Source organism: Diceros bicornis, chromosome 8, assembly GCF_020826845.1.
Source record: "Diceros bicornis minor isolate mBicDic1 chromosome 8, mDicBic1.mat.cur, whole genome shotgun sequence".
Classification (NCBI taxonomy): domain Eukaryota; kingdom Metazoa; phylum Chordata; class Mammalia; order Perissodactyla; family Rhinocerotidae; genus Diceros; species Diceros bicornis.
The window spans coordinates 34,685,400-34,757,488 of record NC_080747.1 but is presented as its reverse complement, the minus strand read 5'-3'; the positions used below and the strand labels follow the sequence as shown (position 1 = coordinate 34,757,488).

General features: G+C 41.8%; 1 protein-coding gene and 1 long non-coding RNA gene across 3 annotated transcripts; one reads left to right on the top strand and one right to left on the bottom strand.

The window, feature by feature from the left end:
- Positions 1–15,206: 15,206 nt before the first annotated feature.
- On the bottom strand, positions 15,207–18,201 carry LOC131409301 (uncharacterized). The gene is made up of 3 exons (XR_009220897.1): positions 17,626–18,201; positions 17,337–17,387; positions 15,207–15,761 (listed from the first exon to the last, which is right to left on the bottom strand). It is a non-coding gene; the product is annotated as an uncharacterized LOC131409301 (long non-coding RNA).
- A 7,251-nt stretch (positions 18,202–25,452) lies between these two features.
- Positions 25,453–58,391, top strand: BEND4 (BEN domain containing 4). Of its 2 annotated transcripts, none has more exons than XM_058546977.1 (6): positions 25,453–25,576; positions 25,729–26,453; positions 34,372–34,938; positions 45,513–45,604; positions 52,090–52,330; positions 55,802–58,391. In XM_058546977.1, exons 2-6 carry the CDS (start codon positions 25,967–25,969, stop codon positions 56,017–56,019), a joined length of 1,605 nt encoding a protein of 534 aa, XP_058402960.1. In that variant the 5' UTR covers positions 25,453–25,576; positions 25,729–25,966; the 3' UTR covers positions 56,020–58,391. The 2 variants fall into 2 exon arrangements, with proteins under 2 accessions (XP_058402960.1, XP_058402961.1); XM_058546978.1 differs by having other exon boundaries at positions 25,454–25,576; positions 52,090–52,259; positions 55,802–55,870.
- Positions 58,392–72,089: the final 13,698 nt, after the last annotated feature.

The following is a 72,089-nucleotide window of genomic DNA, read 5'->3' as shown; positions in this document are numbered from 1 at the left end:
ATGTTATTCATTTATGTCATTTCATTTAATCAACATACAACTTTACAAAATAAGAGTATTAAGAAGAGGAAAAAGAAGCTCAGAGAAGTTCAGTAACTTGATCAGAGTCAACCACACACTGGTAAGAAGCTGAGCTGAAATTTGTATCCATATCAACCTATTCCAAAACTCACGTTTCCCACTCTACCACACTGCCCCCCATTACAAGTCCTAGTATAAAAGAAATGCCACTAATATCACTTGTGCTCCTACTCTGCCTTGGACACTCTGCTAGATGCTTTCACATACACTAGTGAAGTAGGTCTTATTAACTCTGTGTTAGAGATGAGGAAACTGAGGCCCCGAGAGGTTAAGTGACTCGCCCAAGGCCACACAGCTTAGCAAATTGTAAACTGTCTATTTACTGCCCCTTTCTCTCCCTCTTCACCTAATACTCCACCACTGAACATTCTCTCTTCTCATATGCAGCTTTTCCTAGGCAATCCATAAACACAAAATGGTCTTTCTCCTATTTAACATACTATTTATATCCTTTTAGCACAATCAACATCATCAAAAGTCATTTACAAAGTAAATAAGGTAGCAATTGTCTGATAATTCATTTGCTCCAAAAAATAAATAAATGAAGATGAAGTTAGAGTTAGGTAACAGTTGCATTTCATTGAATAAATTGCCAGCTTCTCTTCTTGATGCATATAGTTTTTATTTGGTTGACTTATGAATTTCACCCTAAAGATTAATTTGGCCCTCTATAAAAAGAGTAAGAATTAATATTCAGCCAAGATATGAATCTTTTTCCATTTTCATTTTAGTGGAAATCAATTTGTTAAAATATTTTTGAGTGCAATTTGTTACTTATTCACTCCCACTTTTCTGCTGGAGTCAAGGTATTTGGAAATATCTATATAAACACTTTTTGTCAATACTACCAAGATTTATATTGCTAAGTTACTGTAACTGTTATCTCTGAAGACACTATGAATTATGCTATGTGATTTTAGATTTTATTGAACCTACATAATAGAGAAGTGATCAATTAAAAAAAAAAACTCACAACGATTTTTGTCTCCAGCAGGCAGTACGTAGAAATGACTTCTAGACTGGAGAGAGACAACGAAAAAACTGGATGTGGCCCTCTTCATGTTACATAGGCTGGTTTGGAGGCATTTCCATGCATTCTTTAACACATTTCCTGTGGTGGTCACGAACAGAATGCTGCACTAATGATATTACCTAGCCAGATCCTTAGAATCAGGATTTATTCAGGTCTCTTCTCTTTCTCTCCATCTCTCTCTGTCTCTGTTTCTCTCTCTCAGTTTCCTAGGGCTTCCAGAACAAAATACCGCAAACAGAGTAGTTTAAACAACAGAAAGGTATTCTCACGCTTCTGGAGGCTACAAGTGGAAATCAAGCTGTTGCTAGGACCATGCCCCCTCTTAAAGTGGTAGGGAAGAATCTGTTCCAGGCCACTCTCCTAGCTTCGGGTGGTTTACTGGCAATCTTTGGTGTTCCTTGGCTTGTAGACACATCACCCCTGAGCTCTGCCTTCACATTCATATGGCATTCTCTCTGTTTGCATATCTATGTCCAAATTTCCTTTTATATAAGGGCATCAGTCATATTGGATTAGGGGCCCACCCTACTCCAGTATGACCTCATCTTAACTTACCTAATTACAACTGCAAAGACCCTATTTCGAAATAAGTCAGATTCTGAGGTGCAAGAGGTTAGCATTTCAAAATATGAATTTTGGGTGACACAATTCAACCCATAATATTCTCATCCTTGCTTAATATGTAGACATACTCTACTACCTTCCTTCACATAATAATAATAATTATTTTATTAAATTATTAATATAATAATAATAATAATAACAGCTACTATGACCTTAATTCTTTCTTCTTTTTCACAGCCAGCTTCTCAAAAGAGTAACCTCTCTCTTTATTTATCCACTCAGTCATTCCTAAACCCACTTTTACCTGGCCTGGCACCAAATGTTCTCAGCGAAGTCACCAACAACCATCTAAGTTTTAAACCATCATACTTTTTAATCCTGATCCTGCTAAACCTCTCTGTGGTTTTTGAAACTGAATCACATCCTCCTTCGGGTACTGTATCCTTTCTTATGTCAATATTACTATCTTGAGATTCTCCTCTCTCCTGCTCTCAGGTGCCCTCTGCTGCATCCTCTGGAAGCATTTCGGGAATTGTTCTCATGCCACCTCTCTTGGCACGGCTCTCCCAGTCACTCATCCTTGCTCGCATCATCATCCACCTCCTGTCTGCTGATGTTGCAAGCCCATGAATCTAGCACACATCTCCCGTCTGGGTTCTAGGATATCCCCAAGGACTTTACTTTCTACCTCCTTCTGTGTGTCCCAAGTCACCTAAAATTCAACGTATCTAAATAGAATTCCTCCTCCCATGACCTCTGCATCGAAGAATGGCACCAGCCCTGAGCCAGGTGCCCTGGTCAGAAATCTGGGAGTCACCCTGCCTCTTGTTAACCACTCTTACCCCCAAACAGAAATTCACATAGAATTCTAGCACACCTTCCCATAAAAGGCCTTGGAAGTGTAATGCACAAGTCAGAACAGGGCTTAGAGAGGACTCCCTAGTAGCCTGAAATTTGGATTGTTCCCACAAGGACAAACAATAAATTTGGGCTGCTCAAAGCCACTCAGTGGAGTAGATGCTATGTTCCACCTTGCCTTTTAGAATCCTACTTCTCCATGTGGCACCCCCCAAACTCCAGCTCCTGCACCTCTGAGCTTCCCACCTGGGCCTGGGCCAACTCCTCCATTAAGTATAATTAGCATAGTGCCTGGGCCATATCACAAAAATGTTTTAATTTAATTTCTTTTAAAATTAGAAGGAAAAAATGAGTATAATCTACCCTAGATTATATTCATCTATATACCAACACAATCATAAAATACAATTTTTGACATTTTTTTATGGAGGAATGGGCCCACAAAGCAAAAGTGCTTCAGGGATAAACCAGCCTGCCTGGTTCTGTCTCCCCTCTCTGACTACCATGCCAGGGCCCTTCTCTTAGCTACAAAGGAAAAGATACATAAATTAATTCACACTATAGCACCAAGATTGATAATTTAACCGGGTAGCCATCCAAGGAAGAATTGCTTCTAATTTGTCTGAAGCCAAAAATGAGGAACTTTTTTTTTTAACATTTAATCCTCCCTTTCCTTGTAAGTGTAGAGGAAATACACGAGCACTGTAGAAATTTCAGAGAACTCACAAACGTTTAAAGATAGAAATAAAAATCACTTATAATGCCAGAGATAATCACTATTAACTATTTGATGTATTTTCTTCCACTATCCATGGGTGTACATATATATATTTGCTCTTAATCAAATTGAGAGAATCTTTTTTTACTTATAACTTTATCATGAGCAATTTCTTATAGAATTAAATGTTTATAATTTTTAATGTCATAAATATTTTTGTGCAAAAATTTTTGTCCACATTTCTAATTATTTGCTTAGGATAAATACTTTAAGTGAAATTACTGGGTCAAAAGCTTTAGGCATTTTTAAAGTTTCTGATGCATATTGCCAAATATTTTACCAGAAATGTTGCATAACCCTCTCATCCATGGTGCCAATTTCCCTATACTCTAGGCAGAAGGAGATATTATGCTTGATAATCTCTGAGAGTGTGATACATAAAAAATGGAATTTCTTTGTTTCAATATATATTTGATTACTCATGACATTAAAGGCATTTTTTTTAACTAAAAATTTAAACTAGTTTTTTTTAAACTAAAAACACTAAACGGTTGTTTCTTCAGTGACTTTCTGTGCATGAACTTAAATTACGACATTGGAGTGATGATCTTTTCTACTTATATAATAAAGATATTAACTTTTATATGATTCCATATTTTGGCCCAAGTTTATATGCCTTTCAATTATTATAATTTTAATAATATAGAAGTTCTTAATTAAAATGTAATAAAATCAATGAACTGTTCTTGTTTCTGCTTTAGTTAATGCTTTTAAAAGCCCTTTTACCCTCCTCAGATATTTATTTTCTTTCTAATAATTTATGGAGTTTTGTTTTACATTAAAATTTTCTCCAAATGGAATTTATTTTTAAGCAGTGAGAAAATACTTTTGGCATTCTTTTTTCCTAAGAAACTAGAAAATGATACAAAAATTATTTTTTGAACAATCCATCCAGTCATTCTCTGATTGATTCTGTTTTTCTTTACTAACTGGAAGTGAGTCTGTTTCGTGACCTCCTGGTCTGATTCATGGTCTGCTGCCTAATTCTCGGCCAAGTGCTGTTTTAATATTTGTAACCTTACAATACGTTTTCAAATCTACTTTTTTGTAATTTGTGGGTTATCATAGTTCTTTTTTTCTTTCCAATGAAAGGAAGGCAACAGAGAGAGAAAGAGGAGGTGGAGAAAGGACACTGAAGACCAGCTGATCCTAGGGCTCAAGTCTCTCCTCAGCCTGATTTACCCCAGCTGAAGAACTTCAGCTTCCACCCACATTTTACCAACACATTGTGACCCAAGTGTATTATACAAATGTTGGAAGTTCCTTCCCCTTTTGTGTCAATATCTAACTTGTAATCAATTTTGATTTTTTTTTTACACTGTAAGTTCCAAAGAACATAGACTCAGCTTTTATGTTTTCAGGACTATGGAATAAATTTATTAGAACAATGAATATTCTAAGGACTGATTCCTAGATTTCTTGATTTTATGAGAGAAAAAGTTTGACAAAGATATTTCAATATCAGGGATTCACAGCCAGGGACACATTTTGCTGGCAAGCACCATTAATATTATTTTATGGATATCAAAGTTCTGAGGTTTTATTACGTAATTTTTAAAAAAATCTATTTTGGGGGGGCCCGGCAGTGTAGTAGTTAAGTTCATACACTCCACTTTGGCGGCCCGGGGTTCTCAGGTTCGGGCCCAGGCACGGACCTACACACTCTTCATCAAGCCATGCTGTGGCAAGCATCCCACACACAAAATAGGGGAAGATTGGCACAGATGTTAGCTCAGGGCCAGTCTTCCTCAAGCAAAAGGGGGAAGATTGGCAAGAGATGTTAGCTCAGGGCCGATCATCCTCACCAAAAAAAAAAAAAAAATCTATTTCAAACAGTAAATATCCATCCCCAAAAGAATCAAAAAATGCTGATATGTTAAGGGTCCATAACCCAGAGCATTAGGAACAGTTTCTGTGTGGTCACCAGATGATGGGCCCAAGTAAAGATATGTTTTCACAGAAGGACGTGAAATTTCTCTCTCTGCCACTTGGATCTAGACTCCATCTAGAGTATTACAGATAACCCACCTTTCCCATCCTGGGAGACAGCTCCGTGCAGCAGCAACAGGGCAGGCCTTGAGGATGACAGATCCACCACCTTTCCTCTATGACATTGGGTCAATTGCTTTACTTTCTTATTCAGTTTCCTTATCTATGAAATGGATAAAATAATGCCAGGTTTGGGGTTGCTGTGGGGATTAAAAGGGTTAATACATGCAAAATGCTCAACATAGCAGAGCCTAGCAGGGAGCGAGCTTCCTGTGAATAATGACATACTTTTACTGGGGTTTTGAGTTTTAAAGGATTTATTTCTTTTTAAATCAATCATATTAAAAACACAGGCCCCAGCATATTGTTGTCACTCAATAAATGTGAGGCAACAACTTAATAAGGCAATACTTCTCCAGGATAATGAGTTTAAAAATTCATGAAAGTGTCTTATAATATTAATTTTTAAAAATTCAAACATGAGATTTTTTTTTCCATTCAGCAATGTAATGCAAAGGGAAAGAAGCAAAAAGGACAAGTTCTATTAAAAATGATGTAAATCTACAGCATATGTTTTTAAACCTCAATTTTGAATTGTACAGGCAATCCCCACCTTGATTACACACGTGTTCCTCAAGATGGATGGAAGCAATCCACCCATTTTGAACAGACTTCTATTCCCACACAGCTAAAAAATATTATAAATCCCCTATATAATCCTCACTTTTAATTTTGCCCTTTTCCTTTGTAGTTAACACAAAGGAACAATTAAAGGGGGTTAAATGCAGATGGTCCAGCTGAGGTTCAGACTAACCACCCCCTGCCTTCCTAGTAGTTTCCATCTTTGTCCCAATGGAGTAAAATTTATGAGATACTCATTTCTATCACTTTAATTTTCCCAATTTCTACTTGTTTTTATAAATATCACAGGCAATATTAAACAGTAATTTTCAGAAGTTTTTAAACAATGAGAACCTTTCTTAAAAAAAAAAATCTATCAAGAACCAAATATGTAAAATAGATCAAAGTGAGGCTGTCCTGGCTGAAGGGAGGTGGGAGACCCAGAGCCCTTCCAGGAGCAACCACGCCCAGCCCAACGACTAAGGTCTCTGCAACCCCCAAGATCTCTTGAATAAAATATAAGTCGGACCATGTCACAGACGATGCTCAAGATTCCAACGGCTGCCCCTCACACAGAGTTTAAAACCCTAAGTCCATACCTTGCCTGACTTGTTCTGGTCTCTGACCACCTCTCAGTCTATTATGTCCTAACACATTTTCCTTCCCACCCACCACCATTCTACCCCTGCCACCATCTTGAAGTCCCATTTCACTACCACAACTGTGGTTACTATTCCTTGAACAAGCCAAACATACTGCTCCTCAGCTCCTTTGCATTTACTGTTCCCTCTGCGTAAAATGCTCTTCTCCCACAAAACCATGCAGATCCTTCCCTTATTTCTTTCAGGTCTCTGCTAAAATATTATCTCCTGAGGGGCCAGCCCTGTGGCATAGTGGTTAAGTTTGGCGTGTTTCACTTTAGCGGCCCAGGTTCAGATCCCAGGCACGGACCTACACCACTCATCAGCCACGCTGTGGCAGCAACCCACACATAAAGTAGAGGAAGATTGGCACAGATGTTAGCTCAGGACTAATCTTCCTCAGCTAAAAAAAAGTTATCTCCTCAGAGCGGTCTTCTTGGCTGCCCTGTACAAAGCAGTACACTCCCACCCCCACACTACCTGCTTTCACTTTTTTCTTCTTAGCACTTATACTATTGACATATTTCTCTATTAATGTATATACTTATTTATTGCCTATGTCTTTCAATTAAATGTGAGCTCATTAGGATAGGAAATTTGTTTTGTTCACTGCAAGTCCATAAAACAGCACCTGACACATAGTAGGTGCTCAATAAATCTGTGCTGATTGAATGAATGAGGTACCTATGCATGGTTTATAGGTAGTGTTAAACCTCTGCAATGTGTAAGTCAATACTATTCTATAGTCAAATATGGGAGCACTGTCAAAACGGGCATAAAAAAAGGACACTGTTACGTATGTCACATACATAACAACGAAAAGTATAAGTTGTTCTAACACCCAAATTTTAGGTCTTAAGCCTAGATTCAGGAGAAGCAGGGATGGGTTTGTGGAAGGTGGAAATGAATCTTATGAATGTAGTCTATTTTTATTCACAAGCTTTATGGAATATCAAAAGGATATGAGAATTGCAGAGACAAAGGCTATTGCTGGATGCGTATTCCTGGAGTCCACCAGGGTTGTGGTCCGCAATGTGTGAAAAATCCACCAGGTCCCAAAGTTTCCACATAAAAGGGGGTCCCTGGCTTCTTGCTTCTACCCACCCGCTTCCAGAAAAGTCACATCAGTTCCCAGAAACAGTTTGTAGTCATGTACAGGGTATTAATTGTGATTATCATCAAGCCACATCATCCAGGCCTGATGTCCAAGGTCTCCATACTGAAATTTTTGCTGCACCTTTCTCAGGCAATGCCTTTTTTTCTTCATCTGCACCTCAGGACCCAGATATTTCCCTTATACGTACACTTATGGGCTTTCCGTGAGCTGATCCAGCCTACCAAAGCATGAAGCTGATGACCACTTTGAAAACATACCTAGAGACAACAAAATTTCATGGCTTAAGGAAAGGACTAGATTCTGGAAATGATTTAAATAAACAAAAATAGACCAAAAAAATTGCTCAACCAGAGTCCTGGCATTCTCATTAATATTCACTTAACACAGGTTTTACCAGAGCAGGAAGCAGGTGCGAAGAAATGATGTGTCCTGAGTCACTGGGAATAGGATGGGTTATTTTGGACATTACTACAACTCATGTGTAAACTGAAGTTAACATACTGAAGTCAGACATTTTGCTATTTATAAATTAATGCTTTATATATTTTATAGATCCCTGAAACTTTGATCTTAAGAAATTTGGGTTTGATCTCTGCCTGGAACCTTCTTCTCCTCTTTACTCCTGGATAACTCCTATCCATGTTTCAGGTCTCAGCTTCCCTCTCTGTTAGTCCTCCAGGGAGGCTCTCCCTGACCCCTTTCCCACATCCCAGGAGGCTGTCCCGCTGGCCCCTCCCCATATAGTCTCAGAAAACCTGGACTTTTCCTTTAATGCTCTTGATTCATCTGTAATCAGAGTGCATTTACCTGTTTAATATCTGCCTCCCTTACTAGACTACAGGTGAGCTCCAGGTGGGCAGAAAGCATATTTGCATTGCTCACTGCTGTATCCCAACATCTCGCATGAAATAAGTGCTCAGTGACGATAAATCTGGTGATAAAGGAATGAAGGAATGGAACACAACTTAACTACGTGTTGACACTACCATGGAACTTGCAACAGCCCTGCTTTATTAGGGTAACAGACTCCCCTACACACAAAAAAAACCAGTGAGCCTTGGAGCAAGATGTGGATCATTTTCTCAAGGCTCCCACTCCCAATCCTCCCTAATGGGACAATTCAAATCCTTGCAGGTGCAGCTACAGGATCGGGAAGCTCACGGAATCTTAGGTTTGAGTTCTAATCAAAATTTGACCTTAAGATTTTCCAAACATTAATAAATGGTAGAAGTCAGGTCAACTGTCATTCCAAAGCTTCAAGCAGACAATAAACAAACAAAGAGCAACCATAAAGAAAACCCCAAGCAGTGCTTTTTAATGCCAAATGCAGCAATACCCTTGGCCCTGGGTCATTCCTCCACTTCTCAAAGGTGAGAACTCCCTGGGCACCCAGAGAACTGGCAGGCTTGGGAGCCTCAGGAAGCAGCAGCTCCCACTGATGACGATGACAGTCCTCCGAGAGGTGTCTTTGGCACTGGGTATCAAATAAGAAGAGCCAAAGCAAAAGAAAAAGAACATGGCAGACACCAAATGGTGTCTATATTTGACATCCAAGTTGTGAGGCCCCCCCAGAGGATTCCAAGAAATATTTGTTAGGTGAGGTGTTTTCAGGGTAAGAGACTTTTCAGTGCAAGCGGGGGTAAGAACAGGAAACCTAAATTGATGCTGTTGTGACTTCATTTGTATCTGTAAGGTGGTGTGCTTGGTAACCTTTGGATAATACCATTACGCATTAGGCATAAGGAGAAGGAAAAGAGAAGAAAGTTCAGAACATTACAAGTAGGGAGTGAGGGGATCCTGGCATAAAAATAAAAATCCCCCCTTTGGAGAGAGAGAGACAGCATTAGAATCGCCAATATGGGCTGCAAATGTTACAAAGGAGCAGGAACCAACGGGTGAAGGCCAAAGCAGCAAGCAAACAGAGCATAACAATGATGCCAGAATGTCAAAGGCTTGGAAGTTTTCCTAATCCTTGTTTAATCTGCTGGGAGACTTTTATTTTCTCATAGAAAAAAATGCATCTTTAATTTCATAATGAAAATCAAGAGGTAAATAGATTTGATTTTATAGCCAACTTACAAAAAGATATCTATTCCATTAATGAGTGGACATCTGTATTTATAAAAAGAAGGGGTCCTCGACGATGATCATTTAGTCTCCGAGGAAACTGCCTTCAATTAATTCATTCGACAAAATATTTATTGAGCTAGGCACTGTTCTAGGTGCTGGGGATACTGCAGTGAACAAAACTCTCTGCCTCCACGGGGCTGACATCCTGGTGAGGAGAAGTAGACCATAAACGAAGGAAGTAAACAGAAAGAGTATTAGTGATAAAGTCTTTGGAGAGAAAGCTGGGAGAAGGTTGGTGAGTGAGGGGGATGGGCAGGGCAGGTCTCACCGAGAAGGTGAGAGTTTGATCTCTCACTCAGGGCATGCTACTCACATTGGGAATTTGATCAAAGACTTAAAAATGCTGAAGGAGCACGTGTGTGGATCTGGGGTAAGAGAGTTCCAGGCAAAGGGAACAGCAAGCAGAAAGACCCTGAAACGGGACCACTCCTCAAGAGCCCCAGAAACAGCAGGGCTGGTGTGGATGGAGTGTGGTGACTGTGGGAGGCCGAGACCAGAGAGGTGGGGCAAGGGGGGCGGATAATAAGGGCCTCTGCAGGCCTTGTGTGGGCTTTGGCCTGAGTGAGAGGGGAAACCACTGCAGATCTGAGCAGAGAAATGACGTGATGCAACTTAGCTTTAAAAAGCCTCACTCCAGCAGCAGTACAGACTCTGGATATATTTGACCTAAACTCACCCCAAAAGATTAAGACTTAAACTTCCAGAGTTCCTACCCGTCCGCCAACTCAACTTCAATATTCCCACTGAGATTTTCAAAACTAGGCTGAGGGATCATTTTGCAAAAATGCAGGAAACAGCAATTCTGTCATTTTAAACATACTACAGAGACACACAGGGTAGTACAGGATGGAATAGAGTTGCGTCTCCACGACAAGTCAGGTTATGCATGCGCCTGGGTCTACAGCTTCTGGACCATGCTCAGAACTCAGTTTTGGTCCAGTCAGATGTTTGGGGGTACAGTGGCCAAGGGGCACACGAGGGGAGAAGAAAGGAAGAGACAAAAGGACCGCACCTGACCCAAATCCTAAAATTCAGTCTTGAGGAAAGAACAAGAGATTGCCGCCCCCAGACTGAAGTATGCCCTATCTGCCAGGACCTGCCAGCACTTACTCTGATTTTGATGGGGACCTTTGGTCCTAGAGATCCAGGAGAGTCATGATTTCATATATTGTATCCCACTGGCCCCACAAATCATTAAAATGTCCTTGAAAAACTTCCCAAAAAGCTGCTAACATAAACCATTAGGGGTTTCTGTCACAGGAAGAAGAAAGAGAAGGGAAGGCTGGAGGAAGAGAGATTCTACTAGGGAGAACTAACTCTCAGGAGGGATGAGGAAGGGCACAAGGGGAAGGTTCAGGCAGTGCACAGTGGTTGAGTCCTGGGCTGGGACCACTATTCACTCCTATGCGCCTGGGTTCGTATCCATGATTAAATGAAATAATTTGTATATATCCAGGCACTCAAAAAGGCCAATTCTACTCACTCTTCCCTGAGTCAGCCTATCATCTTTTAGGAAGGCCGGAGGAGAAAAGCAGGCTTTAGACAAGTTGTACGACATGATTCCACTTTTGCTAAATATACACACAAACAGACATGCACATACTGAAAAAGAACATCCAGAAGATTGTACGTCAAGTGTTTACAGTCATCATCTCTGGATAGTGGTATTATAGGTAATATTTTTGCTATTCATCTGTAATTTTTCCTTTTCCACAATGAATGTGCAGTACTCATATTTTTGAGAGGCGGGGAAGTATGTATTATATTGTAGAAAGGTTTCCATTACAAATGATTCACAAGACAAAGAAAGTCCTTGAAAAGCTAACACTTTGTCATCTAAACTACATACTCCTGGACACGCCTGGAGGTGGTTCCTGAATCACTGGTCAGTAAAGCCCAGTTTGGGTTTTGGAATATATGGCCAGTACATTATCCAATCCATAAACAGACTGGTTTGAGAATGGCATGGACATTAGGATCAGAGTATGTCTTCCACATCTCATGGAAATGTGCCATATCCATCCTATTGTTTAATTCTAAGTTTGTCAATAAAACCACTTCAAATCAAGTGACTGAATTTTTGGAGGGGTTTCACTGCTAGGGAAAGGACTCCTTGCTACCCATGTCTACCAGGATACAGAAAAGACTAAGGACTGGTGATGGCTGCATTTTGCCTTCCATTTTCCCTTTTCTTCTAACTGGAAATTTTTACTGCACTTATCCTTTGACCTCCACTATTATATGCTGGGTATTTTGGAGATGGTTAGTCATAGGTTGCCAGACTGTAAAGGGCCACACTTGAACTTGACCTAGAGGAAAAGGCATTGCCCAGAAATGCTACCCTTGAATCTAGACGTAATAACTGGATGTGGCATTAGGTTGTTTCTCTCAAGGGAATATGTGAGTGTGCTTTGGTTGAACGTGGGACAGTTATGACAAATGAACGCATTCTTGTGATTGTATGATATGTATGTCAAGCAACCAAGAGATGGACTATCCTGGACTCCAATGACAACTATCTCATCCCTCTTCTCCTGGGAACGCACTCTCTGCCCCTGGCTATAGTGGTAAGCATGAGACGCAGGTCAACCAATCATAATATCCATCCTTTAGTAGCAGAGATTGATTGGTCCAAGGGTTGGGCATATGTCCCAAAGTAGAGCGAATCAGTGTCCTTGCCTGGGATTCATATAGAAGCACTGGATGAAAGACGCTCTCTTTGCCTGGGTACTAAGCTGAGGCTGAGGGTGGCTGTGTGCTCTGACATGTGGACAGGGTAGATCTTCAGTAGGGGAGAATGAGGATGACTTGCAAAGAAACCAAGACAAGTAGGGACGAGGAGTGGATGGGGAGGGCAGGAGTCCCGCCAGCACCAAGTCCTTGCTTCCAGTTGCTACAGCCTTGACTGCTGTAGTGTATCTGTTACCCCTGTAACCTTTCCAGCTATGCCAGTCAATCCAGCCCTTGGCTCCTTCAGCTGGCCTGAGTTGGGTTTATTGATGACACTTCTACCCAAAGATTCAGCTACAATAACTATTATCAAAGAGCCAGTGGACCCAAACCCATGTATCTTTGTCATAAAAGAAGCCTAACTAGTTTATACTTATTCAAATCCATGCTGATCTTCCAGTTTCCTGTTCTTAGTTTACCTTCAACTGGTGTTAAAAGGCCTCAGAATTACAATGAGACATCAAATAAAGAACATAAACATTTTGTCATCCGGTCACCCATTTCAACATTTCTCACAGCAACAACTGTTGTTAAGGTAGACTTACGTTTCCTCTGCGGAATTACCTGGCAACTGAGCATAAATAAAGACATCAGCCATGGAAAGGGGGCCCTCGGCATGGGGCAGTGAGGGTGGGGAGGGATGGAGCTCGAGGCTCAGATGAGAACAGTGTTTCCTGCGCTGCCTCAAAGACCCAGCACCTATCGGGAGTGCAACCTTGACAAATATGCAGAGTGTAGTCTCTCACCATAGGAATTACCAAAGAAGCTAAAAACAGAAACATGCACTGCATAATCTCTAACCTCAGGGGACAAGAAAAACAGAGAATTGCTGTGTCAATCTCATTTCCTTGTTAGGCGCATTATCATAAGTGCGGGCCTTTCCTTCTGAATGCCACACTTCACTAGCATTCACTCGGCTCTGGCTTCTAAAATACTGAATTCCATAGTAATTTTATTTTTTGCTTTTGATCTTTACTGTTTTGCTCATTTATCCATAAACATGAGTTACTGAACTGAGTTTAAATTAAGTAGCTAAAGTTAAACCTCAGGCCATCCAGATAGGACTAAACCAGTAGCCAAAGACAGGACCTCACTGTTGAAGTGAGTAATAATAATAAATTAAAATTTTCTATCTTTGGATACCCCCATGTAAGATTATTTGATGATGATTCATGTCTTGATTTATCTTGATGCTCTGCTTTAGGAAGGGAAGAGATTTATATGACATAGGGATTTTCCTGGGTGTGGATGGTAAGACTAGTTCTCATAATGTGAATTTTATAGATTCTCCCCTTTTGTCAAGACACTCTCTTAAAGGATGGTTCTGTGAAGAGGAATTGCTAGAATGACTCTGCAAAGCAGTACTTTGTATCACTTGACTAATTTTGAAAGTAGCTCATTCAACCAATTTTGGCAACTGAATTATTTTATGAAATCCAGAATAGCAAAAACTTGAGAGCGAGACACAGACAAAAGAAGAGACTGTTAAAAACAAGTCACACTGCATGGTAGGGTGTCTTCCGTCTGCTGAAATGTTATCATCTGGGGGGAAGGAGAGAATGGAGTGCATCTGAGCTGGGGGCTGCCCACAGATGCTGATCCTCAGGCCTGAGGCAGCTGGCAAACATGGTCTCTCTGATCTGCCCACCCAGCATAGGGCTGAGTTCAGCGTGACTATCCTGGTTTCACAAGTGAGGAAAATGGGATTCAGAGGCATGCCTAATCTGCCCAAAGTCACACAACTTGCCCAACAGCTCAGAGCCAATGAGTGGTGGAGCCTAGATTTGGGTCCAGGGCTGCTGGTCCAAGGTCTGTGCTCTTCACACGGTTTAGAGAGAGGCCAGCAGAGGAGCCTACGCTCAAAGATCCCTGTCACGGGCAGTTGTTGGTTTGGGATTAAGATGCACAGAAAGGCCTTCATTTGATTGTATCTAACAGTGACAAAGACGATGAGGAGCTAAGCCGTATCAAGTGTTTTCTGTGTGCCAGGCTCTGTTTATTTGCCACGTAGTAATTCCTTTCATCCTCAGAACAATGCTGCCAAGTGGGGGCTATTATTATCCCCATTTTACAGATGAAACCAAGGTATGGAGGGTCAAGTAACTGGTGCAAAGACACACAGCTGGTAAGTGGAAAAGCCAACCTAAAACCCAAGTGACTGGCTTCAGTGCTCATACTAACCTCTATGCTCTCCTACTTCTCGGACACATGGATAATGGATAGTTTAGCACAGGCTACAACTTCGTAATTCTCCATCGTGCCACTCAGACTTTGTTCAGAACAACACTCATGCTACCCTTCTACTGGCAAAAATGAGACACTTGAGACATGGAAAGCTTAAAAGATTAGCTTTAGACAGAAGCTTAGAAGTTTCTAAGAAAAAAAATAGGATCTCTTTCAACTTTACTTCACAGAAGAACAATCTATACTTGAAACCATATCTATGTTCTTAGAAATCTGAAACACTTAAGATAGTCTCAACAGACTGAAAACACATGCCCCACAGGTTCAAGATGGGGGCTCCCCGTGGCAGGGGTCACACCCATGGGTCTGTTCCTACCTTCGGAATTCATGGATGACCTTTCTTGGGAAGCCTGGTGTCCCACTTGGAGAAAAAACAAAACAAAACCACTAGGCTCTTTCAGGAAAGGGAAAGTAACCTAAGTAACAGCTGTCGTCACGTGTATTACAGAAAATACATTACTTGCTTTACAGAGCAAACTGTGGCGGGAACAAGTCAAGTCATTGTTTGCACACGTATATCTGTCCGTGGACAAACAAGTCCAAATCAGTCCTCCTAAATCTCACCAACTAGAAAAGAGAGATAGCAAAGCATAAAACCATCTGACTCTCACTTGCAACGTTCAACATTGTCTTCCTCTGTCACTTCATTTTTCCTTTACAATTCCAAAGAAGGCTTTTTCCTTGATTTAGCGAGCATTTTTATCCCACAGAAATGGTTTTTAGTAAAGGTTGAAAGAAGAGCTATTAGTTCACTCTCAAAGATGCAGTAGAGAGCAGCCGCTTTTGTCTGCCCAGCATCCCCTCCCTCCACGTGCAGTTCCAGTGGGCAGCCCTGTGACCCAGACCTAGCCCATAACAGAACTCTCTCTCCCATGCAATAACGACCGGTCCAAGGATGCCATGTGACAGCTGTCTTTCTGTTGTGGATTTTAAGCTGGGAAGATGACATTTTGTGTCTGTTGGAGGCCATCTTTCCTGCAAGATGGAGAGCTGAGAGTTAGATGGAAAGAGAAAATTCTGAATCAGTGAGCCCCTTTTTCTAATCTAAAAGACTCTAATTCCTGCAGTCCTTTCTTCCTTCTTGTGAGACACCATAGCATCCTTCTGAGTTGAATGAGCCAATGAATTTCCCTTTGTGCTGAATTTGGTTTGAGTTGGATTTCTGTCTCTTGCAACCAAAAGAGTCATGATATAAAAGACTGAAAGTTTAAGTCACTGCCTTGACCTCTCACAGAAGGTGCCTGCCTGATAGGTGACGTATTAGCCTCTCTTCCAAAGGACTGAGTTTCTTTTATACCCAATAAACTCGTCATCTTGCTAGTCTCACTTGTCTTCTGCATTCAGTGCATTTCTTTCTTTCTCACTCCCGACTTAACCCTGACTTCAGGCCAATGTGATTGCTCTCTAACTGCAGTAACTTAGTCTGTCTTTGGGGAGACAGGGAGATACCCATTTTGCTTATAAACAGCAAAATTCTCAGGCATCCCAACGTGTACTGGTCTTCCAAGTGGCTACTTTGATACCATGATGCGTTTATTCCAGTGACACTGCCATTGCTTCAAGCAGTGGTTTTCAAGATAGCTGTATATTCAAATCACCAGAAGAGATTTTTAAAACACCAAAGCCCAGAGATTCTGTTTTAATTGGTCTGGGGAAGGGCCTGGGCATCAGTATTTTTCAAAATTCTCCCAGCCAAGGTTAAGTCAGCCAAGGTGAAGACTGGCTGACCAAAAGTATATTTATACATGTTTTTCATATTTTTTATGTTTGATTAAACTAGAATAACTTGTTCTCTGACCATGCTTTTGCGAGTGGGGTTGGAGAAGGCGTGGAGGTGTTAGCCCTGTGTAACTTTCCTTCAGCATTTCCTGGGATGTTCTTGAATTCATGAAAGCACTTTGGACATCTCCAGGGGTATGATGGGAATGAGCAAAGGTCCCTGTTCTTAAAGTCGTTTACACATTGGCCCTGTGGTCTGTGGCCTCGTGGGAACCCACTGTTTGTGGCCAAATGTGCATATCTGTTATCTGTATTTATGTCTTCTGTCTCTATACATTAAACAATACAAATTCTGGTAGACTTGTTTTAAAAAAATCAAACACTTGACCTTTCTGACATCACTCATTTTGGTTAACAGAGATTATCATATAACCCATGTATATGGTATATGCATTAGTTTGCTAGGGCTGAGGTAAGAAACCACCACAAACAGAAATTTGGACACAGAGACGGGCATACAGAGAGAAGGCCATGTGAAGATGAAGGTAGAGATGGGAGTGATGCTTCTACAAGCCAAGGAACACCAAAGATTGCCAGCAAACCAACCACCAGAACCTAGGGGAGAGTCATGGAACAGATTCTTCCTCACAGCCTTCAGAAGGAATCAATCTGGCTGACACCTTGATCTTGGACTTCTAGCCTCTAGAACTGTGAGAAAATAATTTTTTGTGGTTTAAGCCACCCAGTTTGTGGTACTTTGTTATGACAGCCCTGGGAAACAAATATAGTCCCTTACAGAAAAGAAAAGTCTATGATTCTGTAATCATTTACCTTTGATGCTGTCTGTAGTGGTGGAGGGAAAGACCCAAGAGTTCAATTAACCTGAAAACAATAAGTTAAAAGGTCACTGTTGATCTTCATGCAACACATGAAGTTTATTACCAGCTGCTTTTGAAGACAAAAGAAGAGGGGAAAAAACCCCAAAACCTTCCTCTTTCCTAGCCTAGAAAACAGATCCAAAAACCCCAGCTGCCTGGACATTATAGAAGTCAGTTAGAAAATTATCACAATTCTTGCAGCAAAAACATATTTCTATTGGTTTTCAAAAATGGATACTTACAGAAGCTTTGTTAGCAAACCATGAAATATTCCAGGCAACCAGGACACCAGACAAATCCAGCTGCTTTCTTGGTTGGGGACATATGGCATGGATTAATTTATAAAAATTCCTGTCAAGAATATAACGTGTGAAGTTACAAAACCTCAAGTTGCCAATATTTAAGATTGTATTTCACTGGCTCATTTCAGAACCTTCTCCAGGGAAGTTGGTCCTCCTGCAGTACTATGGAATAAAACATTGGCTTAAACTCTAACATTATGAACTGATCATTTCCTGTTGCAATATAACATTCATAAAGAGAAATTAAGAGAGCGCAGAATGGAAATTGATCTCGCTGGTGGAGACTGCAAACTCTTCCTAAAAACTGAATCACCGACAGTTCGACTTGTTTCTACATCTCCGCAACTTTCTTTAAATGACATTTTCCTTCTTTTTCCCTCCTGGCTTTAATATCCAACTTTATTCTCATAAATATTTCAAGCTCACACTTCTGTCCAGGGTACTTTCTGCTCCTTGGGAGGAATGTTCTTTTAGACATGGGAAGAAAGTGAAAAGTAGAGAATAAAAGATTAAATTTACGAAGTTTGACAAGGTATATTTGCTACTTTGATCAAACAGAAGAATCTCGACTTGAGTTAAATTCTTCAATGATTTGCTTTGTGACTTTGGGGAAATTTCTTTAATTCCTTGTTCTTTAGTTCTCTTCACTTTAAGGGAAACAGCCCCAACATCACAACATTGAAAGTGTCAATGAACAAATAAACTAATCCGTTATCAAGACCCAATTAGACAATGATGGTCAATTCTGGTACTTTTGCTGGAGTTGATGGGAAAAAGGTGCTCTCTTTCCACACAGGTGACAACTGCTGGTGACCAGATGAACACCACAAGGAAGAGCTTGTCAGCGAATGAGTAACACAAAGAAAATCACAGGTGAGAAATGGAGAGAGGTAGATTCTTAATAACACCATATGAGCATCCATGCCTGCTCCACACCAGCTATACCTCTAGTCTTCAGGGTCATGTGAGCCATAAGCATCTTTATGCTTAATCCATTTGTGTTGGGTTTCTGTCACTTGCTACTAAAAGAGTCCTACTGAATATAGAATCCTATTAGTGTGAAAAATAGTAATTAGATCAAAGATGATTGTCCTTTTCTACTCTTTAAAAGGATGTATGCATTCCAAAAAGTCCTTGTAAAGGTCACAGAAAGGAAAGAAAAAACTGTTGTAGATTTCATTCTTAAGAGAGGTTAGGGAGGGGATTAAATTTCGTCTGAATAGCCCCAAGGGCCAACAGTTGGATAAAGCAAAGAAGCAAATTCAGGTTCAATGAAAGGAAAAACTTTCTGTTGTTCAGAGGTGTGTAAAATGGAATGGACTACCTCTTGAATATGTTCTGCATATGTCTTCTTTCTTCCATCATCACTACCACTACACTGGTCCAAACAGTCTTAGCTCTCATCTGAACCACTGCCAGAGCATCCTGAAGTCATTCGTACATTCAACAAATGTTTATTGAGCCTCTACTCTGTGCTAGGCACTATTCTAGATGCTGAGAATTCAGGAGGAAACGGAACAGACAAAAATCCCTGCCTACAAGGAATCTGCATTCTAGTCAGGGGAAACGAGCAATAAACAGTACAACATACAGCATGACAGATGGTGACAGGTGCTAGATAGGAAAGGAGATAGGGAGTATGTTGACGGGAGGGAGGAAGGGGACTAGGTTGCAATAATAAATAGAGTGACTAGTGAAGGCCTCACTGATGTCAAATTTGTTGAAAAGCAAATTTGCCCGTTATTTTACCCTCAAATGAGTTGACTGGAGAATAGCCAAAAGAATTGCAATTTGGGATGTGCATGCTATGGTGAACCATAGGCAAATCCAGAGAACAAAGGAGGGGAGCAAAAGGGGGAGTAGGGAGGTGCTGTTCTAAAGGAAAGTCCATTGGGGGAAAGTAACAGTTCAAGGTGGCAACGGCTTCTCATTGGCTGAGCTGTGGCATTTCTCATTGGCTGGCTGTTGCCCTGCAAGGAGAGGAATCTTCCTTCAGTAGTCCAGTAGTTGAATCTCCTGTTGGAGATGCAAGCATGTTTCTTCCTGTTTGGAGTAATTGATGATGTGTGACAGGGTGTGAGAGCTCCCTCTACAGGCCCTCCTCACTCCAATGCAGTTGAGGTTTCTCTTAACTCACCTCACACCGAAAAAGACATAACTAGAGCTAAGACTGGAAGGAGATAAGATAGGGAGTTATGCAGACATCCGGGGAAAGAGCATTTTAAGCAGAAGGAATAATGAGAGCAAGAATCCTGAGGCAGGATATTTTGGGCCTGTTCAAGACCACCGAGGCTGGATGGAGTGGGGGAGGGAGGGGTTAGAAGGAATAAGGTCCAAGAGGCAAGGGATGTTTATAGATCATGAGGGGCCTTAAGTAGGCAATTATATGAACTCTGGATTTTACTCTGTGGAGGAGGAAGATGATGGAAGGCAGTGGAGAGACATGATTATATTTTACAAGGGGCACTCAGTCACTGTTTGGAAAATAATTGTCTCCCTGCTGCCAATCTAATCCTCTACAGTCCTTTGTCCATTCCACAAAGCAGAAGGAATCTTTAAAAACACAGTAGAACAACCCAGCAATCCACTCCTGTACATTTACTCCCAGAGAAATAAAACTTATATCCACCCAAAAACCTGTACACGGCTGTTCAGAGCAGCTTTACATGTAATAGCCTCAAACTGAAAACAACCATAATGTCCTACAATAGGTAAATGGCAAAACAAACTGTGAGACATCCATACCACGAAATACTGCTCAGCAAAGAAAGGAACAAACTACATTTGTTCCTCGGTATCGGAGGGCGGTTGGTTCCAGGAACCCCATGTTTACCAAAATCCACGGATCTTCGAGTCTCTTATATAAAACGGCATAGTACAATGAATACAGTTGGCCCTCCGCATCTGCGGGTTTCAGGGATCCCCTAAATACAGGGCCAACTGTATAGATACACATGATAACATGGATAGATCTCAAGGGCATTAACCTTAAGTGGAAAATCTCAAAAGATCAGAAATTGCATGACCCCATTTACATAACTATAGTTACATAAAATGTACCCATTGGAGGAAATGGATGAAGGGTACCTGGGACCTCTCTGTACTAGCTTTGTAGCTTCCTGCAAATCTGTATTTCAAAATAAAAATGTTTTTTTATTTTTTTTGTGAGGAAGATCAGCCCTGAGCTAAGATCTGTCGCCAATCCTCCTCTTTTTGCCGAGGAAGATTGGCCCTAGGCTAACATCTGTGCCCACCCTCCTCCACTTTATATGGGACCCCGCCACAGCATGGCTTGACAACTGGTGCATCGGTGCTAGACCGGGATCCGAACCCCAGGCTACCGCAGCACAGCACACGCACCTAACCGCTACACCACCGGCCAGCCCCATAAAAAGTTTTTTCAAAAAAAAGCATTGTAGAACAGAAATTGTGAGGAATGGAAAACTAACCATTGTCTGCATACAGCACACCTTTCCAGTTATCTGATTCTACTCTTTCATTGTCTGTGAACTATTTTTACAACTTTGAAAGTTTAGATAATTGATAGACATGCAAACTGTCCTGTCTGGTAGAGGTTCCCTTCCCCCTTACTCACATCCCCCACGGAGAAAACAGTTTACACACGGAAAAACCACTTACACGTTCAAGTCAACATTTCTCTAGTCTATATCAATTTGTGCTTTTTTGACTTTTCCTTTGAATACTATGAGGGCATTGAGCAAGTTAAATAAATTCTTTAAATCTGATCATTTTTATGTCTGTATGAGAGTCATCCTTTTACCTTTTCTGAAAATTATCTTTTAAAAACATAAATCCAGGGCCGGCCCCGTGGCTCAGCAGTTAAGTGCGCGCGCTCCGCTACTGGCGGCCCGGGGTTCGGATCCCGGGCGCGCACCGACGCACTGCTTCTCGGGCCATGCTGAGGCCGCATCCCACATACAGCAACTAGAAGGCTGTGCATCTACGACACACAACTATCTACTGGGGCTTTGGGGAAAAAAAGGAGGAGGATTGGCAATAGATGTTAGCTCAGAGCCGGTCTTCCTCAGCAAAAAGAGGAGGATTAGCATGGATGTTAGCTCAGGGCTGATCTTCCTCACAAAAAATAAATAAATAAATAAATAAATAAAAATAAATAAATAAAAACATAAATCTGGTTGTGTCACTCCCCAGTTTACCTGCCTCCAAGCTTCCCACTGCATTTAGAATAAATCCCAAATGTTTCTCCAGGCGTACAAGGCCCCGCCTGCCCCTCGGGCGGCATCTCCTCCCTCTGCCCCTTGCCAGGACACTCCGACTACTCGCCCTTCGTTCAGCTCCTTGAGAACATCAAGCTTGTTCCAGCCTCAAGGCTCCTGCATCTGTTCTGCCTCAGCCTGGACTGCTCTTCTCATGGATGACTCTTTTTCACGAGTAAACTCTCAGCTCAATTTTTCCACCTCAGAGAGGCCTTCTCAAACCACTCTATCAAAACTAACATCCCCGTCCTATTTTTTTTCATCATAGTTATTTCTATCTGAAATAACAATAGTAGTATGTATTATATTTTACATCTTATTATATTTATAAGTATAATATACTATATTTGTTATATATTACATAAATATATATTTACTAATATTATATAAATATATTATAATCATATTGTTCAGTTAGTTATCAGCTTGTTTATTATCTACTCACCTCAATTTTGTAACAGTAGGATCCTGGAATTTGGTTCCATTATACCCTCAGTGCTTACAAAGCACCTAGCACATAGTAGACACTTGATAAATATTTGTTGAATAAATCCCTGGGTGAATGATGCTTCTGGAAGTAGTAAGGTCCCCATCACTGGAGGGATTTAAGCATAGTTTGTACAACCACTTGACAAGGTCACAGAAAAGCTATGGGCATAGGCTCAGTCACAGGAATAAAAGACCATTATGGTCCCTTCTAGTACTATGAGCCTACAATTCTCTGGCCACCACGCCCTTTCTGCTATGCAATGCGAAGAGCAAAAGAGTATTCCTCAGTCATTTTCCACCAAATGATAGTATGCACACCAATGTCCCTGCTGCAATATCATCTCTGAGCATTAAAATGTTGAAGCTAATCAGACATTTAATTTCAAAGTGGAAGGTCATTATCTTGTCACAAAATTTTATTCCAATTACTTTTTTTCTATGATACGAAATGAATTAAAAGTAGCACAAAACATTGGGAGATCAAACAGTCAATCAGAAGCTCATTAAACATCATTGAAATTGGTGCAATAAAAAGCATTTCCCATGGCTGACTTATTATTTAAAAGCTGTATTCTGGATGGCTCAAGGAATTGACACACTGCCAATCAAAAAATCACCCTGTCCATAAATAGCCACTTGGCTTTTAAAAGTTCACTATCTTCTTTTTTTTGAGATAAGAGTAAATATCTAAAAAGATTTAAAGCATGAGTGTAATTACCATCCTATCAGCCCCTATGAAACCCTCAAGAGAAGATATCAGCAAAGTCACCATCTTTTAATTTAGACTATAATTTACAGAAAGATGCTTACAAACTGCTACCAGTGATTTTACAAACACTTCAATACATTACACCACATTTATGTACAATACTCAGCTAAGTACAAGCCCAGGCAGGGATTAGTGGTCAGTTACAATGTTTAAATTGAGTTTAGCTCCACTCTTGGTATAAATGCCCATTTTATTTTCTAAAGGGTGATTATTAAGCACTTCATTTTCCTATGGACCCAGCCATAGGTGACTACTAGCATGAGGATCTAAAAGCTGATCAAATTTCTACTATTTTTCCTCTAAGAACTCTCTTCCCACCTCTCCCCCGTCACACACACCTTTTTTTTTTTTAAAGCTAAACCACTAATTTCAGTGTTTAGTTTTATAGAAACAACTATGTTTTGATGTATAGGATGGCAGATCCTTTTAGTTGGTAAATCCTAACAACAGAAGTACTGTTCCCAGTCTCTTAAGGTGTTTAAGCGGTGAGGATGATACAAATTAAAAATACATAAGCAAAAGAGAAAGCTCCCAGGTCTAGGAAATTACTTCTTCAGTAGGACTCAAGAATTTCTCCCCTGAAAACTCCCCCACACACTGCCACCGTCCCAACTTCTTTTCAAAAGCCAGGACTTACTGGCAAATTATCTGAGAGCAAAGCGGGAGGGAAACATTTCAATGCAAAATTCAGAACTGCTATATAGAAAGAAAAGTGTGGGGAGGTTTGTTATCATTTATTTCCTCCAGTATAACATTCAATGTCAGCTGTCTCACATCTCACAAGAAGCTCCCCCATTTCTCACTTATGTGCCTAAGAAACATCTCCCTGGCATCTCATTCCCTCTCTCTGTCTTTCACCAGCATTTCATTATTTCTTAACTGTCCCTCACATGCATGTCTCCCTTTTTCCTAGTGATCCACGTGTCCTCATTTAGCAGTTTTCAGAAGCCAGGGAGAAACGCTGCAAATAATGTTAAATATGATTAATATCTTGAATTCCTTGAAATATGACATGCATGAGTTACAATGAAACCTCTTTTATTTCCCCATGAAATGCTTTTGCATAATGAGAAAGAAAATGTCCTCTATGCCCTAATCAGCCCTGACAGTTCCTGGACTCCCAAATACTTTTATTTATGGCATTATTTATTTCATCTCTAATAAATGGACGGGAGGGGGGAGGGGACCACAGGAGGATCTGAGGAGGCTGCAGGGGAGAGGGAGACTATCTAGGGTGAAGCAGCACACGCTGAACCAGCAAAGAGAAGGCTTCCAAAGGAAAGGAGATCTGGGAAATGAAAGGCCAAGGACCTAAAGCCCCAGAAGAAAACGAGTCACTTTCCCAAGACTCAAAGGAAAGCTTTGAAAAGGAATGTAACTTCAGAGTGGAGAGATGAGGGTCATACATCAAGGAGATGCACGAAGAATTCTAACCCAGAGAATGAAGACTGAAGGCTGGAAACCAAATCTGGGAGGGAGCATGCTGTTATTGGAGTGGGCCTAGGAGAGGGGTGATTGGCTCCAAAGAGTGGCTGGGAGAGGCCAGGACACTCCTCTCAATTTGAAGACATCTCTACCCCATAGGGATCCTCCTCCAAACCCACAGAGGCTCTTCTCTCATTCAAACAACTACTGAAACTGTGTCCTCCAAAAATCCTGGCCTAGTGGCCCCAGATGCAGTGAGGAGCTGTCTGGGCAATGCAGGGAGCGGGAGCTCTCTGGCCACCTTGGTCCTACAAGCATATATACATATATCAAAAGACTTTGTTGAAGTATCTAATCACCACCCAAAAGGGAGGTATCAGGTCATATTTTTCCTTCAATTGCACAGAGAGTCTACTTGCAATGATAAGTGAGGACTTGAATTCAAATGACCTGGATGCATCTGTGCAACTCGGCCACACTCTCCCGAATACCTGACTTTGGGCAATTAGCTCGTGGAGCCTCGATTTTCTCATCTGTAGAATGGGGGAAATGATTCTGTTATGCACTCTGAGGGCCCCTATAGGGAACTAATGAAATAATGTGAAAGCCCGACGTCCTGTGCGCTCTTATGATCAGCAGCAACTCGAAGGCCACGTGCCGGGTGTGGGCAGGACTTCAAGGCGCGCAAACAACGCGCAGCGACCTGGGTCAAGACCTCCAAGAAGGTTGGGGGAGCAATTCCCGATCGGCAGAAGAACAGGTCGTAATACACTCCGAAGGCACACTCGCACTCTAGCTACCCTGCCCCGCCCCAACTACTACCAGCCCCTCTGTGGTCACGTAGGGGGCGCCAGGAGCTCGTTTCCGAAGCCGGACCCCGCCTGCGGGGGCAGGACCCTCAACTCTACAACTGGGGCCCTGAAGTCTCGCCCTGGCCGGAACCTCGTCCAGTTACCAGGGCGCCCTCCAGGTCTGGGCTCTCCCCGTCCCTTCCCCCGTCGGAGGCGCACACCCGGCGGGCCGACCGGGAGGGCGGTGGCGGCCTCAGGCCCCGCCCCGCCCCCATTATCATTAGCAGATATTACCCTAAACACTTGCTCTTTACCTCCTTTCTCCCTCCAGGCATTGGCGAGGCGGCCTGTCAATCAGCACTCGGGCGGCAGCCCCCCGCGCGGGGGCTCAGCGATGCCAGCCTTAGCGACAGGCGGCAGTGGCGGCGGCGGCGACCACGGCGCAGACACACACCCTCCCACACGCGCGCACACGGGCAGAGCCGGCGGGGAGGCGGCGGAGACACCCTCGGAGCCCGGCGCCCGGCGGGGAGGGGGCGCGCGACCCGGGACCGGCCCCGAGGCGCAGCATGGAGGAGGAGATGCAGCCGGCGGAGGAGGGGCCCAGTGTCCCCAAAATCTACAAGCAGCGCAGCCCCTACAGCGTCCTCAAGACGTTCCCCAGCAAGAGACCGGCACTGGCCAAGCGCTACGACAGACCCACCCTGGTGGAGCTGCCGCACGTCCGGCCGCCCCCGCCGCCCTTCGCGCCGCACGCCGCCGTCGCCATCAGCAGCAGCGAGCCGCCACCGCCGCCGCAGCAGTTCCAGGCGCAGAGCTCCTACCCCTCTGGGCCCGGGCGGGCCGCCGCCGCCGCCGCCGCCTCGTCGTCGTCTCCGTCCTGCACGTCCGCCGCGTCCCAGGGCCACCTGAGGACTCCGGCGCCGCCGCCCGCGGCCCCCGCCGCCGCCTCATCCTCATCTTTCGCCGCCGTCGTCAGGTACGGCCCGGGCCCGGCGGCCGCCGCGGGCAGTAGCAGTGCGGGCAGCGACGGCGCCAGCCTGGAGCTCAGCGCAGGTACCAACTCTCGGGCGCAACTTTCCTTCCCGCCTCGGCCGGGGGGAGGGGCGGGGACCCGGGAACCAGAGGCTGCGGACCGCGGACACCCTCCCGCGCGCTGGGCCTCGCCGGAGGGGCGCGAGGGGAGAGCGGGGGTCGCGCACAGCCGGCTGACAGAGAGTCGGGGCGTCGGAGCGCACCCCGCAGGCCTCCACGCGCGAGCAGCAACTTCTGGAGGATTCCGCGCCGCCGCCGCCACCGCGTCCCGGGCTTCCGACGGCGCGCGCGCCTCCTAACAGGTGGCTCCGCCGCTTGGATCGGGCTTGGCGCCCAGGAAGCGCAGCGGCGGTCAGTCGGCAGCGGCGATCGTTCGGGCGGGGCCCAGGGAAGCAGCCTAGGGCGACCGCCGCGGCCGCCCCCGGAGACGCTGGAACTGCTCTGGCGGCTCTCGAGGACGCCCTGCCTTGACACTCCGCTGCTTCACTTTTTTCCTGCCACTTCTTCCCTTTACTTCCCTCTCTCCTTCATTTGTTTTTCCTTCTCTCTCCCCTTTTCCTCTGCCTTCTGGTCCCCTTTTCTCCACCTCTCTGATGCACTCGCACTCTGTCGCGGTCCACTCGGCCGGCTCTCGAGCTCTCCCTCTTTTTCCTGCGCGCTTATGTTTCTCGTGCGCGCGCTGTCTCTGCCCCTCTCTCTCTGTGCGCGCCTCTTTCCCCACCCACCCCCGAGTGCCAGCCGGTGGGTGTAAGACACCGGGCGCCCTTGCACCAGCCACGCGGTGGAACCGGCGCTCGTCCCTGCGGCCGACTTCAGGGAAAGAGCCGCCCCGCCCCGCCCCGCCCCCCAGCCCCGAGAGCCCCGGGCGCTCCGGGCCCCGCCGGCCACGCTCCCCCCGCCCGGTGGGGCACGGCTGCGCGTTCCGCGCTTCCTGAGCCTCTGGCCCGGGCCCTGCAGAAATGCCTCGTGGGGACTGCCCACCCTGGGGTACAAGACCGTGCAGGCGGCCCGCTGGGAAAAGCCAGCTCTCCTGCCCGGCTGCGGGGAGGGAGGAGGGCTGGTGGAAAGGCCGCAGCCCGGGGCCTGCGCCCAAGGGCGCTCTCCGCTCCCTGAGGGCGCGCAGCCACGTTTATCACCTTATCACAACTAAAAGTTCCTTCTCAGGCCTTTCATGGCACTTTGGAGTGCATTTTGGAGCCCCCAAAATTATGCACATCAGTGAATCCAAGGCTTTTTTTGGAATGAAAATATGGGCATTGTCTCTAAATGAGTTATAGATGCCTACGCTGATGTTCTGCTGTTTGTCAATATTTTGACACATGAAGGATTGGTTTGGGAAAGAAAATCTAATTACAGGTTATAGTGAAGGCTTGTTTCTGTCACAGCCCTCACTGATTTGGCGATGTTTGACGGCTGTGAGTGGAGTTCTCGTGTTTGTGTCGTTATTTGTGGGTGCGTGGGTTTTTTTTCAGTTGCTCTTGGACCAGCATTCTGTTGTATTTTTATATTTAGTGTTAGGCTACTCACCCACTTCCATTTTCCTGCTTATTTTTTTCTGTTTTCCCCCCTTCTTAAGAGGTTTGTATTCTTCCTTTCCTGGTTTGGGAGCTTCTTTTCTTCTGTGCTGCTTCTTGTTCATGCCTGTGTTTATTTCCCAGCTCCACTCGATCTTTCTCTGTTTTTATCTTGTTTTTCAGAAGTTTAGATCCTTTTCCCATTTTCTGTATTTTGCTTACTCCTTTGCATAACCTTGGTTCCACCATGTTCCTTGGGGGTTCCCCCCCCTTTTTATCTGCCCAGTTCAGTCTTTAATCTCATCCTGCTTTCTCCTTTCAGTCTTTGCTCTCTTTCATTCTTTTACTTCCTTTCGTACACCATAAATCTGTCCCTTCTCATTTCCTTTTTTATCCATAGTTTTAACCTTGCTATTTTTTCTGTGTTGTTTTTTTTTCCTGCCCCAGTCACTTGCTATCCTTTCCATGGTCCCTCCGACTCTGGCAATTTCTCTGCTCTTTTATTCATAAGGAGTATGTTTGGGTTTTTTTCCTTCTCCCCTTGTTCTAAGTGTTTTCTTTCTGTGTTTCTTCTAATGTCCTGTTTAGTTTATTTTGTCTCTGGCCCAAGTGGAAATCACATCAAATCTACAGGAGTGAGAAGGGCCTTGTTGATGCCCCTCAAACTGTCTATATTTCTTGTTTCCTTTTATTCTCAAGGCTTCTTCTTCTGTTTTCTTTTTAAGGGAGGTCACACAGAGGTAAGCTTGATAGCACCGGGAGCAGGATGCGGTGTGCTTGTTGGAAAGATGGGAATTGGATGGTAGGTGTCTTCCATGCAATGAAGAAAATGGTCTGGGGCAAAGAAAAAAAAAGGCCATAGTACTAAACATCATCAATTGTGGCTATAATATTAATCATTGATGGACAAAGCCATCTCTTAACAGGCACAGTGATGTGAGTGGCCATCAGAGGGACAGTCATCTGAAGAGCTGATTGGCTCTTTGAGGAACTAGTGGTTCCACTTTGAACCAATGAGCATGCGTGCACAGACAGAGGGCCATTTAAGCATACTGTGTGGGGGTGGGGTGGTCATTTGCTTGTTGCCCCCTCACAAAAGTGTTATTGCAATGTCTCAGGCCACCTAGTAAACTGAAAATAGTGGAAACATCGATGTGATGAAATGAGTCAAGGATAGAAGAAGAGAGATAACTGAGTGTCCAGAGTAAATGCAGTGAACAGATTAAAGGGTTGAAGTGAAATCTTATTTGCCACTAAGGGCCATAAACCATTGAGAGGAGAAATATGTGATTAAAAATAGATTTTTTTCAACATTCTTATAAAATTCCATGAAGAGTATAATTTTCCTTAAAAGCGGTAATATACCATGGTTTTAAAAGCATATTTTTCCTCTGCAGGAGGCTTAGAGTTAAAACCCACGTAGATCTTGATATGCAGCCTAAATTTGGCATCAGGAAATGGGAAATTGCATCTTTAAGCAGAGTACAATCAAAAATGAATTACAATAAATCCTATATAATTGCATAGGTCATTCTCTTTAATGAGATTTTATTAACCTGACTGTCAAGCTTTTGAGTCAGGCAGATATTTTATCTTCTTCAACTGATAAAAGTGTCAGCTATAAACCACCATATAAATATTCATAAATCTACACATCTGTGGCAGCCTATCAGCATCATTCTTTTGGACATTAAAAGCATTCTAATTACTTTCTGTCTAGCAGAGCTGAAATGCTGCCTGTTATAGTATGTGCTTGGCAGGCATGATTGCTTTTGTTTGCCATCACAAATAGCAGCATCCTATTTTATATACCGATGGTCCAGAAAATATTCAGGGATTGACTGAGCAGGATGAATATTAGGAAGCACCATCTGGTTTTGATAGCACCGAGTATATTAACTCATCTGTTAATTTTTGACACATCATTGATTTATTTATTTAGAAAAATTGCATCCTGTTTTGCTGTGTTGATGTTTGCCATTATGAAAAAAAATTGGATGGCATTTTTTTTAAAAGACATAGTTCATTGATTTAAGACAAGGGTGATGCTTCCCAAGATGCTTTCATTTTCTGACTTCTATTTTCTATGCCTTGAAGTCCTCTCTTAAAAAGAAGTTATATGAATGTTTTAAGGAAATAACCTATTTTGAACGAGCTGGAAATCCTTTTGGTAGATATATGGATCCATGATAGTAGGTCACAAAAATTTTTTTTCCACTTCTGCATTTTTAATGTTAATATATTTCACCCTTCGCTGGGCTAAAATCAAAAGGTTACCACTAATCTCGACTACTGTGATCTCCTTCATAGAAACGGAATACTCTTGGGGATATGCTGTGATGGGCAAATTCCATTCAAGGCTTTACTTACAAAGAAGGATGTTAAAGTGGGGAGCCTGTGTTTGATTGCTGAGTTCCTATCCCTCTTCTTATTCACTTATCACATTTAGGTTAGATTAAACCACTTAAATTCAGAAGAATGTCTAGAATTTTTTAATTAAAAAATGAATTTTTTAATTAAAAAAATAATCATGGGTTCAGATTTTGGAATCAGACTAGACACAAGTTGCAGCATGATATTATGTCCTATCAGACTGCTCAATAAAGCAAAATAAATTAGAGAGAAGTGGTCATTTTAGAGTGCTTTGTGATTGTGATTTATTAACATTTGATGGTATTTAATTTTAGTGATTAGGTAGTTTTAAAGCCCCTTTGTAAACTGTTGACTTTGTACTTTTCCTGCAATCATTTGAGTGGAGTATTCTGTGACTAGGAAAAAAAAAACAGTTAAAAAATTTTGAAATACGTATTCACACTTTGCTCAATTAAGAATCATGGATCAGTGGCCATTCAATTGTATTCATATGAAAACAGAACTTTTCTCCATTTCGTAGCGATAATGGGCATTGCACAGTACTTGCATTTCTAATTATATTCTGTCTGGAAAGTTAAAGTATTGCTGGCTGCAATGTGTATTAAGTAGAGAGATTTGCTGTTTTCCACCAAGTGTAATAGTAATATTTTTCATCACACTCTTCAATGTATTGACATTAAAATACTACTCAGATATTGTAAGGTACTAAAAAGAGGAGAAATTTAACTTCAGTGGTTACCATTGCTAATTTTGCATATATCAATTCTGCGAACAAATTCAGAATGAAGCATTTAAAAAAAATGCAGGCAAGAACTGTTTTACGATTGTAGCTATTCTCTGATATTCTGAGGGCCTTTTAATACATTATCTTCGTAATGTAGTGTATTACGTAATGATTTTTTCTCAGCATATTACGAGTTTATCCTTCAATTAAGAAAACAAATCATGCTTGTCCCTAAGTCAGGTTTTTTTCCCTTAAAATCTATACCCTAATGTGATTTATCAATATGATTAAAATTACTGAGTGTTCTTTAGGACATTGAACAAATATATTCGAGCAATTCTGTTTTAGCCTTTCCTTTCATATGTTGTTCCTTTCATCAAGGTTATGTTAAAGATGTATAGGCTGCAAATCAATTGAGACTATGCTGATTAAAATGCAAACAGTAAATACAACTTCAGGTCTAGAATGGGATTATAGGATTAAAATGAATGAAAACTGCCAGTGTGCTAGAATTGAAAATTCTCAATCAATAGCATCCTTTGATTATACTAATAAAAGAACAAAAACCCAGAAGTCCAGAAATGAGAATGCAGCATCTTAAATCTCCTCACTTGTATGATTCAACCATTTACTTTTTTGTTTCTTTGGTTTGGGTCATTGTAAAGAAATGATAACCAAATATTTGAGGTCTTTCCTCATTAAGTTGTGGTTTAAATCATGAGCTCAGTTCTTCCCTTCCATCTGGCAGGAGGCGGAAGCATCATCAATTCCAGTGTTTGGTGTGTAAGAGATAGTCCCATATCCACATCCCTTTTTCTCCAGGGTAGCAAGCAGACTTTATCTTGGCTGCTTCTTCAGCCCATCAATCACTTGTAGCCTGAAACTATACCTGGAATCTGGTTCTTTCTTCAGCACTCAAAATAGTTGTGTGAAAAACAGACCTGTGCCTAATATTTGTGGGATTCAGGACAAGAGTACAAATGCAGGCCCACATACCATGTATCTAAATAATTAAAAGGTATGAATCAAGGTAACAAACTAAAATATGTTAAATATGTTAAATAAATCATAAAAAATAAATAAATAAACCAACTTAAATAAAATATATTCTATCCACCTACCCTGACAAATACACCTTCACAGTGACCAGGTTTGACTTGGGAGTTTTTAGCAGGCCCATGGCCTTCTCTTCCTACCCTCTGCTCATCTTTCTCTGGGAGGGACCTCACACGCACACATATGGATGCCCCAGTCTAAACTGCCAAGCTCTGGCATCGTGGCCTTCTTTGGGAGGCTGGCTCGGGGAAGAGACCGGCACAGGCCCTTGAAGCAGTTCGAGTAGGGAATTCCTGGGTCTTGGGTCCTCACCATGGGTTGAGTGTGGGCTGGAGGAGGAGGAGGGTAAAGGCAGGGGTTCTGCTGCCTGTGTCTAAGGGTAGTACTAATCCTAAGAGTGAGGAAGTGCTATGCCAATAAGAAAATAGTCTTGTGGACTCCCAGCCTGCCTAGAGTGGTCTTGCCACCTCTACCCCAGCCAAGTAAATCTGAAGATGCTATAATCTAAGATCCTCTATTTATTTACAAGAGTCCCTGCATGTATTCAGTAAATATTTCTTGAGGTGCTGTGCTGGCCCTCAAACCCCAGCGCACTCCAACCCACTGGCCTCATGGAATGTCCAGTCTGTAATCCTCTTCTGTACTGAAGAGAGCTGGCCTCTGTGTTCTGACTTGCAGTGTTTTCAGAGGGATTGAGGAATGGTAGCATTTTATAGATTTGGGAGATGTAAGGGGTGCTTTCTGTGTGCCAGGCACTGTGTGCTCTGAGCTTTACGTATATATTCTCCTTAAATAGTTTATTTCTATTAAATTAAATAGCAAAAGGAGACTTGGGCCCCCCTCCCGCAATATATTCTTAGTTACTTCAGGAAAGAATAGTTAAGAAAAAAACACAATGGAGCATGGAGGTTTCTGAAGTGTGCTTTCAATGGTCATACATCTGGATTTTCTGGAGAAATTGATTTCTTATCTCAACTATTCTGGTTCATTGTCCCCATAGAAGCCCTTGAGCATCTCACCATTTTTCATTTTAAAAGTTTTTTGTTTTTTGGATTTTTTCCAGGAAAAAAATATAGCTAGTCAACATTTTCAGAGATGCAGGTAGCTAGTTACGTTTCCGTCATAGACAATAGTTATTGGCATCTAAAATCGACAATATTTTGTTTCTTGCCATTATTCTGGGTAGGGGGGAAAGGAAATAAGAGGCATCCTCATACCACTATGTAAGCTCTAAGAAGTATCTCTCTGTGTATTTCTAAATAGCCCATTCTGGGTGGTGGTCAAGGAAGAAGAGAATCTACCTTGTGGCATTTATATTTAGGGAGAATTTTCAAGACCCTTAGACTGACAACATTAAACCACATTTTCACAATTTGGGGGGTTTTTTTCTTTGTTTTTGCAGTGAATTGATTGCTTTCCGTTTGTTTTTAGCTTTTTATGGATGGACTGTTGACAGTTCACATGCTTTAGAGTACATTTATGTGAACTAACTGGCACTCTCGGCACATGCCGATTTAAGAGATTTGACAATCGAATGGAAGAGGCTCTAAGAAAAGGCACTCCTGCTTTTCAAATGCTACTGATATAGATCAGCCTCAACACTGGCCTTGACAAGAAATCCAAGTTAGCAGATAAATGAAGAGAGAGAATAGTGAACACAGATGTTGGATGATGCGTACAGTTTTGCTCTGGGCTCATCATCATTTGCCTTATAGGCCCCCTCTTTGTTTTCCCTTAGGTGTCTAGTGATCTCTTCAGAAAGACTTTATCTTTCCGTTCCAGTTTGCATCTGGAAGCAGCGTCCTCTCGGCAGGGATTGTATCAGCTGATTAATAGCAAGGGCGTGAGGGCACTCCCGAAATAGAAGTAATGATTGCTGTAAGCCCTCCTATCAATGACGAATTGAGGCTGCAGTGGCTGGCTCGATTCATTAGAGTAAGGATATTAATGAAGCCAAAGGTGTGAGTGAGTTCAGACCCACGCCGGCCAGTTAATGCCACCAAGAGGGAATCTCTGTGCAGTGCCCAAAGTCGCAGTCCGGCCATTTCCCAGAGTGAGGGGCTGGGGATAGCGAATCAGGCACCCCTCCAGTCGCAGAACAACAGGAAGCTCTGCATCCTATTAAAAGTGGATTCACTGTGTCGCTTTAGTTTGTGACAAAGAGTAGAAATACATATTTTTAATATTTTTGAATGTTAAACTCAAAATCGAAACCATACTTACTCTTTGTCTTTGGCTGTCAGTCTCTGATGTGTCTTTTCCTGTGTTTCAGAGAGTCGTATGATCTTGGATGCATTTGCCCAGCAGTGCAGTCGAGTTCTCAGCCTCTTAAATTGTGGAGGAAAACTTCTAGACTCCAACCATTCTCAATCCATGATTTCTTGCGTAAAGCAGGAAGGCTCAAGTTATACTGAAAGACAGGAGCAGTGTCACGTTGGGAAGGCGGTCCACAGTCAGACCTCAGACAATGTAGACATAGAGATGCAATATATGCAAAGGAAACAACAAACTTCTGCCTTTTTGAGAGTTTTCACTGACTCCCTACAAAATTACCTGCTCTCGGGGAGCTTTCCAACTCCAAACACCTCGTCAGTCAGTGAGTACGGCCACCTGGCCGATGTGGATCCTCTGTCAACCTCCCCCGTGCATACACTAGGTGGCTGGACCTCCCCAGCGACGTCTGAATCCCATGGTCACCCATCCTCTTCTACGCTGCCAGAGGAAGAAGAGGAGGAGGAGGAGGAAGGCTACTGTCCTAGATGCCAAGAGCTGGAGCAGGAGGTTATTTCACTGCAACAAGAAAATGAAGAGCTCAGAAGAAAATTAGAGAGCATCCCAGGTACCCTGCCATATTACTTGCAAGCCACTGCAATTTATTCCTTTCCATTGTCTCATCTGTATGCATGTATGCATGCATGCGTGTGTATATCTATTTTTATTTTTGGCCAGCAAGGTAGAAAAGTTGGAAAAACAGGCATGCGCAGAGTGCCCTTGGCCTGCCTGTGCCAAACAGAAATTTCACGATGAGCCACTAGCCTTGTCCTGTGTATGTTTTAGCCACAGTCTTCTTGGGTATAGGTCTGAAGATCGTAGTCCTATTAAAAGATGTCATTATCAATAAAAAAGTGATTTTTAGATGTGGTCCAATTAGATTGAAATAGACCGAGTGCTGTGAGCCTGAGTTTCCTGAAATAGGCCGAGTGCTGTGAGCCTGAGTTTTCTTCAGAAAGTGGCCCTGTTCCTTTAAAGTGGCTTTTGTATTTTTAAAGACTTTGATATATGTGTTTTATTAGTCAGTGATAGAAATTAAAATGAAACGATACCTTTGGAGGCAGGCCTTGAGTAGGACTGAACAAATGGTCTCTTCTATTCCATTAATTTCTTGCCTTTCTTGTTCAGTTTCAACAGGCATAGTCTCTTTTTAGCATGCAAACTCCCCCTTAAAGTTAATGAGCAACTGTAAACTAAAAGGAATAGATCAAAGACAGACCAGTAATTAAGCTGATCCCAAACTATTTGTGCCCCTGGCTAAACATGAGGCATTTCCTGCCTCTTAGAGACACTGGATTTGCAGAGTAGTAAAGTCATCTTTATGACAAGATCTTCTCTGGGTTGCAAAGCCATTTTTTCACTATTTGGAAAGGTACTGATTTTGCTTATATCTTTGAATTCATTCCTGCACATCTGTGGCTTACAAAAGATATTAAGATCATTACCTAGAACAATATTTTCAAACTTTTTAATCATGCAGCCCATTGATAAAAATTTTGGGGCATGTCTTCACCAGTGTACCCAACCATTCACTGGTTCATTACATACATATTCTATACTAATATATTCAAAATAAAGCATACATAATAAATTTAAAATTTTTAAGGCTGATACATAAATATACTTAGAAGTTATAATCTTTTCCTAACTCAGTGTCTTTGCACCACCCAATTTGGCAGCTGATCTAGAAAGAAGGAAATGCTGAAGAAAGTTACCCCCTTGTTTATTAGTACACATAGGAAGCAAAAAGAAAAACTAGTGCTAAGGATTGCCAAATCAGAAATTTATTTTCCTGCCATCCTTTCATTTAAAAGAATTCCTCAAGTAGACCTGAGGTTTGGTTCAGAATATTTTGGAATTAGATTTAGTGCAGTTTCTTGTTGGGGAGAAGCGAGAGGTGAACTAAATCTGTTCTCTTTTTGCGTGTGAGCTCTGGGGTTCAATGCAGAGTCATGGTGTCTTCCCAAGCCAGGCAGGCAGTGACTATGGGAGAGAGACTGGGTAGAACTCAAAAGAATGCAATGGAACCAGAGTGCTACTGGTTTCTCCCAAGTCAGAGAGAGATGGGTGCAGCTAACACTCTGTGGGATTTTACAGCTTTCACAGTTCTATAAATTATGGTCGATTAACTATGGGTTTTAGCCCCAAAGGGGTATTTTCCATTTTACTCTCCGTAAGATGGAAACTATCTTTTATCAACTAACTGCAGATACATCAGCTGTTCAGAACTGTGGATAAGAGTTTCAGAGTGCAAGGACAGGTGACACAAATGTCCAGAGTATTATTGTCTAATTCCTAATCCTAAATATTTGGCAAACTATCTGTCCTTGATAAGTCCTAAGCAAATTTGAGGCTCAGCCCACCTCCTACTTCCTGAATTCGTAAATGTCTGTGTCAGAGATAACTTGTCACTGGCCTGCCACTAATTGTTATCCTTCTCTACTTCCCAGAAAGACGAAAATGCTGCGATTTCTTGAGCCCTCTTGATGGTCAGACATTGAAGGATACTGGTTGAAATTAGGCTGATTAGCCTTACTGTAAACATTCCAGCCGTGTTGACAGCCCCTCCATGAACTTGAACCAGTAGCCATTTTACATGGAGAACCATGATTGCTTTAAATGATCCATACTGAGACCCAACTATATAGATGAAAATCAGTTTGTCAGTTATGAATAGAAACAAATTAAAGTGCAGGAATTATTAGCCTATTTGTGATTACTTAACACATGTTCTCATTACCTAGGGATACCTTAGTATTTGGGCATCAGGTGGAAGGTGTCACTTGAGATGAAAACAAATCAAAGGGAGACATCACTGCCATCTTGCCCTCGCTTCTCAACCTCCATCTTTGGCTAAACAACAAACCAGACTGTGGGTGACCATCTAAGAATCTACTTTTCACTCCATTACCTGTGGATTTGGGGGAGGGAAATCTGTTATTTTAGACACTGATTTGAAGGAAAATGCAGCAAGCAATACTCTGGTTTTGCATGTAACAAGAGTATTTCACAAGCAGTACCTCTCCTATATAGTTTGGGATCAATTTTCCCTAAGCAATGTCACTGTTTCCCAGTGACCCCAGTAGGCCTCTGTTGTCTTAGAGGCCAGTACATTTCCATGGAAGGACCTGGGACTTCCTTCTAGTAAAATCTACACTTGTGTTGTGTACAGCCAAGCAGGATGGATGAGTACAACAGAGAAAGTAGCATTCAGCAGCCAGCAGAGGAAAGAAGGTTAGCAAGGAGATGGGGGCACCTGCCCCAGGTCAGAGCTGAGACAGTGTTCCTCGGTCACTTCTCTGCCTTGCCAGAGTCATGCTGTTGAGCAACTCTGAGATTCCTGTTTCTTTTTTTTCCCTGAAATAAAGCATTCATAGCTGGGAGCAGTTCTTGAAGTGAGAGTTCAGAAGAAATGAACCTATTAGTCTACAGCAACAAATGATTTCACTTGGGCAGCTATAAAAGAGAGAGAGAAGGTGTTAGACCTTACTAGAAAGAAGGAAAGAAGTTGGGAGAGGTGTTCTTTCTGGCATCTCCTGAGAGGGCCTGTGTTACTGTATTACTTGTGAAACATTCGACAAGGTCTTATTGATTATCGACTGCATGCAAGCAAGGGGCTTCTGGAAAATGCTCTAACTTACTGTCCAGGGTTACTTGCAGATGTAGGCAATTAAATATTTTATCCCAAGGAAATGGCATTAGCACATTTTCTTTTGTATTAGGTTATCACACTAGAGATGAGAAAGTCTGTTTATAAGTTTAAATTTTTTGAAAGAAAGTGAAAATAGGTTAAAAGAAAAAAGCCACAGAAGGAAAAGACAGTTGGATCAGGAATACGAAGAGCTGAGAGGTTATTAAAAGAAGGAAAATGATGGTAAAAGTTCTCAGTGGAGAGGGTGTCCGGTTAGAGGAGTCACGGTTAGAGGAGTCACGTTTCTGTAGAAAGCTTACAGTCAGCACTAGGGGAGGAGAACTCGTAAGGGAGGGTGGATACAAAATACCGTATTTTATCTCATTTAAGACCCGTTAAATGTAAGATACACCCACGCCTTATGTTCCACTAAGAGGAAAAAACACTGCAAATCATAATTGCACATTATAATTATCTTTGAACACCGAGTTCAGAGATTTTAAAATTTGAAAAAATGCGCATCTTAGAATAAAATAGAGTAATTAAAAAAATAACTTCCAAAGTCAAATAATTATGGTACATGAAAAATACCTTGAAATTTACTTTTTAAAAAGTATACTTATGATCATCTCAATTTATCCTAACTCCAAACAAATATTAATATTCCCATTTTACAGATAAAGAGGTTGAAACATGGACAGGTGAAGTCTGTGGCAGATGTGGGATTATAATCCAGGCCTCTTGACTCCATACCTAGTCCTCATTATTTGTTGTAGTTGTGTTCTGTGAAGTCACTGTGAATGCTGAATTAGCGAATTACGGAAGCATTATTCGAATTACGGAAGCATTATTCCTCGGAAGAATACAAAGCTAGGTTCCTGGGAGCCTCGGGTCACAACATTTTCATCAACTGATCAGGACATAACCTTGTTTTATGTGTGTTTTTGTTTAAACAGACCTTATTTAATGTACAGTGTTGGTTGATTAACATTGAATTCACAGCCAACAGCACTGTAACTCATGCCTGAAGGAAGTTTATCTAACGCGTGTTTTCTCTTTAAGGCACATCACAGCCTTCTTGCTCTTAGGAACACTAGACAGCACTTCAGCTCGACATTTGGGGTCCCTTTTAAACAGCAAAATTACCAACAATAATGTGGCACGAAATAGACCCTGAAAAGAACACTTGTTATAGTCTGAGAGCTGAGACAAGCAGGCAGAGCGTTACCTCATTCAACCTCAGCTGGGAGTGTTTGTATCAGGCAACTCAGATTTTTCAGTGATCTGCACAAGTCCTCAAATGGCCGCCAGAGCACCAGGAATGTTGATTTGACCATTACAGGTACATTTTAGCAAGTAGGTCAATTTGCAAATACGGAATCTGCAAATAATGAGGATCATTTATACTAACTCGAGGCTGCAAACTAGAGAACTAACCTTGGATTATGCACTTCTGATCCTGTTTGTCCACAGTTGTCATTTTCTAAGTAAGAAGATTAAAAAAAGATAAATCAATAATGTCAGTTTTTGGATAACTAATTTTGCAAGAACAAAAAGCCCTTGCAGTAAATGCAGGGTAGATGTGCTAGTACACTACCTCCAGTGCTCCGACCACCCTCCAAATTCGCGTATGTCCAGGAGTGCCTGTGGGAAAATGCTCAGGTCGGCTTCTGGTTCTGAGAAGTATATTAACATGGGGGTTCTAATGTAGGAGAATGAAGAGAGTAAATATATTCTGAGTAAAAAGTTAGAGCAAGTGATAGAACAGAGAGGAATAAAGGATTGAGTTCTTTTCCTTAGAATATAGTAGAAATCATCACAACTCTTGCCATAGCTGTAAGTGCAACTGAGGGAGACAGAACAATGGGAGGTAAAGAGAATGGAGTTGGAGTCACATCTGGGTTTGGATTTCTGCTCCTGCTACTTGCTCGCTGTGGTTTTTGGCAAATCGCTTCACCATTCTGAGCTTCAGTTTCCTTTTTCTGTAAAGTGAGGTTATTAATACTAGAGGAATGTTGAAAGTATTAAGTTCATTAAGCAGCAACTGAGTGCTACCAGGTCTTCCAGTAAGCACTCAATAAATAGCAGCTTTAAGAAGCAGAGAGGAGGGGCTGACCCCGTGGTGTAGCGGTTAAGTGCGCGCGCTCTGCTGCTGGCGGCTCGGGTTCGGATCCCAGGCGTGCACCGAGGCACCGCTTGTTGGGTCATGCTGTGGCGGTGTCCCATATAAAGTGGAGGAAGATAGGCACGGATGTTTAGCCCAGGGCCAATCTTCCTCAGCAAAAAGAGGAGGATTGGCATGGATGTTAGCTCAGGGCTGCTCTTCCTCACAAAAAAAAAGAAACAGGGAAACTGTTCTGTGCCTAGCAATATAGGAATCTTAAGTGGTTTTCTTAGATTATAAGTGGTGTTCTGACCTTGTGAAGAAGTCGACCTTCCGTTAGTTACCCAGCTTAGGAACCTCACATCTGTCCATGATGCCTCTCTCTCCCCTTCTTCAGGGAATCTCCTCTCCTCTGGGTTCCACCTCTTACATATACATCAGTTTGGGTTCCTCCTCTCTCCCCACTGCTTTCATCTGGGCCTACCTCACAACATGGACTATTGCAGTAGCCACTCTACTCCCCTCCCAAACTCCAGGCTCTCCCCACTGAAAAGCCCCAGATCACCCACTGCTGAGAAGCCTCTAAAGCCTTCACATGGTCTGTGGAGTAAATTCCAGCACCCTCAGTGTGGCATGTGAGGTTCTCCAGTGCCTGAATCTTTTCCTGTCCATGTTTGGAGACTGGACCCTCAGTTTCCACCATACACCAAGTGTTCCAACTCCTCTGGGCAGTTTGTGATTCCTGAGCAGCCGTACACATGTTTGTGGTCTTCCCTTACTCCTGCTGTTCCTTCCAAACTAAGAACATACGCTCCTTTTCCCCACTTGAGAAACTCCTACTCATCCTTCAGTACCCAGTTCAGGCAACACTCTCCTCTGTAAAAAACCCTTTGCCCAGTTCCTAGGGAGAAATAACCACTTTCCATAGTGCATCATGCATACTTCTGTTAAAGTAGGTATTAGGGGACGTTTTTACTCTTTGTGTGTCTGTCTCTTCTGGTGTCCTGACATGAGGAGAGACAGGCCCTGTAAAGTCGTTGAGGGGAAAGACTGGGTCAAAGTCCTCTTTGTGTCCCCAATTCCTAGCCCAGTGTCAGGCATGTTGTGGCATCTACACATGTCAGATGAACGGAGGCAGGACATTGTCATTATCAAAAGCATAACCCTGCATCTGTAGGCTAAGACTTAAAGCTCATCGTTTATTTCTAGATATTTACAATTCAGGAGCTTATACTTTACAGAGATGATATGAATAGGACACTTAAAGATGATATAAGCGCACAGATGGCATGGTCGTCAGGACAGTAAATAATTTCAATCTCCCTATAAAATTATATACAGTATATTTTGAGATAAATGTTTTGAGTCTTTAAAAACAATTATATAGCAAGGTAGATTTAATAATGCTTGAGGAAGAAGAGAAACTCTGATCAAGATTTTAATGCAGTGATCTGCAGTGAAAATTACGTCCTCGAGACCCAAAGCACCCTTAATATGGGCAAAAACAAAATCAGAGCAGTTTCCTTAGAAGAACTTAATAGTCGCTCAGACAATACAGCAGCCAAGTCAGCAGAGTCAAGTGGCCTCTATGAGGAATTCACTAGACTCCTAGTTGGAAAATAATGTGAGCTTATATTAGGCAGTATTTACTGGGTGCCTTCTGCTTTACATGTATTGTTTCAATTAATCCTTGCAATAACCGCATGCAGTAGGTAATTATCCCTGTTTTACAGATGAGATAACAGAGGCTAGGAGAGGTTCAGTAACTTGCCCAGGATCACACAATTCATAATGCCAGAGTCAGTACATTAAGAAAAAAAAAGTAGTACCCAAGAATTACTTTAGAACCAAAGCCTTTTTGTCAGTTAACTGTTATGTACTAGTATTATTTTGGAATGTGTTGAAGACCCTGTCTGTGTGGATTTAACGAATTTACTGTGACCATGACAAAAACAAGCCATCGAGGCTGGAGGGCGTCTTTGTTCTTGAGATGAGCACATTCATCTACATGTCTGTCTTAGATACCCGATGGACTATTTGTAACCACATTCCTCTCAGTTTTTACTTTCTTGACACAAAAGATCTTCCCTAATTTGCTTTTTTCCTCCCAGGTATTTTACTCTTTCCAGGATTGTCTGATATGCATTTTTAAATGCTGTTACATAGAGGGGGGAAAATTATAAATATCAATATCACAATAGGTACTAGTGACATTTGAGGTATCTTTGTGTCCTCTTCTCCCTTTAATAGACATTTCTCCAGTTTTTGGTGCCTCATTTATTTTCTCCTTAAGCCTGCTAGATGCATCTGACTTTTCTTTTGCAGAATGCCTAAGTGAATAAATGAAACTTGCCCAGTGGGTCTGAGGGGGCAGCTTCTTCATCAGCAAGAGAGACTTGCTTAAAATTCAGAGTTTGCACGACGAGGCAATTAGATGTGAAGGCCTCGGGGGCATAATTGGCTCCTTGAGGATCCTGCTGGTCTTGTTGCTGCTGTAAGCCCTGACCTCACTCTCTTCCCTTGGAGGCCAAGGAGCAATGTCCGGGCTGGACTACAAGAACCTTGAATGAAGAAGCCCGGCCCCTTTTCCCCATCTGTGAGGGCCCCATGTCCTCACTGGGAGGGACACCCACAGGGTGTCCACAGCACTGCATGGTAACAGAACGGAGGGGAAGAGGTCGGGGGTTTTCCCAGATTCCCTTTTCAGTGCCCTGTGCTTCTCCCGGGCAGGCAGCATGGTGTAGTTGTGGGTCAGGATAATACGTTTCCTTCCCCTTTCGTCCCCACTTTAATAGACACAACTATCTCCACTTCCAGACTGACGGATTTTTTTTTTAACCGAAAATATTTCACTTGATTCTCCAGCTTCCCTGTGTAAATCTAGGCAGCTCTGTCAAGAGCGCCTGTCAGGAGTGATGTTCTGTAACAGCAGGGGCACACCCTGGCTCTGGGCTGGACAGGGACCTAGAGGCCTCCGCCTTGTAGGGTCAGGGCTGGGAGTTCGTCAGGAAGGGGCCGGAGGGAGGGGGTTACTCAGAGGGCCCAGGGCATTGGCTATTGCAGGTTTTTACCAGTTGGCTCAGTTGGCTAAATATAAGCCTTGTCTTCAGTCTCCCTGGCCTTCCGGCTTGGGCCTGGATATCAACGTCCAGGACCCACTTACCTTGAAAAGAGCCCCCTACAGCCAGGAAATGCACATGAAATTCTGTGTTCTTCCAACATGTTTGAATCAGCTGGCCTTGCTCATAGCTGAGCACTGCTGCCTAAATATTGGGGGTGTAGAGAAAGGGAAAGTCAGCCTCCAAGCCCTTCCAGGGATATACAAGCAACGCTGAAGCTAATATATAGCAAAGGAAGGGGAGACACAGTTACACAGACATTCTTCAAACCATTTTAAATTATTATAATACATGCTCACTGTAGAAATTTTTTACAACTGGTTTTTACAAGGATGATAAAGATAATAATAACTACCCTAATCCTGCTACTAAAACATAATGATTGTTAATTAACACTTTGGTTTATTTCTTTCCAATCTCTTCTCAATATACATAATTATTTTTAACATGATTGAGGTCATACTGAATATTCAGTTTTATAAGCATTTTTGTGCTTCATTTAAACATCTTTTCATAAACATCTTAATGACTGTAAAATATGGGTAAAGGATCAAAAGAAGTTTCGTTCAAATCCTAATGTCTATGAGTATATACAAATTTTACTAAAAATTCCCAACTAAATGCAGAGTCATACCTTGCTCGTGTCACTTGGCAAAGCAGTGACATATGTACAGTTGTGTGTGATTCTAACCGCAGACTGTGGAGGGCACAGTGCTGCTCTTGGGGTCCTCATACTCAGCCCCGTGCAGAAGAGGCTTCGACACAGGTATGAGTGGAGACCCAAAGTCCACACAGTGAAAAACTCGAACTCAACTGCAAACCTGCATCCTGTGTCCATTAGCTTCTCGAGCCTTCCCCTAGTTATGCCCATTGCCAGAAAATTCATTCTCACTCACTATGGCACCAGTAAAGTAGTTAGACTTTAAAAAATTAATAGACTGGTGAGATTAGAGGTACTTGACAGGTTTTATTAAACTTTGGTTAATAAAAGGCCTGCTTCACACTGATACACATATGCCTTCCTTGGGTTGACTTCTGTGGTTGTTCAGCAAATGCTTCTTCAATTTGAAGACTATATTCAAATGACTCTTCAAGAGTGGCCTGTGACACGGGTCTGTAAGACACAGGTCTGTAAGGATGGTTATTTAAGAAAATTCTTTTTTGTCAAGAAGAAAAATTTCCTAACCTACTTCTGCTTCCAGTCATTCAAATTCTTCAAAAGGATGTTGGTGTAGTTTTTGATATGTTATGTTACAATGTGATGTCACCTAAAAACCCAAAGCTGTTAGCAGTGGATAAAGATGGTAACTTCTGTTTGCCATCTTAAAAAAAAAAAAAAAAATGAGAAAAACAAAAGTAAAGAAAGCTCAGGGGTGATACTTAAAATTGGGGCTTAGGTTAAATATTTATTATTTTCTTTCATGTGACAAAAACATCTTAGGAAAACACACAGCTAAGACAGACAGTGGCAATAATTCACATAAATTAGGTTATTAACTAAACTACCAAGACCTTTAAAAGCAATTAGTTAATATTCCTGAAAGGGCTCGTATATAATTCTTAAGACACAGGAATTATTTATGTGATGGTACAAAAAATGTCAGGTTCTATGTTGGGTTAATATCTGTTCAGTTTTATTGTAATTATTCAATGATTCTTTAAGACTAAGCCTCAAAAATAAATAGTGCAACGGTTAATGAAATACATAATAACCAAATCTCAATTGGACCAGACCAATTGAGTTTCTTGAGAGGAGGGAGAAAGAATTAGGACCCTTACAGTAAGAATTGTGTGGCCAGGTATATTTGTGTTGGGAAGCAAGTCTAAATTGCATGGAATTCCTTCTTACTGAAGAACTAGGAGTAAATCTGTCATTAAAAATGAGTATTACATTATTGATTAAAAACTAGTGAAACATGAGTTTTCAGTACTTTCATTTTAAAAAGCATTGTTGGGTGCTAATGTTACAACTTGGGTCAAAGACATGTCTCTTCTGTGAGTTGTTCATTGATCATTATTGTTGACCCAAATTCATCTTAGATTAAGTTTGACTTGAAAGTTTTTAGTGAATTGTGCTGAGCCTAAAAATTCTCCCCAAACCAGAGCATCTGTTCTATATTTACAAACTGAAATAACTACGGATGTCAAATGAAAGAAGAGTCTATTTCCTTTAGGAAATGTCTTTTTTTTTTAGAAGTTTACATCAAAAATCTTTTTAAACCTTCAAGTTTTTTATTTTCTTGTCACAGGTTAGCTAATGTGTAACTATTGCGATTTCTTCCACCCAGTGCCCTGCCAGACTGTTTTAGATTACTTGAAGACTGTGCTGCAACACCACAACCAACTCATGATCCCACAGCCAGCTGACCAGCCGACCGAGGTAGGTCTCTAGTAAAAAGATAAATGTTCCCTTAGGAATTTCCTTATGATGAAGCCTTTTGATAGCTCACTCATGTATACCAGAACAGATTGGCTAGCAAAATGCATTTTTGACTCTCTGAGGCTTGAGGGTCTATTACCTGTGAGTATTTATACAGTGGAGGAAGACCATGTATGTCGAAGGTTGTGCATCATGAAGATGCAACTCTATACTCTGAGGGCAACAAAAGAGACAGTTTAAATAGTGTGGGCAAGTCTTCCACCATTCTTTTGGCACAGAGGGACCTGAAATGGGAGACACCAACCTGTCATTCCCTCAGGCAGAGCCAGTGTTCCAGAATACCCCTTGCCCTGGGGCATCTCCCACACTGAGTGAGATTCTCAAGTGTTTACACAGGTGTTTTCCAGACATTAGGGCCCCTGAACGTGAGCACTTTCTTCCTCTGGATCTCAATGGTAGAAACCATAGGCGCTTCCAATGTGAAGGAGAAATGGTTTGTTTTGATGGAGTGGTGTATCTGTTAAAACATGGTACAGTTTTACAGGATTTTCAAGGCTCAGTTTTGAGTATATGTTATTTTCATCTTATGGACTTTAGAACCTAAATCTAGTAGACTAAGCAACTGCACTGTACCTTACTGGGGTTATAAATGTCTTAGATTGATAACAGTAGATAATGCTCTATTTACGTAGTTCAGTTTTCTTCACTTGGCGAGCTGGGTTGTTCGTGCTGGTTATGATAGAATGTTGACTCTCATCTTGTCGCACATCCCTTGACATTCCCTGTGTCTAGTTAAAATCACCTTAAAATTCCATCCTCGTGCTTAGATTTAGTAGATCCAGCGGCACATTTGTTGACTTGTTTACACCCTGATCCCATGCCTCTGCTCAAGAAATACAAGGACACACTTCTTTCCAGTTCTCTGCACATAAAAGAGACCAGAGGATGAAAAACGTGGAGTCAGTCTAGTGCGGATTGAAACTGTCCCCTCCGGGGTCATACCTCCAGGGGTGGCCTGAGACTTGTTTGGCGGTGGCTCCCTTTCCCTGTAATTGAGAGGAGCTGTTTCAAAGGTCTTCTCTTTTTCCTCCAGCCCCCAGCCTAACCCTAGTCCCATTACCCTCCCTCTTGAGTTCAGCAGAAAAGTAAGAGATGCCAAGTTGAACTCAATCCACTGAATTCTGCCACACTCATTCCTACCTTCCTGCGTCCCCACCCCCCAGGAAGCAGTGCCCCTCCGCCTTGCCGTTGCTGACAGGTCCACACCTGTTCTTGCACCTGGCGCTGCCCTCCGCCTTCTAGGACTTTGTGCCATTAGTTATTCCTTGTATTGTGCGCTGATTTCTCCCGTTCTTGGGTCATTAGCCAGCCCAGGTAGTCTAGTAGTTAAGATTCCCAGGTTTGTTTCCCGGTCAGGGAACCACACTACCCGTCTGTCAGTTGTCATACTGTGGCAGCTGCTTGTTGCCGTGACGCTGAAAGCTATGCCACCAGTATTTCAAATACAGCAGGGCCACCCATGGTGGGCAGGTTTCAGTGGAGCTTCCAGACTAAGACAGACCAGGAAGAAGGACCTGGCCAGCCACTTCTGAAAAAAATTGGCCATGAAAACACTATGAATAGCAGCGGAGCATTGTCTGATACAGCACTGGAAGGGGAGAGGATGGTGCAAACAGACAGGGCAGGGCTCCACTCTGCTGTCCACAGGGTCTCTGGGAGTCGGAATCGATTCAGTGGCGCTAACAATTGGGTCCTTCTCCTGAGTATCAAACACACTCAAGTCTTCCCACTCTGAAAATAAGCCCTCTTTTGATCCTTCCTCCCTCCCTGCATTATGGTCTTTTCTTTCTCCTTCCATCACCCAAAGCATCCTCTATCGGCACTTTCATTCTACACCACGACCCATCTCACTCCTTGAAGGTTAGGCCCAGGCCACATCCCCGTTAGCATGCCCAGTGCCTATCATGGAAGGCACTTGCCAAATGGTGACCTCATTTTTTTCATTATTAAACACTTGAAGGACTGGTCTATATCTGTTATCTCCACTCTTGATTTCCATTTGCTCTTTCACCCCTATAACCTGGCTCCACCTCCACTAGTCAGAATGCCCGGCAAGAGGGCTCCGGTGCTTTCCCGGTTGTCCAGTCCAGGGGCCCATTTTCCGGCCCTCATCATCCCCAGGACCTCACCCCTCCTCCCTGCTCTCTCTTTCTCTTGGTCTTAGTGTCAGGACTCTCTTCTGGTTCCCTGTCCTTTTCTTATGCTTTCCAAAGTTTTCCATCCTCTGTTCGCCAGAGATTCATCCTTCATCTCCTTCTCTGGTCAGTTATGTTCTCTCTCTGAACACCAACTACGTGTAGACTAACAAGTCCCAAATCTAGATCTAGACCGCCGTCCCCAGGGCTCAACTCTAGACAGTGGCGTGTCCTACTGCCTGACCAGCAGTGGAGTGCTGACGATGATGGGTGATAAAAGTTTAAATAGTCCTATCCAGAGGAAGTGTAGACATTTCCCTTATTTTTATATTTTTATAGAATTCTGATTGCATATGCTCTTCAATTGGCCACCAACAGGTTATTAAACTCTGGCCTACTGTTGAGTCACTTTGAAAAAAACAAGATGAACAGTGCTCATTTAATATCTTCACAGACTCATAATCAAAAGGAAGACACAGGTGTACACTAACTTTTGAGTAAGTTCTCAACTAGTCTTATGAGCAGTGTGCTCTGTGAGCACAGAATGGGTGTGGCAATCAGGGAGAGCTTCTTGGAGGAAGTGCTTTTCAGAGGTTCTTTTTGTATACATAATAGAAATGTCAATCTCATGACGCCTCTGAATGCCTATCCTCACTCCTGTTTTCTCTTCAGTAAAGGCAGCACCAACCCCAGGCAGAAATGTCTGCAGGGTCACTGGCTCTTTTCCTCTTCCTCATTCCTGACATCCACTGAGTTTACAGCCATGTTGAATAGTCTCTCCTCTCTCTAGTTCACCTGCATCACGTTTCACCTGGACTGTGGCAGATTTTTTCTTCTCCATTCTCCACACTGGAAAGTTATTTTTCTAAAATACGGATCCAAAATAGATGTCACATGCTTAAAATCCTTTGCTCTCTAGAATAGGATCAACATTTCTCAACTTGACATTTCTATTATGTATACAAAAAGAACCTCTGAAAAGCACTTCCTCCAAGAAGCTCTCCCTGATTGCCACACCCATTCTGTGCTCACAGAGCACACTGCTCATAAGACTAGTTGAGAACTTACTCAAAAGTTAGTGTACACCTGTGTCTTCCTTTTGATTATGAGTCTGTGAAGATATTAAATGAGCACTGTTCATCTTGTTTTTTTCAAAGTGACTCAACAATAGGCCAGAGTTTAATAACCTGTTGGTGGCTAATTGAAGAGCATATGCAATCAGAATTCTATAAAAACATAAAAATAAGGGAAAGGTCTACACTTCCTCTGGATAGGACTATTTAAACTTTTATTACCCATCATCGTCATTATTACTATACTATTTTTATTGTCACTTCAGGCATATGAGCATTTTCTTATTAGTATTATTTATCACATTTTATTACTATTAACTATGCTAAAACAGTCTGATAAATCTCATCCAAGACACAGCATTCTGAGTTGTTTTGGGCTGTAAATTACTTTTCCCCCTTTCTTTTCCTGTTTTTGAAGAAAATTACCTCCCAGTGGTATTTCTACATTGTTATGAGAGCTGCAGATTTTGGAGAGCTGCTACATTTTAGAAGAGCTGTTGAGCTCTTCTGTATGAGTGGATTTTTTTAAGAGTGAAAGCTCCTTCCTTCGATTGTCAGTTCCCTCAGGTCAGGTACCTCCCATCTTGAAATAGACTCAGCTCTGATTTTAGGGGTGAACTCTGAATTCAGGGATGGGTTCTTGGCTCTGCCTTTTGACTTGTGAGACTGGGAAGGGATTTAACCTCCTTGCCCAAACAGCTATGGGAATCCTCGCTTGCCAGGGGAGCGCGCACACCTGAAGGAAAGCTGTTTTTAAAACTTGTACAGCATTAAATAAATAACAGGTTTAAAAACTAGCTGCACACTCTCCTTTTCTAAGGCTGACAAGTCTACAGGGACCATAGCCGAGAGGATGATTTTAAATTAAGGATGGTGGAAGTCCTCTGTCCCCAGTAGTTCTTTTTAATGGCTTCTTGTCTTTGTTGTTCTCCTTAAAGTTTTTAACTTTGCCAATTGATATTCATCAGAAGCTCTTCAAATGTCCCAGTGCCACAGTGCTTAAAAAAAAAAAGTATGAACTCTTCATTGCAGCCACCATTCTTAGTGTCTGCTTTGTGCCAGCCACGTTAGTGTTTATTGCAACAGTCATTCGACAAGTGCTTCTTACACCTACTGTATGTCAGGCACTGGTCTCAGCCCTGGAAGCAGGTAAAAATCCCAACCCTCTTGGGCTTATCTTCAGGTGAGGAGATTGGTGGATTCCTCACCACAAACCTGCAAGTTGGGGTTATCATCCTTGTTCTGACAGAAGAGAGACGAAGTTTATGAAAGTTAAGTCACCTGCCCGAGGCCTGCCCCAGAGCCCAGCTCTGTAATTGCTCTAGTACCACGGGCCTGTGAGGGGCAAAGAAGCCAGGGGTACAGGGTGCATGGAGCTGGCCTCAGGCTGCTCATAAATGGTGACAGTTACTAGTAAGCTTCCTCCACAGAAATACTTCTCACACACTTCGGGGTCTGAGGCAGCCAGCCTTGGATCCCACCTGCCCCAGGCACCACCTGGCCGCCTGAGGGGTGAGGGATCAACAGTCAGAACCTTGTAACCCCTGCCCCCCGTGCATGGGAAGCACTGGAATTCTCTCCTTTGCCATCTGCCTCCTCCCCCTCCTCCTCCCAGCCGTGACCCCCTGTTCCTTATCTTTGTGAAGGACACCACAATTTCACCTGGGAATCATCTTAGCTCCTCCATCTCCCACACCCTGGATCCCGGAAGTGGTTGGCTAACCCCCTCCATTCTACATCTTTCATCCTCGCTTCTCTGTCAGCACTGCCCGACTCCAGTCATCCTTCCATCTCGTGCCTCCTGCCGTGAAACAGCTGCCTGGGCAGAGGGAACCTCTGGAACCTGTGGGCTCCTGCCCATCTTTTGATCATCTGTAGTACACAGAGCCAGGGGTTGGTTTATGCTCCCGAATACTCATCTCTTAAACCCGGGATGATTTAGTTCTTCCCGTTTTACGGACGGGGAAACTTTGGTCCAACAAGTTGAAGTAACTTGCTCAGGAAACACAACAGATAAGACCCGGAACCAAGATTCAGTTCAAACCCGAGCTGACTCTAAATTCAAAGCACAAACCATGTACCTCAACTGCCTCCCTAAAAGGAAACAAAGTCACATGACTGTATTGAAGGGAGCCTGAATGCCGGGGAGATGAGTTTCCATGGGTATAATCCAGGGACAATTTCATAGCCAAATCTGGCTGCCTCTCTCCTGTTGGCTCCTCTGCCAGCTGCCCATCTCGGTGCCTAACTGAACAGAGTGCTTTTTGAAATAAAACCCTATCAGACCCAAACAGTGCCAAATTTATAACCTGTAGTAAATTTGCAGAGTTGTAAAACTGAATGAGTTTTCCCTTTATTTTGTACACCTTAATTACTGGGGAAGGAGTACATTAAAACTGAGATCATGGGTTAATTAATTTGTCCTGGACTGTAGAGTTTTATGGACAACCAGAACTAAAGTAATGGTTGTGTAGGTGCAATTGACTAAACATGGCTTATAAATGTTGCAGAAATCCCCGTAATTAGTCCCTCCGCAGCTATTTAGCCTGGGAATTTTATAGCAGACATAAATTATGAAGGTGAAAAGTAAGAAAAATTTTGAGTTGACATAGTGGCATTTGCAGAAGCTGTAATTTGAGGAAACCTGTTTTGCATTATTATTTTTTTTTTTTTCAGTTATCACAAGTCCCCCTTTTTTTTAATTCACTTTCTAATGTGGTTTCCACTGTAATGCGATGGTGATCAGGTGTTAGGTGCGTTAAACACAGGTAAAACCTTATGAAAATAGACCACCGGCATCGTTTCTAAAAGTACTCAACCGCCAACCAAAGGATGAAGGGACCTGTTTGATCACACTCTTCAAAGTCATTTTTGCATATTTTAATAGATTGAAAAGGAAAGTTACAGGTTATATTTAAATAGTGTTCCCTGTCATTGGATCTTGACACATTTTAACCTACCTGTTAAAATGCAAGTTATAAATAGCTCCTCTTTCAAAGGTGTTCATTATACCTCATTGGCTCTTGTTATAGAAAATGCAAATGTAATTTGAAAAGTGCCTGTTCTGAGTGTGAGCAATTACTTGTGCTCTTCAGTACCTGGTTCATTGTCAGCAGAGCCACTTGGTTAAAAAGCAGGTTTGCCTTTGAAATGGAGATCTCCTCGGCTTCTGGCTGGCTGGCGAAGGAGGTAATGAGAAAATATTTCGCTTTTCCAGGGAAGCAAGCAGCTGTTGAACAACTATCCTGTCTACATAACGAGCAAACAGTGGGACGAGGCTGTAAATTCTTCAAAGAAAGACGGGAGGCGGCTCCTTCGATACCTCATCAGATTTGTTTTCACGACCGATGAGCTTAAGTACTCATGCGGCCTTGGGAAAAGGAAAAGGTCAGTGCAGTCAGGAGAGACAGGTCCTGAGAGACGCCCTCTGGATCCAGTTAAAGTAACATGCCTCCGAGGTACTGCATCCTTCCGCTCAGTGTCGCCATCTGTGATCTCATTTCACCGCATTGGCTGTGGCTCCCCCGTGCAAGTGTTCAGCCTTTACTGTATTTTGGTTTTTTTCCTCTGAGACCTTATAGGCTTCATGTGGCCCATCTACTTGGTATCAAGAAATTCTTTAAAAAAATCTTCGTTTGCTTTAGCCTTGGTGTTCTCACTTAATGGCACATAAGCATCGCATAGCACCTCATGTTTCACGCTTTAAATTCAGATTTTCTTTGCTACCAGAGAAGGCCACCTCCAGAAAAACCTGGAGTGTTGGGAAATGCACAGGGGAAGGGAAGACAGAAATTAAAAAAATATTAGTAAAATGGTATATCTCATTTCCATTTGCAGCCTATTACCCACCCCCCTCCCCTGTCTAGCCACCTCCTCAAATTTATTTAGAATTAATTTTCCTTAGTGCCTAAAGTATACCTTGCCCAAACTTTATTAGTTTAAAAAGAGTTCCTGTGTTAAAGATAGTGCTTAGATAATACCGTTTCATCAATATTAGCACCTGATGATTTGCAGCTGATCCACACTACTGGTAGGCAAGGCAGAGGGTGCGGAGAAAGAGTCAAGAGGTATACGGTTGATTCGGCAGGTGCAAATAAGCACAGACTTTGACAAGTAGAAACATTATAGTGCCAACAAAAACACTGTTCACACCTGAAGAATCCATATCCAAAAGCTCAAATGTTAACCTGTAGAGTTCAGTAGCAATTTTATTGAAAATTGGTTGGAAAGACTTCATACTGACTGACTCTGGACAGGGATCAAAATATTTCCTGGCAAGCCATCACAGTGAAAAACATTATCGATGATAAGGCCTTACTTATGAAAAAGGACACTCCCTCCTGGGATGCCCAAGTGATTCTGCAGACGCAGATGTAGCATTTGTTAGCACCTGAGATTCCCCAGGTCTCAGACACAGATGTGGTATTTGTTAGCACCTGAGATTCCCCGGGGAACACGCTGAGCTTCTGATTCAGCTGTTCTGGGGTGTGGGGTGGGGGAGGTATGCATTGCTGTGCATCACTGCCACCTCAGGTGATTCTGATAGAGGTGGCCCATACTTGAGAAAACCACCTAGAATGAAAACACCAGTATTAACAAGGCACAGGTGCTCCAGAGCACCCCCTGTTGGCCAGTCCTAAAATTCCACTTACTCAGAGTGACTGGATGATGGAAATTTTCAGGGTCTGTCTTGGCAGACTAGTTGTAGTTTCCTTTATTCTCCAGTATCATCAGAGCTGACGGAATTACTCACCACGAGTAACAGGAGGCAATGGTGAGCTTGAGGGCTTTCCTGAGAGCACCGTCTGTGTGTGCTCTGGGAAGTTGCCCAGAGGCTTCTAAGGGAGTCAGGATAAGGGGCCTCACAACAGTATCCCTTTCCAGAAATTCTTATTAAACGTTTTACATTTTAACTAGCAAGTCAGTGAAACTGAGGGATTAACATACATCCCAAAGCACTAAGGCCACTGCCTTCAGAATGCTCCTGGACCCACCGTGACTCTGATGCAGTCCAGCCTGCCTAACCAGAATCTGCATTCTCCAGCTCATTCCTCACCTGGGGACACGACTCACAGGCTTCCACCCAACCCTTGGGTGGAGAATCCATAAGCAAGCAATGGTGATCGTCTGTTTCATGGCAGCTGGTTAGAGCATTCATATATCTGTCCCAAACGCTGAAATCCTAGGGCCTTCCTGTTAGCCAGATGGTATTCCCTTCCTAAAAGTTTAGGCCTGTGATTTCCAGGGTGAATGTCCTTGTGGTGGTGAGCAAGGTTAGAATGGCCAAGGAAGCCTCAGACCATTAGTGATGGAAAGCAGGGTGCTTCGGGGAATGGAATCAAATTCCAGGCTGACCTCTGGGAAGGTGGTTTGACCCTAGAGGGCAGAGGGGCTTTGAAGATGCTTCCTATCTGTGTAATAGAATGAGCTCGACTTTTAGCTTTTAATAGTCTCTGCCACAATATTAGGGACAGTCCTGTCTCCACAGTGGATACTGAGGAGAGGGTGAGGTGAGGGGTCACAGAGCAGCACATTCTCACGGTTGCGGGGCTGCAGCATCCTCATCCATTAGCCTGAATTTCCTCTCATGGCGGAGGCCAGTGAGGCTCTCACCTCAGGCACAACGTTGAAGCTGATGCCGACGATCTCGGCGATGCCCCTGCTTCTCTGTGAAGCTAGACTCCACCGGGATGGGCACAGTTCAGCTCATGAGATTGTTCTGATCTGGGTAGTTGAAAGTGTCAGCTTCTCCTAAGGGCAAATAGGGCTGGGATTTCACAAAGAAATTTCAGACAAATCCAGCCCTACAAGCAGAACGTTTGTAGAGAGAGCAGTGCTGGAGAAGAAATGGTGTGCAAAGAATAGTCACCTTGAGGGCCCGGCCGGTGGCGTAGCAGTTAAGTTCACGTGCTCTGCTTCGGTGGCCCAGGGTTCCCAGCTTCGGATCCCGGGCATGGACCAATGCACCACTTGTCAAGCCATGCTATGGCGGCGTCCCATGTAAAGTAGAGGAGGATTGGCAACGGATGTTAGCTCAGGGCTAATCTTCCTCACAAAAAAAAGAATAGTCACCTTGAACTTGCAATCATATAGGCAAAAAAACACAGTTTGACTTGGAACTTTTTCCAAAATGCTCACTTCAGTTTACAGGTGTTCATATTAAAATAGCTGTGTAGGAATTATGTATGTGTGTTTTCCCCCTGATAAAACAGAGGAAGGGTTAGTTTGAGCTCAACCCAAAGAAGGCTGAGTTTGTTTCGGTGGAGTCTTAGCTCCTTTTGATATCTTTACTCTTCCAGGAGTGCTAATTGCTTTCTGGTGAAATTAAATATTTAGAGGAAATCTCATTTTAAAAAAGTTTGTTGGTACATTTATAGATATCATAGATACCATTAGAGAAATAAGTGTAGCCAATAATACATTTTAAGAATTTGGAAACCTCTTCTGAACTAAAACTTTGGCAGTTTCTCACTCATTGAGATTTTGTTATTTTATTGAACTTAATCTACAAATTGGTAATTGGTTAAGGAATACCATGCTAATGATATTTGTTATGGTTTGGGAGAAGGTTAACATTCTAAAAATGTGAGCAGATACCAACATGGGTTTTGAAATGTACTCAATAACTTTTACCAGGCATGGTGCATACCACGTCTTATAAATAAATGTACCTTTCATTTCAATAGTAAATGTTCCTTAGAAGGACAACCCTCTCCCTTATGTGATTTTTACTTTTGCACATGAGTAGAAAATGTATATGGAATAAGTTGAGTGTAAAGAATGACGTCATCATGGCATTACATTGGATTTCCCATAAAGCTTTTCTTATAGAGCGTCTGTTCAAGTTTAAGTAGCCTGTCCTCTCATCTTCTGCAAAAACCAGCTGTTTTTCTCTCTCTCTTTTTTTATTATTGCATATCTTCCCACAGAATTCATTAGGATGCACTGTACCTCCAACCCTGACTGGTGGATGCCCTCTGAGGAACAAATAAACAAAGTCTTCAGCGATGCTGTGGGTCACGCCCGGCAGGGGCGGGCAGTAGGGACTTTCCTGCACAACGGTGGCTCGTTTTATGAAGGGATCGATCACCAGGCTTCCCAAGATGAAGTCTTCAATAAAAATTCCCAGGATGGCTCTGGGGATTAGTGGACAAAATCTTTCCACTGTAGCAGCCGGTCCTCTGAAGAGTTCAAATTGTGAATGTCCTGTTACTGTCACCTTAGAGTCCAAAGCATGTCATTCTGTTAGACTTTACACATCCTAAACCTTAACTCTCTTGACCTACTGCCACAGTTCCCAAATAGAAATCCATTTTAGGGTTGTTTGGGAAATCTATGGAGCCTACAACAGACTTTTGGAATATTATATTATAAAAAGAAAAAACTGCAATTGATTTTAGATGATTACTAGCTAGACGGTGAGGGTGAAAAATATAGGTGAGCTCCTGGTCACCTGTCTGAAATCTTCAAGTAAGTTCTGCTCCCTGAGCAGAGCTGGTCCCCAGGGAGATTGGGTTAGTGTTCCTGCCCATGGGAGCAAGTAGAGACATGGAGTTATTTTGAGAGACAAGGAACAAGCATTCTCTTAATTCTAATAAGTTGTCTTTATGTTTTCCAAAGACTCAATTCATACTTCTCAGCAGACGTAGGATAGGTGACGTCTGTCTCTACATTGACAAAGCCTACTAAAAAGAAACCAGAGAATGGAGGCCACCTCTAGTAAGCAATTAATTGGAAGTCAGCCGTATTTGTCAGTTATTTTTACCAAAAAAACATTCTACCATGTGGATCCGGAAGACACTATGTGATCTCTGGAGTTTACAAACAGTGAGTTTTCATTCTTTCAGTCAGGAAACATCCAAAGATCCAAAACTGTTTTCAAATTCTTGATTTTGTATGTTCATAGATCCACAGTTTCCATAGCCTTAACTCAGGCTTTGTTGACACAATGCCAAAGTGATGGGTTGAACAATGAGAATTTCAGTCAGTTAGTTGTTTGGTGCACTGAGGACCCAACAAGTGGTGTGACTGATGGTATTCCCTGAACTGACCAGATGTTCTGGAATTGTGTACACACAGCTTCACGGCCGTTATGACAACTATGCAATGGGCTTGTCTATAATTTTGCTGAAATTTGAGGGTCTTTCTGTGCTGAGTTGATCTTTAGAATTTGCGTAAAACTGTTTCACGTTGTCATTGATGAAAATGTTTCATCCCAGCTGTTGTGTGCCTCCTTCACCCCAATATTCTCTTGAACTACAAGCTCTGGCTAAGTTAACACTGTACCACTGCCGTTCATTTTCCCCTGTTTAATTTGTGGAGCTCCATCTGTGAAGTTAGTAGTGATTTGGTACCATTTCTTATGAATGAATGCTGTAGAGTTACTAGAATCTATTTCTGAGAGCTTCAGCTTTGGAGGCCAGGAGAGGCTTCCTTTATCACGCTGATGCAGGTTACTCCATTCCGTGTGGAGCAAAGGGCTAAATGGGCAGCATTTATTGAAGGCTATTAGTGTCATCCTCAAACATGACTAAGGGTTTTAAAAATTGGTTAGGAATGTATTTAAAATATATGAGCATCCATTTATAAAGGGGGGAGTTTTGCCGTTATTTGTCAAAGTAAAATAATAAATTATCCTTTATGTTCAGTAATTAGTTAGCACCAACTATATGCACAGCCCTGGAAATAGATCCTTTAGCTTTTGTTATGGTTATTAGTTTCATCCATTGAAAAGTTTAATGTTTATAGAAATGGTGATTTGTCATATCTGTTAAATGGTGTGGGGAGAACTAATACTTCAATCCTATTTTGAGCAAGTTAGCTAAAATTTGGAAGTAAAAGAGTTGATAAGGGCACATGCGATGTTTCTTATGGGAACCATGAGGCTAATGTCTTTGGCTGTCCAGGGAAGAGAGATATTTCTTGAAGAGTTTTTAGAAGTCTACGAAGTCGGTATCTTATAAGATTCTTTGGTGACATGAAATCTTGGCCGGAAGAAAAATACCACCATAACCTCATCTGTCTTTCCATTTTACTTTTTCTTTTTTTTTCACATCAGGCTTTGGTTGTCCTTACTGCTGAGTACCGTGTTCTTTTGTTCTATAGCAGCAATATTTGACCACTGCTTTTAAAAAAAAACTTCCAACCCTTATCGTTTTCCTGCAAGCTTGAGATTTCTTCACGTCTTCACATCTGAGCATCATCTTGGAGCCCTGTGTTGTGCTGGTCTTCAGTGAGGGAGATGATGAAGGCTTTTCTGCACTCACTCTCCATAGCCTTCCATGGTGGCCTGCTTACAGATGAGGTGCTTGCACCACTGCTGTGAGAGAGGGTGACAGGAACCTTCAGTTTGGCTGTAATTATCACCTCAGAAGACTACGAGGGTAGGCTCCCTACCCTTTGCTCCAAAGGCACGTCTGGCCTCTTTCCCCCACCCCAGTCTGGGTGAGTTTTTTCTCTACCAGCTGTTTTCCAGTACTTCACAAATTCCAGAATGTTGGAACTACATGTTGGCCATCTCTTACATGTTGGCCATCTCTTACACACGTGAGAAAACCAAGACCCGTAAAATGACTGACTTACTCAGCATCACACAGCCAGTGTGTGTTGCCTCTCCTGGGTCTAGGACCTACAATAGCTGCCCCCGGTCAGAGGTTCCATTACACTCTTCACTGTAGAGTCACTGTATTCCTTGGGCCTCACCCACCACCTGATCCAGGCACTGACAGCCACTTGGGCTATGACATAGCATCTGCTTAGCTGTTGTGCTGTCTCCTCTCCTTGGTCCATGTCCCATGCCACCATTTGAGCTTCACCTTTAAGGTTGGTATGTTACCTGGTTCGTGGTGGTTGCCTGCATGGTCTCCTGATTTTTAAATCAGGGCTTGCAAAGATTGTTCTTTTTTTTTTTTTTTTGGTAAGACCTTTGTGGTCTCTGTAGCAAGGTTAAAAGTTCACCACTAGGAACATTGAATGCTGTCATTGTTCTGTCAGCCCTTCAGTTGATCTCTTTGGAGACCAAAAGATGTTGCTTATTTTCTTGATTTGATTGTCTACATCTTTGTCTGGCACTTGGACAAATTGCTCTTATGACAAGAAGCATAGACTCACATCAGCTCTTAGAATCCTTCTTGAGTCATTTTAGCATTGGTGTAAAATGGGTTGAATTAAAACAGCTCAGGATGTAGCTTCATTGGTGAGAGGGCTGACCTGACACCAAAGACTAAAGTTGCATCCTTGTCAATGCCTAAGTGTGGTCTGTAATCTACCTAATCAGAAGAGCCCATGCCTACCAACAGTGACAGTGTCTTGATGTGTCCTGTGTTTTCCCAAATTAAAATCAAATCACAAAGAGCGTGCCTACTTTTCACAGTGAACTGAAGCCCCAAGTGCCGTTTCCCTGGGCTCAGGATAACCCTTCAATGATCTACGTTGGAGGATGTAGGCCAGGAACCTGTGGAGGGAAGCAGTTACTAAAGTCACGTTTCTCACTCTCTCTTTTGAAGGTGCGTGGTTTAGAATCTCATGGTTTAACCTCAATGTTAAATGCGTTGGAGAAAAACTGTAAACATAGGAATTTTTACTTTCCCTTTTTACTTGAAAATATTTCCTCCAGCCCTTGAACCCGACATCGCTCTCAGTGTTCCTCATTTCCACCACAGTGTTTAGCTTACTGTCACCGTTTGTGTTTCATGAGGCGTCAGTAGGAATGTAGAGGATAACAATAGAGTGTCTGCAGAGAATTGCTATCATCTCCTTTGGTAGGGGAATTGAGAGGTACATGGAGCTACTACACAGCTATAGAACAAGTCAGTGATTTTACATTCTTGATTTTTCTTTGCCCTTCATCACTCATAAACACATTGACCTAAGAGATTTCTTCATCAGAATTATAAGGAGTTATTACAATATATGATTTGATCCAACTAGTTCGTGTATCGGATCTCACTAGAATGGTTTTTAAGTCCAGTAACTATTCTTGTAATATCAGATGTTTTCCCAAAATCTAGACAATAATACAAACTTGGGGATCTATGGGTTCATAATTTCGACATTTTCCTGCCACTTTTATGGCTTGTCATCCTTCTCTTGCTATCAGAAAATGGATGGAGCATCGTGTAAGATGAAACACGCACTATTTTCAGAGAAACAAACATACATTGCCCTCATTTGGATTCAGTCATTCATATATGCTTTAGAATCTAAACTTAATACCCATGGACTACCTCCTTAGTTTTTTCTTAGATTTCAATCATTTTTTAAAATCTCATTCTTGGATAACTTCATTTTTAGAAAAGATTTAAACATATAACTTTTTTCACTCAGTGCTATGTCGTTTTACAGTACAGATCTGTGTAATTTTTGATAGCTCTTATATAGAGATTTTTAGAAATGCAGTAGAAAATGATTTTGCACATATGGTGCAAGTCTTGCTGGTGTGTGTTTAATGTGACGACACCTGCCAAAACTGCTTGGCAAAACATGTCAAATAGAACGTTTGAGTCAGAACTCTAATGTAAATGTGTCTAAACAGCGGTGTGTATCATTATGAAATATTTTTCTAAACATAATGATGGCTTCTTTCAGTGGTCTAAGTACTGAATAAAAATAACCACTTCACTTGGAATAATACAGGACAATGTCACCCAGCTGATGGCCCTCTGCAAAGTTACTTGCATTGTCAGCCAATGGCACTGGTTCTTCTATTTGTGTTACTTTTTAGAGGAGAGTGAAGAGTTGATACCAGACAACATGGAGTGCAAAAATAATAACCTATCAATACTTACCTTCTAATTTGTAAAATTCAAAACTGTACGTGATATATTTCCACATTAGAGACCACTTTTATCCTCCACAGTATATTCAATTGCAAGAAACATTGAGAGGTCTGGACTTAGCTCTTCTAATGACCAGCTTGGTCAGTTTGGCTATTGAAAGCACTAAATTACCAAATTTTTCCGGTAAAGGTGACCAGATTAATTTTCCTCATGACCATCCGTAGCTGGCTAATACAAGAGCTAGGTTTTCACTGAATCACAAGTCCCCAAATTGCAATGAAAATACATCTGCTAAAAAGACCATTCAAAAACTTGTTCATTCTCAGAATAATTGTCCCAATACAAGTGGCCAGATGGGTCTTGGCCATGTTGGAAAACTATTTAGGCCCATCCAAAACCACTAACAACAATAGTAACTATAGCGAATATTCATTGAGTTTTTGTATGCCAGGTACATTGCTACGCACTTTAATGCATCCACTCATTTTAATCCTCACAACCACCCTCTGAGGCTGTTACTGTTGTTACCCGCATTTTATTGATAAGGACACTGCACAGGGTACTCAGCTAGTAAGAGGATCACTTTGGGCTTAGTAAGCAAAATGTCTAGTTGAGTTTTCCCCAGTAGTCAAAGCAGACTTCTCAAAGCCCGTCAAGACTTTGGAATAGATTTGTTTATGCCATCAAGGTAAAGTTGATATTTGTGTTATTAAAAACCACCTTTAAAGTATGTTCATGCTTCAGTAGGAGCATATAAACCATATATCCTCTGGGAACTGCCAAGGTCTCTGCATAAGGCTTGACTTATGTAAGAGCCTATGATGAAGAGTAGAAAAAATTTTAAAGTAGTGAATAAATTAAAATCACTAATTTGTTCACATTTATTTCATAGGTTCCTAGTACAAAAATGCAGGGATGTAAAAGCAAAACTCTGAACTCAGTGAAGTAATGTTCCTTGGGAACTCCTAGATGTTAGAAATGGCGCTGGGCCTCAGGCAATGTTCCATTCACTTTTCCTATTTGTTGTATTTGTAGCCTTAGAACTGATGAGTCTGGTTTGGAGAGGGTTTTAATTTATGATGTCACTGTGAGAACTGTTGTTAAGATTTTGTAGGAAAATACAGTGATCTGTTGATTCTTTCCTGTAGTTTTGGCTTTAACATCTCTTTGGCTGTGTTTAAGTTCAAGAGCTTGCCAAGGCCACGAGGGCCTGGCTTGTGTTTCTTGGGAACGGGACATGCCGGACCATGAGATGGGTCCTGAAGCTTTCAAGGTCACTGGTCCAGCAGGATCCTGCGCAATGTAAGCATTGCCTTTACGTCTTTCCTCTCTGGAACTTCATGTAGCAGCCTAACACGGGGGCCACTTGCCTTTACTCTTTTTTCTATGATGAACACTTGTGGCGAAACTGTGACAAATCCATTGATCTTAATATTTTTATTGTTGGAGTCTTGTTGATTCTCTATGAACAATTTCTATTTGATTGTACTGTGTAGAGTTAACACCCACTAGGGATATGTTAATAAAACTATAAATGCATAGTGTAATATAGAATAGCAAGATTTTTTTGTGAACAATTTATATAGAAGAGTAAGTTGTTTTTTAAGTGTTAGGCACATTTCTTTTAGGAACTTAAAATGTTATAAGAGTTTTTTAAACATTCAATATTTTTAATTATAAGAAACATTTGTTACCGAAGCCAGTTATTTCAGGTGTTCTAATTGGAGTATTGATTTTATTACCTCATATACCTCTAGAATGCCACATGTTCTGTTGGAGATAAAATTGCACAATAAATGTCAAGTCTCTGTTAAGTGTTTTAACTTGCTTTTTGCATCTTTCTCCAATTCATTGAAGAATCTTTGCTGGTTTTTTTGAAAAGAACTTTTTTTTCCCTGACACTAAGGCTTTTCTGCTTGTCTCTGAATGCCAAGAAAATTTTATGTGCTTAATACCCATGTAAAAGGTACTCATTTATGTCAGAGAACTGACCAAAAATCATGCAAAAAATTCATTTGATCTAGTGAATGAAAGGGATATCCAATGATGATCTAGGAGTAACATGTAATCCAAGAGGATTTCCATTCAGTACATTCACACATTATAAACACACATGCTTCCTACTCACAGTACCATTCTATCAGGGAGGAAAAAAACATACAGCTGCTACTCATGACCTTTAAAAATGAACAAATGTTGGGGCCAGTCTGGTGGCGTAGTGGTTAAGTTCGCCCGCTCCACTTTGGTGGCCCGGGGTTCGCAGGTTCAGATCCTGGGTGTGGACCTACACACCACTTGTGAAGCCATGCTGTGGCAGGCGTCCCACATATAAAGTAGAGGAAGATGGGCACAGATGTTAGCCCAGGGCCAATCTTCCTCAGTAAAAAGGGGAGGATTGGCGACAGATGTTTGCTCAGGGCCAATCTTTCTCACAAAAAAAAAAAAGAACAAATGTTGCTTGCTTATGGTTTTCAAACCATGATCTGAGTACAAAAGCAAAGTAGCTATGGCTAAATAAGGTGGCATGGCTGTGGCTTCCCACTTTCAGTTATTGCATAAAACATAAATCTGACGTATCATCCATTACAAAAGAGCAAAATTGAATAAATATCATTTTATAAATCAGACTATATAGTCTGTAGCCAGAATATATAGAACTCTTAAAACTCAACAATAAAGACAAATAGCCCAATTAAAAGTGGGCAGAGGCTCTGAATATACATTGTCCAAGAAAGATATACAAATGGCCAATAAGCACATGAAAAGATGCTCAACATCATTTGTCACTAGGGAAACGCAAATCAAACTACAATGAAATACTACTTCACTAGGATATAGGATAGCTAAAATGAAAAAGACAATAACAGATGATGAGGAAATGGAGAGATTGAAATCTTCATGCATTGCTGGTAGAAATGTAAAATAGTGCAGTCATTTTGAAAAACAGTTTGGCATTTCCTTAAAAAGCTAAATACAGTTATCATATGACCCAGCAATTCCACTCATAGGTATGTACCCAAGAGGATTGAAAACACATCTCTACACAAAAACTTGTACACAAATGTTCATAGGAGCATTGTTTATAAGGGCCAAAAAGTGGAAACAACCCAAATTTCCATCAGTTGATGACTGGATAAACAAAATGTGGTTTAGCCACACAATGGAATGTTATTCAGCCATAAAAAGGAATGAAACACTGTTACATACTACAACATGGATGAACCTTGACAACATTATGCTAAATGAAAAAAGCCAGACAAAAAAGGCCACATATTATATGGTCCTATTTGTATAAAATATCCTAAATAGTCAAAATACGAGGTAGGTAAATTTTGGACAATGCTACTCAGTACACAGTTCACACAATTAAGGAACCAAATGTATTATGATATAATGTCTTTAAAGTTGATTATACATTCATGCAACATATGTTTATTGAGAGACTGATGTCCTGGCACTTCATCGGGCACCATGTCCCAAGAACCAAAATAATAGCCAGTGGCTGGGTAACCATTTGGAGAAAAATGACAAAGATGTATTATAAGAAAATTCCAAGTTCCACTGAGCAACTCATTGTCCCAAATAAAGCTGTATTCCAAAGCTGAATCAGGCATAAACTAGACAAAATAAGTGCCACGAAGACTGTGTCTCTGTCACACCAAGACAGTTAAATTTGACCACCTCAGCCACAGTACATGCCAGTTCAGGGAAAGAATCATTCATATATGATTTGGTGTACTCCCAAATCCTGACTGAATCATTCTTTTTTTCTCTTTTTCTTTTATCCCCCTCTTAAAGTTGACGTTCAGACCTCATGCAGACACAGTCAATGATAACACAGTCTGTCAGGAAACAGATGGCACCATCAATTTGGGAAGAGTTTAATAAAGACACTTGGTACAAAGGCATGGGCAAAGTGGACTGGCACTAAGGGAGAGTGTAGTGTCCAGACCTAGTATCACCAGGGCACTGTTACTAGCGTGAAGGCATGAGGCGAGTGAGTGGTGGGTGGCACTGGAATTAGGGCTGTGTGGAGAGGGCTCCCTGCTGGGACATGTGACCTGCATGTGAGGAACGTAGTTAGACTTAGCAGAGCCTGCAGGGAAGGAGCCAAGGGAATCAATACCCTGACTTCTCTTCTCCCTCCCATCTCCTTCTGATGCTCCCCTTTAGCTGAAAGCAGCTGAAAACCAGAGGGCAGGAGAACCCATTGACGTCCCTACAGGTCAGCCTCCTGGGACACAGAGCAAGGTGGAGAAGGGATCCAGGGAAGATATTCAGCACAATGGATAATGGAGATGAGTCAGATAGTTCAGAGGTCTCTTTGGTTTCACTTCATTGATCCTGATAGTTGACTTCTTTACATCAATGACCTCTTAATTCTTAATAATTTGAAAAGTTAACATTTATTAAATCAGTAGGTTAAGTGCTTTGCTATCATTATCACATTGAATCTTAACGAGCCTATGAGGTCAACTCTAATAGTATCCACACTCTACGGATGAGTAAACTGATGCTTAGAGAGATGTGCCCAAGGTCACAGAGCTGGAAGTCATGAGGTGGTGAAGCCGAGATCCTTATCCAGGCAGTCCAACTCCAGGTGAGACCCACTCCAGTAAAACTGATCTTTGAAGGTAACATCTGTAAGACTCTCAAGACTGACCAAAAAGCTAATAAAATGATTAGGCTAACAAAACAGTAACTGCCTCTTAAGTCTACCCAGCTCTGGCTGATCAAACTATGATTCATCTCTCAATTTGCACAGATGAATATTGGTGCCATTCCTGGGTTCCAGGTGAGTCTTGGTTCTGATTCAGTCCTAACGCTCCATGGATACACAGTCTCAATGCCTCTGCCAACAGTCCTCTGTGATCCTTTGTCCTGAGGTTTAAGAAACATGCTTACTGCTATCAATAAACAGATAAATGAAGTGGGATAAAATACATCTAAAATAGAAACATGCTGGCTGCAATAAATAAACAAGGTGAGATAAAATTCATCTCAAGTAGAATATCTTGGTCCTCATACTTATCAATTGTGAATTTTAATAAAATGGGTTAAACCGTGGTTTTGAAATACAGCTTTAAGATAAACATTCATTCTTATTTCACAAAAATGTTATGGACCAAATAATCCTGATTTTTTTTTTTTTAACCTTCTTTAGTATTAAAATCAAAATTCAGCAAGGCACAAGAATGTTTACTACCACTCGTGAAAAGGAAATATGAACAGTAGGCTGCATGGTTGAATAGAAACAGAGGGACTAGTAAATGTAACTATAAATACAGACATTTTTTAAAACCCAGGGTCTACTTCCCAACAGCAAGTGAGATTAAAAACAGAGACTCTTCACTCTCCACCAGCTTCTAGGGAGAAAGTCAGGCCCTGTGGAGATGTGAGGAACAGGTGGATGAAAATGTCTTCTAGTCTGTGTCTTTTTTTGCACCAATGACAATGATTCTTTCTCCTTCCTGGCAACACAGAAGTATTTTCAATTCAATTCAAAAAACATAATAATTGTGTTTGATTGTGGCTTGTGTTGTGTTTTCTATTAACATTTTGTGCTCAATAATTACCCTTTCAGTTTCTGGTGTATTTTTGGATAGACTATTTTTCTATCTGTATTTTGGATAGACTGCAGAAGAATGTCAAAGCCAAAACTAGGCACATGACATGAAATATATGATAGCTTTAAAATTGGTAAAGATTGGGGAATTCTGTCACATTTCTCTCTCTCTTTTTTTTTTTTCTTTGTGAGGAAGATCCGCCCTGAGCTAACATCTGATGCCAATTCTCCTCTTTTTGCTGAGGAAGATTGGCCCTGGGCTAACATCGGTGCCCATCTTCCTCTGCTTTATATGGGACACCGCCACAGCATGGCTTGCCAAGCAGTGCGTCGATGCGCGCCCGGGATCCTAACCAGCAAACCCATGGCCACCGGAGTGGAGTGCACGCACTTAACCGCTGCGCCCCCGGGCTGGCCACTGTCACATTTCTCTTTAAGGATACCTAATGGGGAAAATCATCATGAATCTATGGGGAACTATAAACATTTGTTTAATGAAGAAATGTATAATCCTGGTGAAAGGCATAAAAGAAATCCTTTCTTTTGTGTTATTAATAATTGAGAAGTTGTGGATAGAAGGAATTTAGAGATCTTCTAATTCAGCAGGCAATTAACATCACTTATGGGAAAGTAAGGCCCAGAAAATTCTAGTAGTGTGCTCAAGTTCATGCAGCTATTTACCAGCAGTGCCTAAATGAATATCGAAATAATACAGTCCCCTAGAACCGTAAGGTTTTTACAACCACTTGTCCAAATTTCTTATTGGTGTCTCCATTTATTCTTTGGCTGCAGGGAAGCCCAATGTTAAGTTATACCTTAGTATTCCCTTAGCTCAGCTTTTCTGGTATGCTTATTGTCTACCACTGTCAACCATCTTTTTCTGTTCTTGTCTTGGCATTTATCTGTGAAAGTTTTTTGTCACGGTGCTTTATTATTACAAGCTGTGTATTTCTACATGGAAATAGGTGAAGTCAGATAAGTATATTAGAATGCTTCCTGGAACGTAAATTGTAGTGTTCAAAACCTGACCTCAGAAATAAGACATTTCCTTCACCTCTCCCTACCACCTACTCCCCACCAACTCTAACACTAACAAAAACATTACAAACTGTTTGCTCCAACTTATCAATCTGGAATCTACCTTCTCAACCTTGCTGTCACTTCCCCACAGGGGTTCTGTCCCCTCTTTGTCTGCAATGAGGATAGAGTCTGATGAATAAGGAAAAGTGAGGAACTTGCCCAGAGGTAAGTAAGACCTGATCCCTCCCTCCCTGGAGTCCTAGTTAGGAGCCTTTGAGCAGAGCAAGCTCTGAACACAGATCTGCTGTCTGACAGGAGCTGGAAAGGGAGGTAACTTAAGGAGTGAGAAGCAACTGTGGTTTTAAGCTACCGAGGTCTCAGGGTTTGTTTGTTCCTGCAGCATAACCTAAGTCTATCTTGACTCGTATTACAAGAGTGATTCTGACTCTTGGGTCAAGACCACTCTGAGAATCATAAAAACTAGGGACTCTCTCCCTAGATGAACATATACTCAGGGTTGTCCAGGAAATTCCAAGGGGTTCTTGAAATGCCTAAAGCTTATCCATGGTCCCCATGTTAAGGACTCCTAATCTAGAACCTTCTCCTCTGCTCAGAATCACTTTTTCCATGACAGCTTATCTTACGGTATTTTGTTTCTTCCCATAGTACTTGTTGGCTACATAGAAAGGCTTTGGAGTGAAATATACTGCTCTAAAATGTTAACATGAAGTGCCCAAATTGTTAGTCTGGAAAGAGGGTATCAGAAAGATAAATGAATGAGCCTGTTCCAAAAATGAAAATTCCACTTTTAAAAAAGCATCGTGTTTAGACCGGCCCCGTGGCTTAGCCGTTAAGTGCGCGCGCTCCACTGCTGGTGGCCCGGGTTCGGATCCCGGGCCCGCACTGACGCACCCCTTCTCCGGCCATGCTGAGGCCGCGTCCCACATACAGCAACTAGAAGGATGTGCAGCTATGACATACAACTATCTACTGGGGCTTTGGGGGGAAAAATAAATAAATAAAATTATAAAAAATAAATAAATAAATAAAAAAGCATCGTGCTATAGTCGTTATTGAAACAAAGCAGCTTTGCTCCCCAAAATACCCTAAAAACTAATGCGTATACCTTCTCAAAATTATGCCAAGCCTTAATCTGGTAGGTTCCTTAATATTAAAAACTTTATGGTACACTAATAAAAATATTTATAAGGAAACATTTTTTAAGGACAATTATTCCACACTAGAAACAATCCTTCCCACTTAGTTAGCCAGACAAGCCTGCCCATTTGTATTGCAGGCTGGCACACGCTGCAGACTCAGCCACCCACAGCATTCCCCTCATGCCCCTGCCCTCCCCCCGCCCCCCTTTGCTCTAATCAGAAAAGCAAATGGAAATGTTTGAGTGCCTTTGCTCTGTGCAATGATATCTGTTCAGAGAGCAGATGTTTCTGTTGCCTAGGTTCTAAGGGCCTAACCACGAAAATACTTGGGGAGAATATTTAAAATCTGGTCGCTTAAATTTGTTCCTAAAATAAAGCTACTTTTAGAAACAACCATATAATGACCCAATGCTTCTGTAAAGTACCTTTAAAGTCGTTATTTCTTGTCTCTTCCTGCTCTGCCTCTTACCCAACATCTAACAAAAATTAACTTTAGTTCCATTTCCCTTTTGAGCTATCTGAAGCCAAACACCCATTTTACTTTATATTTCCTTTTATTTCTTTCTTCTTCCTTTTTTTTCTTCTCTTTTTTAAGCATTTGTTGAGCGTTTAGTGTGTGCTGGATGCTATGCAAGTGGTCAGTCCTGGGCCCTGCCCTTGGGTCTCCAGTTCCCTTTCACCAGAAGAAGATGGGGCATGGAGGAAGAGTGCTGGGATCGTTTCAGAGAGACATTGACGCACCTTTCACACCAGCTGCAGCTGGTCCCTGGGCTCCAACCAGTGGGCTCTGGTTGGAGAGAATCAGAAACAGCCCCTGCAAGATCTGGTCTTGGTCTTGGTGTGGCAGGGAAGAGGGATCCTCCCAGTACCACGCCTGGCTCGGTTTCTCCCAGGACACAGCTCACAATGAAGGCAGTAGGATCTGGGTGTGCCCCTTACGTGCTGTAAGTTACATGGTTATAGCTGATCTTACAGCTTTTTATAAATGATCCACATTCTTTTTTTTTTTTTTTTTTTTTTTTGGTGAGGAAGATCAGCCCTGAGCTAACATCCATGCTAATCCTCCTCTTTTTGCTGAGGAAGACCGGCTCTGAGCTAACATCTATTGCCAATCCTCCTCCTTTTTTTTTTCCCCCCAAAGCCTCAGTAGATAGTTATATGTCATAGTTGCACATCCTTGTGGTTGCTGTATGTGGGGCGTGGCCTCAGCATGGCCAGAGAAGCGGTGCGTCAGTGCGCGCCCGGGATCCAAACCTGGGCCACCAGTAGCTGAGTGCATGCACTTAACCGCTAAGCCACGGGGCCGGCCCCAGTCCACACTCATTTTTAAACAGAGTGCTGGAAGTGAGACGTTTTCTTCTAAAGTCCTATGGTTAAAGCCTATGTTATAAAGAAAAATTCCTAGTTAAATCTTTATTCCTAAAACCATCACCCTTTTATCAGAGTGGAAAGAAAAGGATAAATAACTTGCAAAACAATTGCAGGTGACAGCCCATCCTATTCAAGAGACTACACTAGAAATATCTTGTGAAAAGTAAATCACTTGGGTCCAAGCATACTAAAGTTGAAAGAATTGTTTTATTACTAAACTATGTCATTTATTGTCATCTTCTGGTTTGGTGGCTTTGTGATAGTTGCAAAGTCTTCAATATGTTGGTAAAAGAAGAAAACGGCTATTCTCATTGAATTTGTGGATAACAATGAATAGCCACAGGAATATCCTGGAAATTTGAAAGGAAAACAAGCAACATCACCTGGTAATAATTCTTTGGGGGGGAGGGGACAATCTCCTCAAATCGTTCCAAATAGGTCATCCTGTTATCTATCATGGTATTCGGTTACTTTCATAGCACTTATGACAATATTATAATTACATATTTGTGTGATTCTTTGTGTAAAGCTTGTATGCCTCATGAAACTTTTAGCTCTATGATGTCAAGGGACATGATTAATTTTTTCCCCTTTTTATGTCTTTTTCTAGCACAGTACCTGGCATAATGCATGGAGCTCCAAAATATTTTTTAACATGTTAGTGTACTGTGCTCATATATGTGTATATACATAGATGATGAACACAGCAAAAGGCTTTTAAAGATTTGAAGAGATTTGTGGGAAATAATTTAGGTTGTGCTAATTGTGGTCAGTGAGAAACCCTCAACTGGAGAGAATCTAGGCATACACTGACCTGTGAGCGAGAGTGAAGACAGATGGGAAAACCCTCAAGAAATAATTTTATGTAGCTTCATTGTAATTTGAAAAGTGAGAATATATTTTAGTTATATAGGCATGCAGAAATTTAAGTGTCAAAAATATACACCACCGATGAAGACAAAAGCTTAGTTCTCCAAAGTATTCTACACACACAAGTAGCTAGAATGCATACACACACACGATACTACAACACCTTGGCATTAAATAAAGTGCATAGACCTTGAAAGACACATAGAACCTGAACTGAAACCCCAGCCCCAGTACATCCTGGGTGTGTCATCTTGGGCAAGCTATTTAAAGCTATCTGAGTCTCAGTTTCCTTATTTGTAAAATGATATCTACTTCTTCCAGTTAATATAAGAATTAAAGCTAACATCTTGCTATTTGTTTTTTGTCTCATCTTTCCTTTATTCCTTATTCCTGCCTTGTTTTGGATTAACTGAGTATTTATTATGATTCCATTTGATCTTCACTGTTGGGTTATTAGCTATACCTCTGTGTGTGTGCATGTATGTGTGTTTTAGTGGTTGCTCTATGATTTACAATATACATCTTTAACTTATCACAGTCTGCCTTGAAATAAAGTCATACCATTTCATGAATAGTGTAAGAATCTTACAATAATGCACTTCCATTTCTTCCTTCGTGTTCTTTGTGCTATTATTGTCATATATTTTAATGCTACATTTTATAGGTTTTGAATTCAATTCCATTTTGGTCAAAGAACATACTTTGTATGATTTAAATCCCTTATCTTTATTGACACTTTTTTTATGGCCAAGCATATGGTCTTTATTGGTAAATATTCTGAGTGCCCTTCAAAAGAATGTGCATTTCTGTTTGGGGGTGGAATGTACTATAAATGTCAAATAGGTCAAGTTGGTTGGCAGTGTTGTTCACATCTTCTATATACTTACTAATTTTTCGGTCTACTTCTATTGATTATTGTGAGAGGGGTGTTGTGTGGATTTCTCTATTGCTCCTTTCAGTTCTTTCAGTTTTTGCTTCATATATTTCGAAGCTCTGTTTTTAAATACCTAAATACTTAGGGTTGTTCTGAACTTTTGAAGAATTAACCGTTCTGTCATTATGAACTAACCTTCTATATCCCTGGTAATACCTTTTATTCTAAAATCTACTTTGTCTTATATTAAGACATCTATTCCAGCTTTCTTTTGATTGATCTTGGTGTGGTATAGCTCGTTCCATCCTATTACGCTTAACCTATATGAATGTTTATAGTTACAGCGGATTTCTTATAGGCATCATATTGTTGGGTCTTGCTTTTTTTATCTAACCTAACAATCTCTGCCTTTTAATTGAAGTGTTCAGACTATTTTACATTAACTGCCATTATTGATATCGTTCGGTTTAAATCTATCATATTGCTATTGGTTGTCCCAGCCTTTGTTTCCTTTTTTCCTCTATTTCTGCCCTGTTTTAGATTGTATATCTTTTATGATTCCATTTTATGTCTTTTGTA

What these genes read in the sequence shown, in the direction of transcription:
- BEND4 (XM_058546977.1), top strand. Translation starts at nt 25,967, where the DNA reads ATGGAGGAGGAGATGCAGCCGGCGGAGGAGGGGCCCAGTGTCCCCAAA. An exon ending in CAGCCTGGAGCTCAGCGCAG is followed by an intron (nt 26,454 to 34,371) that starts GTACCAACTCTC and finishes CCTGTGTTTCAG; the next exon opens with AGAGTCGTATGATCTTGGAT. An exon ending in AAAATTAGAGAGCATCCCAG is followed by an intron (nt 34,939 to 45,512) that starts GTACCCTGCCAT and finishes TCTTCCACCCAG; the next exon opens with TGCCCTGCCAGACTGTTTTA.